Consider the following 72,089-nt stretch of genomic DNA (forward strand, 5'->3'; position numbering starts at 1 on the left):
CACATGTGGAGACTAAAAACAGGTTGAAAAGGAATGAAGTATGTAGCAGGCAGCTACAGAAACCTCTCTTGTGGAAGCAGACTTCTCTGGTTCCTAGTTAAATGAGACAGTAAGGGAAACGATTCCTAAGAGCTTATCCAGCTCCAGACTCTCAATATCAATATTAAGTCACTGTAGTTGCCTAATAATGCTTAGGCTTGTTATTAAGATTTTACCATCCCATTGCTGTAACAATTTTATAAATTATGCTGACCATAAACTATAAATGAATTCAAAATTCAATATAATTGAAATGAATGTTAAGCTTTTCCTTAAACAGTGTATATTTCTTCATTGTGACTGTTCTTCGGGGCAAATTAAATACTTCAAACAAATATAGGATGTCCGGTCTCAAGAATTACTTAAGCAAATGATTATTTCCCTAGGACTTCCCTGATTCTGGAAGATTCTTTTTGTTGTTGTTGTTGTTGTTGTTGTTGTAAAGGGGAAGAAAAAAGAATATAGAGAAGAGAAATGGAGAAAATAACTGTGAGTCTAATCCAAACACTAGGATCCATCGCTCTAGAGGGCTCTAGTCTGGGAGCAAATTTCCCTTCTGAGTTACAGAGCTATAGGTGTCAACTGCTAAATCAGCTTTAGTGCAGGGGAGCAGTTAATTAACATAATGGATTTTTTTTTCCTCCTCAATAGAAAAGTGCATTCTCTCTATGTACAATTGTATCATACAGAGAGTTAAGTTTAGACAATTGGAGGAAGATGTAATTATCAATTATGGGTACCTTTGGGTCCATGGACATTATTATCTTTTAATGACTTTGTTCCTTTTCATATGCTTGTTTGGAAATTATATAGTCCTAGTTCTTCCTAGCAAGCTGCGAATTCCATTCTACGGCAATGATGATATTGTAATTAACAACAAAAAAAGGTCAGATAATCCTACCATTCTTCGTATATTTTGGCAAAGTTAAGAAAATAATTCTATAGGGAATACTGAAACAAAATGACAAAAAGTCCCAGAAAAAAATTTCCTTTGTGCTATCCATCCCCTGTTAATATTTTTATGGACTTTGTGCGTTTAAGATTTTTTTTTCTTTTTGCATTTAAGACTTTTAATGCAACAGGCTTTGTTATTAAGGATCTATCTGTATTTTGCACAATATCATACATTTCAATCTTTATCACAATGGGAACAATAAAGTAGCAGACCGCAATGCATTAGCATCATAAAGAAAATGTAATAAATGACTTTATAACTGTAGTAAAAGTTGCATGAGCACCAGCAGCTGTACGAGGGATGTTGCTACGGCAGCTCTTTATGACCTAATGGCACTCAGTGGGCTGATAATATTATGTGTATGTGTGTGTGTGTAATGCCAGCAGTTTCCAAGGCCTAGATTTCAATTCAATAAATAATTGAAAGCACTTTTAGACTTTTCCATAAAATGTTTAATAAGAGATCAGACCCTCCCTCCCTGTAGTGGAAAATTAAATAGTTTTTACGGGAGTATTTTATGATGAAAATTCTAACTACTAACTGTTGGAAAAGTGGTGTTTTTAAGCACAGCAGATGAAAATAAAGAGTGCTTCAAGGGTTTGTATTATCTTGAATTTGAGTCACAGTGTCTTAGACTGAAATTTTCCTTCTTTGCTTGAGTTTCTGGCTTTTGGATTTGAGGACTGCCTGAAATATGATTTATTGAAATAAATATGTAGGGTATGGCATCGTCGTGGAGCTATACGGATATGTACGGAATTCAAAGGAGAAGAGCACTACACTGAGTCAATACTTTGCAAATGACAGAATGGATCGTCCTGTATGGTAAATGTGCAATTCACTACGGATTCTTTATGCTGTTACAGGAAAAAAAAAAAAAAAAAAAAGGAAAAAGTGCGCATCATTTTCTCATCTCATTCACAGAACAGATGAGATGTGAAATGAGTCCTCTCTGAGTGGATGAAAATTTCATAAAACGCACAATCTGGGAGATTGGGATTTTATTTAAATAGAGAAAACAAAAGAATATATTTTTCCCCCCAGGAGAAATTTTAATGGTAATTTCTGTGACCACATGTGACTGTTTTCTGTTTTAAGAACAATGAATACACGACTTTGGCTCGTTTGTTAAATGCCTTCCTCTTGTCTTTTATTTGGCAGTTCAGTGCCAAAAGGGAATTAATGATACACTACATCAATTGATGTGAGCTTCCTAATCAATTATCACAAACCCTGGCTGTCAATTTCCTCCATATGGTACATGTTTTTAGTTAATCAAATAGGCATCATTAGTAGGCTATTGTCTTAATGTGATATGAAAAGATGGAAACTTAGATCAAATAGTGGCATCCCTCTAGGACAAACAGGTCAGAAACGGTCTCTTGAGAAAGATTTAACAGAAAATAGCAAAAACTCGGCTAAAAAGCATAATACAAAGAATAAACCTATCTCAAACAATGGCTAGATGGTAGGTATATGCTAAAATGTCACCTTCTCCACTGGGGGACAGCAAGAGTTGACGCTGGTCTCGGTGCAAATTTATACCTCTTTGAACAAAATCATATAGTCTCAAGTCGAAACCCTCTCTCTTTTTGCTTTATGTTTATAATGGCTTATTGGCTCTCATAGCAGGTGTGCTGGGCAACAGAAAGCTGTTGCTCTTTGCCATCAGGATGAAAAACGTAAATGACAGATAAGTGTTCTCATCTTAAGACACTGTGGGAAAAAGAGCAAGAAGTCTAGGAGAGCACGAGATGGTCTTGCCATCTGCCTGAATTAATGGAAAGATCACGACTCCAGGTCTGAATGTTAGCTCTCCCCGTCAGTAGCTGTGATTTCTTCTCAAAACAGTTCTGTGTGTTGGTGTTTTAAATGTTTTGGGCCATGGGACTGGGTGACGCTTGTGCAAATTACTGAAATGCTAGCACGTAGCTTCGGAAAAAAAGGGCAGACCTCCGTCTTTCATAGGTGTTGCTTGCTTTCCATTCTCTTCCCCCCTCTTCCTTTCCCTTCTTTGCTCTTTTTTTTTTTTCCCCCACTGACACTTCACTAGGATTCAAAATTTCAGAAACTGCAGGATGGTATTTCCACTGGTGCTCAGGTGTGTGGCATGCTCAGGTGCCCAGGTCAACTGCATAAACTTCAGTATCTTCGCTTACGCCATGTCTTTTCTACAGAATTGTCAGAAAGAAATGAGCAATCTGTACTTCTTCCAACACTGTTTGGGGGGGGGGCAGTCTCTGCAGTGACCACGAGGGTCTTACATTCCACCCTGACAGATGTTTCTGCTCCCATCTCCTCCACAGCTGTGTGAAAGTGTGAGGCCCGGTCGGTTAGCGCACCTCTTCACTTACCATGTTTCGAACCAACAGAGAAGAGGGAATCGGATGGGGAAACAACAAGAACTCCCTTTCGTTACCTGGTAGCGTTAGCTTGGGCAGATGGCAGCGTGGCCTAACACCAGGCCTCGCGCAAGAGCCTTTCCCAACCAGTCGGCCTGGGCTAGGCGCACCTTCCCTAACAATGGCGGATCCGTGGCTACAAACCCAAGGGGAGAGACCAGATGAGGCTTTTTGTCCAAGAACAAGGTAGAGAAAAAGTTGAAGCACACACAGTCCAGTCATGGCAATTCGCCCAACTATACCCCCCTTTCCTCTGTGGAGAGGAGTGTAAGCCCAGGGAGGCTACAGCTGGGCCTTCCTCTTTCAGCTGGTGATGGACTGGGTTTCCCTAACTTTTGTCTTCTTGGCCATCCTTTTGCGGAGGCCTGTTCCCTCCATGGCCAGCGGGCCCCGCGGGGCTCCGGTGTGTCACACTGGTTGGTGTGGATGTCCCCGGCGGCTCCGCAGGTCAGGCCACGGTGCCCTGCATGTGGTTTCCCCCACCTCCATTTTGTCCAGCATTGTCTGCTGGGCCCATCACGTTGGCAGCAAGTCGGAACTGGGGGTTACCATCTTGCGTGTTAAAGTCAAAAGGTCATGGAAATTAGCAGCCGAACCTCCCCTCCTCCGGTGCCAGCATCATGCTCTGCTCAGTCTTATCCCAGCAGATGCAGCCGGGGGGTCCTCTTGTGGCCAAACCCCGGTGTGAACACCCCGGACATGGGTGGAGGCCCAACAGCCTGCAGAAGATGAGGTGGGCCCCGCAGATCTCTTCAGCCTCAATTTTAAGGAAGACAAGGAGCTAACAGGAAACACAGAGTAACCCCACCAGTGCCCAGTGGCAGAAGTGAGAACCCCCAAATCAGTTACCACAAGTAAAATGGTCAACCCAAACCCGTCCTTAGGGTGGCTGGGGACCAACACACACCTGGTGACTGGAAGCTGGGCTGCCGGGCCATGTGTGCCACGTGTCCAGAGTCCATGAGGGGAGAACTCCATCAGATAACTCCTCACCCAACGTGTTACTTTGCGTGACCTCAATTTATCAGATTTGGCATAAAATTCATCTCCTCATGCTGTCACTTCTGTCAGGCCCTGGAATCTGAGGCATGGCTGCCATCTTGCAAGGTCTTTAAATCTGAAAGGCTGGCCGCCCAAACTGGGGCTTGTGGCCCGGCCTGCTCTCACTCCTGAAGCACACGGAGATGTCTGGCTTTGCTTTGACCTCGCTGAGTCCTCGGTTTCTGGGTCCCCCCAGCCCTGCGAGCCAACATCCTTATCTCCTGCTGTGGAATTGGGCATCCTGGGAAACCCAACTTCTGGAGAAAGATGTCTCCGTGTCCATAGATTGGGTAACGGCCACGTCCTCATCCGTTGACTCCCCAGCTGCCAGTGACTTTTGTGAAATGGAACTACCTCAGTCACAAGTCGCGGGGTGATCTCTCCTTAGCAGTTTTCTGTGACGTTCCATTACTAGTTTCCACAAAATTGCACCAACCTGCTTCTGAACTTGGTCCACCCCCTTTTCTGCCCTGGAGAGGGTTAAGAAGACTTCTGGACTAGAGTGCCACCTTTTCTATTCCTTTCCTTTTTTTTTTTTTTTTCTGTCACAATAACATAATTTGCAGTATTACATTTCATGGGGACACCTACATACTCCTGATTTCAAAAATCAGTGAAAATTCTGAGCGTGGCTAAAACCACTCACTGTTCAAACACCTCTTCCATCCCAGAGATAAGCGACCTGTTCCTCGACGCGCCAACACAACCAGGGCTGGATTGTGATTTTCCTTCCTTTTGTTGCTCTTCGATATTTTGCTTTCTGTTAAAGGCCTATTCCTTAAATTTCTCAGGATGTTCTCCAAGGCGCAGGCACAAATAGCAGGTCCACCTGCAATTGCTATGCTATGTTCAAACTTAATAATTTTTCAGAATTTGGTGACTCCCCGAAAATATGTACAATTTATTTGTAAATGCTTTGTAGAGCTGTCAAGTTACAAAGTATGTCTTTCGGTTCCTCGAAATATCAGTCCCTCTTTGAAATTTTAGGATCTCGCTTCTGGATTCCTCTGAAGGAGTCACTGTGGCCTGTTCTCTAAGCATTATGTTAAATGTCTGGGAGCCCTACTCACTCGGATGGAGGAAGAACTAAAAAGAAAAAAAAAATCCTTGTTTCCCAGAATTGTTTTCAGAAGTCTGGTGTCTCCTTTTCTGTATCTAATTTGAAACTCAAGATTAGTATTGGTTTAGTACCCTTTAAAGCCCTAATGTGTCTTCTAAGAAATACCTTCCCATCGTTCTTCTTAATCATCTTTTTTCGTTTTTCACTTTTCCAACAGCCTCAGCTCCTCCCAATTTCCTAAGTAAACCTAAGTCTGATCGACACATTTTTTGAGCAACAGCTTTTAAAAATAACATCCTTGGGGCATCTGGGTGGCTCAGTGGTTGAGCCTCTTCCTTTGGCTCAGGGTGTGACCCTGGGGTCCTGGGATTGAGTCCCGCATCAGGCTCCCCACGAGGAGCCTGCTTCTCCCTCTGCCTGTGTCTCTGCCTCTCTCTTTGTGTGTCTCTCATGAATAAATAAATAAACTCTCAAAAAATAACAACATTCTTGACTGCTAGGTTTACAGTCAATTTAGTGACTTATTGAACTGCCTCATTTCAAGAAAAAAGCTGTATTTTGTTTATAATGAGCTACTGTTTTGAAGTTTTTAACGAGATAGAACTTAAAGGGAAAAGTACAGTTTTTAACATTGTAAACTTCTGGCAACAAAAAAAAAAAATGGCAAATCTGGGAAATGGGCACACTGTGTAATCCCCCCTGAAACCGAATATAGACGATTCCCTCACCACAGAGCCCACTCTGCTTCTCCCTGGTCCATCTCTGATGCCCTAAAGTGAACTAGTGGCCCTGAAATCACACAACATTGCTGCGTCTGTTCTTAAGCTTCAGCTATATCAAGCAGGAAGTACTTTGTCGTGTCTACCCTACTTCGCTCCGCGTAAAATTTGTGACTTTCATGCCTCCTTTTTCTTTCTTTCCCTGAGTGGTATTCTCTGTTTGCTCTATTTCTTTATGTATAATGAATAATACCGCTGTGTATAATTTATTATGTATATCTGTAGGTTTTTGAGGATTCTCTCTATAATCTCGATGAAATCTTATTTCAGTGTAGGTTTGCTCATTTTTAAAAAATCATAAATGGTTATTGAATTCATCGAAGATTTTCTGCACCTACTGACACAGTCATATGATGCATGTTAATTTGAATATATTTTTGCTTTTGATTTGCTAATATTGTAGGTAGAATCTTAGTTTCTGTGTTTGTGAATATTCTGTTTTTTCCTTCTTATAATCTTGTCAGATTTTGGTGTGTTAAACGGATCTCATAAAATGAGTTGGGAATATTCTTGCATTTCTGTTTTCCAAGAAATTTTTGTAAGACTTGTATCCTTTCTTCATTAAATGTTTGCTATAATGAAGCAGTAAAGCTCTGTAGGCATGTAGTTTTCTCTCTTAGAAGTTATTTATTTAGTATCTTTAGTAAAAGTAGTACAATTAAGATATTGTCCTTTTTCAGGTGTATGTGTGTTTGTTTATTTGTTTTTGTAATTTGTGCCTTTCTATGACTTTTGTTCTTTTTATTGAATTTACTGGCAAAAACTTTGGACCATTTCCTTATTATTAGTTTCAGGTACACAGGGTTTGAAGTGATGTATTTTTTTCTATTCTCAGTATGTATAATTCGTATTTTCTCCTTGTGTGCATCTATCCATTCATGATAAGCATTTATCAATTTAATAAATTGATAAATTTTATTGTTTTTTAAAGCATCAAATTTTATTATATTTTCATTACTTTTCTGTTTTCTATTTCATGGATTCTTTTTCCTTTCATCCTTTTATTCCTTCTACCAACCTTTAATTTTCTTCAGTTCTAAGATAGAAGCTTTGCTTTTTGATTTTTGTAATTATATAAGCATTTACAATTATTAATTTTTCTCTAAGGACTGCTTTACTTGCATACCACAAATATTGACATACTGGGTTTATATTATCAGTCAGTTTAAAATTTTTTTTTTCACCTGCCTTTTGAGGTCTTTGATCCAAGAAGCTATTTAGAAGATCATGGTTATTCTTTTCATTTGTTGGGGGAGGGGTGGTAATGTATTTTTTGCTCTTGATTTCTAACTAAATTCTTTCTTGATTGGAAAACATACTCAATGTGATTTCAATTCTTTTGAATTTATTGAGATTTATTTTGAGGCCTGGCATTTCTTTTCTTTTTTTGATTATCACTTGTACTTGATCAAAGTGTTCTGAAGTTGATTATAGAGTTCAATACAAGTAAGTAGGTTAGGTTGGTTAACAGTATTATAGAAGTATTACGTTATGCTTCCTCCCTTATTTTAAATACTGTGGAAAACAGTCAAAATCTATAATTATAACTGAGTTTTGGTCTATTTGGCTTTCTTAAAAAGATTTATTTATTTGAGAGCATACACATGACTGGGAGGGAAGAGCAGAGGGAGAGGGAGGGGCAGGTGCCCAGCCCAGTGCAGAGCCCATTATGGGCTCCCTGCCCAGACTCCATCCCAGGACCCCTGGATCATGACCTGAGCCAAAGTCAGACGCTTAGCTCACTGAGCCACCCAGGCACCCCTCCATTTGTCTCTAATTCTCAAGTTGCATTTCATTTAAAACCTTGTTAATAACATATATTTAGGATTTTTCTTTTTGAAATTGGTATTTTTAGCTTTTGAAATATCCTTCATTTTAGTAAACATATCTCTCCCGTCTTAGTCTACAATCAACACATTCGCATCCATCGTCTTGTATCTGTGCCTAGATCCATAAAATTCATACTGTGTATGCAGTGTGTCAGCGGGTGTTCCTGTTTTCAGCACCAAATTTTGGTGGTGGTCTGCTGGTCTCAGTCTCTCTCAGCTTCATAGCTTCACTTTTGCATCATAATTTGACTGGATGTAGAATTCTATTCTGACTGGTTTTTATTTTTCTCCTCTATTTCTCTCTCTCTCTCTTTTTTTTTTTTTTTTTTTTTGGTTTGGTCTTTGGTTTTTGATGGTGTTTCTGCTCTGCACATGAATGATTTAGTTCCTTGTTTTACGGCTATACTATTTTTGGATGAGAGGCCAGCCATCCTTTTACTTATTCCATTAAATATATTTTGTCTGTCTTATGTTGCTATTTATAAAATACGAGTTTATCTTTCATTTTCAACAACCTAATTGTGAATTGTCTTTGTGTCCTTTTATTTTTTATTCTTCCTTGTGGATTTGTCTATGATTCTTGAATATAAGATTTGACATTTTCTTCAGGTAAGTTTTATTATTTTTTTTTCAGGTATATTTTCTGCCTATTCTTTCTTTCACTCCTGTCACTCGAGGACTACAAATATACACAGGCTACATGACATTTCACACAGATACAGATACTCCATTAATTTTTTTTTAAATCTTACTTCCTCTGTGATTAATTTACAATAATAATAATTCTACTATTTACTTGTTACCAAGTTAATTTAGCCATGGTTCTGCAATATCTAATTTGTTGAAATTCATCCAGTAAATACTAGTATTTTTTCATTTCTACTACTTCATTCTTGTTCTTGTTTATTTCAGAATACAAATGGAGGATCTGTCTCCTCACCCATTTACAGCCATCTTTTCCTATAAATTCTTCAAAATATTTGTAGTGTTTTTTTTAAGTTCTTGTCTACTGATTCTCATAATTTCGTCATCTGCAGTTTTGCTTCTATTGACTTTTTTTTCTGATTATGGGACACATTGTCCAGCTTCTCTGCAAATTTTTAAATTTTTCTTATTTTGTATGTAACGAAACAGTAAGAATTGGTGTTTATTTTTATCTTATTTTGTTATTTTCATGGGATACAGTTTTTTTTTTTTTCCTGTGTACTGTTTGGTATTTACAGTGAGTAGAGTAGTTCAGTTTGTGTCTTTAGTTAGATTGAGTTCACCTTTGATTAGCTCAGTATTTATTCTTCTAAGCTTTCATATTTTTAAATGTATCTGTGTTTAAGCAGAAAAAGGTTATCTACTGTTTCAATTATTTTGGGTTCACTTTCAGATTTTCTTCTGGCTGGGCCCCTGGATTCAGCCACTGTGGGAATGTTCATCAAATCATTGCTGTTTCCTAAACATTTATTCTTCCCATCTGCTTTCTTATTGTAATTTCAGCCATGTGGGAGATGAGGTGGGAGGACTGACTTTATTGTTATTGTTTTGTGTTTATATCTCTTCAAGATTCTAGTCCAACCTGCTATCCCATATTGTCTGCTAAGACTTGGTTCATTTTATATTATTGCTGTTATCTCTGTGTCTATGACAAGTACAACAGTTCTCAGACATGTACACTTATCTCCAGGGATGAAAACTTCCCTGGCTCTCTGCTTACCAATGAAGGAATTCTTTCTAGAATTCAGCACATCAAGACTTGCCTACCACCTTTCTACTAGCCCTGTAAAAAAGCATGAGTTTTATTTTGTCTAGGGTTTACTTTTTTTAATAACATGGGAATAGTGTTCCTGCAGATGCATCTACAGCCTAGTAAGAATTAGAAACTCCTATTTCTATTTTATTAATAAGATCATTTATTAATTTGGATGAATGTTGGGTCTTTGAAATCTTAACCCATGGGCAGAACTTGGTGAATTAACAGATTGAATCCCAACTCAAGACTATGTGTGAGATGATGACTAAAATTCATTGCACTTAAATTTAGTTATTCAGTGCTGCTTTCTGTTGTCCCTGAGGGCAATTCTGAATGGCACTTAAAATATAATGACAGTAGTCCTATATCCACAAAAATTGTACACTCTTTTAATTGGAATATAATTAACAAACAATATTCCATTGATTTCCCATGTACAACCTAGTGATTGGACATCCGTATGCTTTGCAAACTGATCACCATAAGTTTAGTTACCGTCTGTCACCATACAAAGTTAATAAAATGCTATATGCTGTGTTTACCATGCTATACGTGGTGACTTACTGTTTCGTAAACAGAGGTGTGTTCATCCTGAACCCCCTTCAGCTGTTTTGTTGCAACCTCTTCCCTTCTGGCAATCACCACTCTGTTATTTGTATGTATGAGTCTGGGTTTTGTTTTTTGTTTTTTTTTTTAGATTCTGCTTACAAGTGAAATCATGTAATATTGATTTCAGTTAGCATGATACATCAAGCTCCATCCGTGTTGATGCACATGGCAAGATTGCACTTCTCTTATGGCTGAGTAGTAGTTTAATGTGTGTGTATAAACACACATGCACCATGTTTTTTGATCCATTTATCTATTCATGGACACTTTGGTTGCTTCCATATTTGGCTATTCTAAATAATTCTACAAAGAACATAAAGGTGCATATATTTTTTTGAATTGGTGACTTGTTTTCTTTGATAGATACCCAGAAGTGCAGTAACTGGATCATATGGTAGCTTTATTTTCAGTTTCCTTAGTAATCTCTATGCTATTTTCCATAGTAGTTACACAAATTTAGATTCCCACTGACAATGTACAAAGATTCTCTTTTCCACATCTTCTCCTATACTCGTTATTTCTTGCTTTTTGAGTACCAAAAAGTACTAGCCATTCTGACAGTTGTGAGGCCGTATTTCATTGTGGTTTTCCCTAATAATGTATATTTCCCTGATGAGTGGCATTGAGCATCTTTACACATGCTTATGTCCCATTTCATTAAGATCTTTTTCTGAGGTTTTGTCTTATTCTTTAGTTTGGAACATATACTCCCCTATGTCTTCATTTTGCCTGGTTGTCTGTGTTTGTTTCTATGTAGTAAGTGACACAGCTGCCTCTCTCAGTCTTGAAGGAGTGGCCTAGTGTAGATGATGACCTATGTGACTCAGAACCCAATTCATCCCCCGATCCCACCACCACTATCAGCTATTCAAGGGGCATCCCCTATGTGGACTGTATGTGCCTTCTGGCTATGGCTGATGGGTACAGAGCATGCCCAGTGGTCCTTACAGGTTAAAAAGAGATGACCAAAATGGTACCCACCAAGACTTCTGTTTTTGGAGAAGGTCCCAAGAGTTTCTTGTCTCTCCAGCAGTTGCTTTTAGATTAATAAGAGGGTCTTCCTCACGTATCTATGGTCTTGCATTTCAAATTGTGGCTCTTGCTCTGAATTCTGGGGTAAATCTCTGTGTATAAGCCTTTTGAGAGAGGGTTCTCTGTAACCTATAGTTGTCTCATTCTCCTGGAAGTACTACTCAGTTTTTGGGGACCAAAGCCAATGCCGAACATTTTGGGGACTCCTCTCTGGTGTGAGATCCAAGGGTTATTGTTCATAATGTGGGGGAATAAACCCCTCACTCCTCAGAGTGCTGCTGACATTGCTTCTGATTGTGAACCACCATGCCTGGAATGAGGTTTTTGGCAAGAGCCTGTCTGTGCCTCGTCTACTTGGTCTCAATGAAATCTTTTGCCCTTTGCTTAAGAGGTGCTAATTTAGTTTTTTTTAGGACTTTTATAGTGGAAGATATTCCATATATAGCTGTAGATTTTTTGTGTTCATGGGAGGAGGTGAGTTTGGGATTTCCCTATGCCTCCATTTTGAACCAAATCCCTGTATAGTTTTTCTTAATGTTTTCTTGAACTGTTAAAATAAAACTTACCTATTTTTCTCTAGTTTAAGTAAAATGGTAATAGCTAGTGCTTATCTATTTGTGACTTTTTAAAGTGCATCTGTGGCTTAACTCCTCTCCAAGCAGCCCTAAAGGTATTTAATATTGTTATCATCATTTCTATTTTAAAGATGAGGAAAATAACATGTCTTCATAATTTGCCCAAGGTCACAGTTCAAAATGACAGAACTAGAATTTGAACTCAGGCTGTCTCTCTCCAGAGGCTGTTATTTAAAGAACTCCACTTCCAGAATTTACCCACAAGACTGAGAAACACAGTAAATAAGTAAGCCTCATCATTATCTTCTTTTTAAGGAGACACTTTAATGAGACTGAAATGTTTATTTCCATTTAAATGTAATCTTCCTGAAGCTTCAGTTTTTAGTAAAGCTCTGCCCAAGAATTTCAAGATAAGCTCCAGAGTTTGTAGTATAAAACCAGCTTGTACTTGTATTACCAAAGGTCATCTCTCATTGGGAGTCAAAATCTTTATTCCTGCTTATATAAAATAGCCATTCCACCTGTAAAAACACAAGATTTTACCTTGAAAAAGGTGAACCGCATTGTACAATAACTGCAAGTTAAAATGTCTGCTGTTAAAGTTAATGCTTATGGCGATAGGTCCTGGAACTACTCAAGGCCTCTCCCTTATTTTGATTCCCACTTTCACTCACTGTGATACTAAAGGGTCCACCCTATGCCTAAGGTGTGTGGGTTTGATGCCCATATTTCCTACACAAATTTGGATCAACTAAGACATGGATAAGAATCCAACAAATTACCATTATTACTGTTAAAGTCTGGGTTGAAAGATGATCTTTATGCATTTAGATTAACGGGTCTCCTACTTTGTAATCACAGGAATACAGGGAATGGCCCTCCAGTGTCAGGAAAGCCTGGGAAATGACAGGGATCCTCACCCAACTTGTGTTATACAAAGGCTGGCTCTGAAAAGCATGCACACAACAGCAGTGTGGAGTGTCTACGACCTTAGCAGGATCATCCCAAATAAAGATAGGAAAAGATGAGATTACATAAGTAACTCTTCCTCTTGTGAGAAAAGAAGAATCAGGGTCAGGAAGAGTAGGTGTGTCATTCCAATGGAACTCCTCCACCTAAAAACAGTGAGAGTTAAGCATAATTCACAATAATCTTACATCTGTTTCACATTTGGCCTGCTTGATTCTCAGAAAGTTTCTTTTGGAAAAGCTTTAAAAAATATATTAACTTATTCCACTGGTATAATCCAAGGACATCGTTAGAACACATATAAAATACATAATGTGTGGGAATTGATGTCCTATTTAAGAATTTAGAAGATTTTCATTCTTTCTTTCTTTCTTTTTTTAATTCTTTAAGATCCTAATCTTTTCAATTCCTACTTTGTTACACACTTGACCCCAGGGATTCTAAGAAAAGTTGCCAAGCACTGAATTTCATGGTGAATATTTGCAGATTTTCTGGTTTGAACACTTGGAACTGTATATATCCAGATTATTATCCCAATTATTTCCTTTTAGGAAAGGATAAAAAATCATATTAGGCTTAATGTCTAATGCCATCTGAAAGTGTTAATCTTCTTAGATTTATTTGAATTTAAAAGAAGAGATTGATAGAAAATGGCATTAATTGGGAGTTTTCAGGCATCAACAGTAAATGAGAATGGGATTGTCTTCTTAACTTATTTTTAAGTATAACTGACGCACAGTGTTACATTCATCTCGGGTGTACAACATAGTGATTCAACATTTCCACACATTATGTTATGCTCACAAGTATAGCTGCCATCTGTCAGCATACAACACCATTACCATATTATTGACTGTGTTACCTATGCTGTACCTTCCACCCGTGACTTAAATATTCCATAACTGGAATTCCTTATCTCCCACTCTCTTCACCCATTTTACCCATTCTCCTACTCCCCTCCCCTTTGCCAAACATCCTAAGATATGGAAATAATCTAAATGCCCATCAGATTAATGGATAAGGAAGATATGTGTGAGATATATAATGGAATATCATGCAGCCATAAAAGGACAAAACTTTGGTTTCTTGATCTCCATTAAATCTGAATCCTCTCCTCTGTCCTCTTACGGTTTTTGCTTTGCTAGTTTAATAAAAGCCGTAGAAGCTTTACACTTTTAACTCAGAATTCTAAAGTTTAGATCTTACAAAACGTTTTATGGAGTATTACTTGGGTAACTATTAGCAGATTAGACTATTAATTATGTGTTAAATTTTAAGATATCACATATTTGGATACAATAATCTAATATATAACAAATCCTATTTAATTTTTTAAAGCTATAATTCAAGGTACAAATAACTAAAAAGAGTGATTGCTCCACTTAGTATTTTCTTTATAGATGATTAGTGTAAGAGCTGTCTGGATGAACAGTGTTTTGTTTTTATTGCTATGTTGTTATAAATCTTTTGTAAAAATATTTGTGGTAGGGTCCTCTCTCTCTCTCTCTCTCTAACTTTCCATGGGATAATTTCTTGTTGAATTGTAGCTAAGCTTTTTTTTTTTTTTTTTTGACAGATCAATGGATATGATTTATCTATGGAAAATAATATGTAATATATTCAATGTCTCTCTTTTATAATGTCAGAAAATGTAAGATTTTTAATTTTATTTTTAAAAAATAATCTCCACACCCAACATGGGACTCAAATTTACAACCCCAAGATCAAGAGTTACATGCTCTACTGACTAAGCCAGTCAGGTACCCCAGAAAATTTAGATCTACAAATTCCAGTAATCTCTGGTGTTTAAGCAAATATACTTTGTGTGTGTATCTGTGAGAATGTGTTTGTGGGTCCATTAAATAGGCTTTATTCTATTTTACCTATTTACACCTGCATACATTCCTGCATTGTTTTAATCTGTATACTACCTTCCACCTTTTTAGACAAAAGGGTACAAATTAAGTAAAATGATAAAATAAGGCAAAAATTACAAAAATTTAATTTCTAAAACTTATTCTGTATTTACAAAATTTCTAACTTGTGAGTTATTAGATAAGAATCAGTTCATTTTTACACTACTAAACCTTGAAACTATCAGACTTAAATGAATGTCTCTCAGAGATTATTATATGTAGCCTTTCAAAATGACTCTTTGTCCCTGGATTAAAAGCCTACCTGATTTTATAATATGCCATAAATTCAATTTAAAAAATACTACACATTCCCTCTGAAAAATTTACCCTTTGTCCTATAGCTTATTTCAAAAATCAAAACAATTTCTATATCTCAAATGACTTGTTCTTTCCTACATATGTGATAAAATGCTTTTAACTTTCTGAGTAATTTTTGCCTTTGTTTTTCATTTTTTCATTAGATACTCTGGGTAGATTCATATGATGACTGTTTTGACCTCAGTGCAATTTTTAAGGCCTCAGTAACCACTCTAACATTTCCTAGTACAGTACATAGATATGTGCAGAGAATCCTTCTCTGAGCTTTTGAATTAAAGCAGGGGGGAGGCTTTGTCCAGTCATCAAACCCGTGCTTAGTCCTTGCCCTATAGCACTCATAGCTTCTAAAACGCTGCTTCCATTGCTTTGTTTCATAGAAACCTGAACTAAAATAAAGTTGGAAATGTGTTTACATAATTCAGAGGTAATTACACTGAACATAATGGACTAAAAAACATGAACATATTGGATTCTGTGATTCCTTGACCTGAACTTATGTTTAAGTTGACCACACAAAATGTGTAGTTGAAAGATTTATATAACCAGCAACATGAAAGGCATCATCCCTTGCTTATTACTTATTTACTTAAAAGATTAAGGATGGTGGAGGTGTGGAAAAGTTCGCATCTTTAGAATTCTTTCTTTAAAACTAGAGACAAAATTTATATTCTTGTTTCCTTTATTGTTTTTTTAAACTTTCATGTAATTTACCATAACACATTGTGAATGGTGGTTTGAGAAACATTTGGGCATTATAAAATCAATCCACTAGACCGGCAGGACATTTTAAAAATGAAACAGAGTGAAACCCAAATAGAGTAGAATAGAATAAAATACAGTACAAAGAGTAGGAATACATGAAACATAGAATAAATATTTGGTGAACAATTCAGTTATGTGTGTTGATGCAGACTTTTGCATAAATGATCATGTACTGATAAAATATATCTCTGCATATGGAATAGAACAAGAATTAGAGAACTAGTGATTTACTACAAATGATACATCCTTGTGTTATATACTCAACCAGCAGTTCAGTGTCTTCAGAAGATATTGGTCTACATAATATATTAGCATTATCAGGATTATTTATCCATAGTATCAGAAATGCATCTAGTTTTACATAACATATCAATCATGTTCTTAGCTCTACCCTGTGCTGTAATCTTAAGTACTTCAGGTTTTAAAACCAGGCAGGCTAGATCTCTAAATCTTGCTACCTGAGACTCTAGCAGGAGGGCTGGAGTAAACCCCGGGTTTGTATCAATGTTCCTTTGAAAAATATTGATTGAAAATATTCTTTTCAGGTACTACTTTAGATACTGAGAGTATAGCTGTAAATAAATCCTTGTCTTTATTGAATTTATAGTCTAGTGAAGAAGACAGGCGATAAATAACACCAACCAAACTAATTCTGATATGTATAGTGATATAAAAAATAAAGGTAATACATAAATATGCTACGAAGCAAGGTAATAGAAATGGCAAGTATTTTATTTTTAAAATATTTAGTTTTTAAAGTCTGGCAAAATTAACGCACAGTGTTATATTAGTTTCGAGTATACACTACAGTGACTAGACAATTCTATACATTACTCATTGCTTGTGGACAAGAATTTTAGATAGGATACTGTCTGTGTCTCTACAAAGATAATATTAAGGTGAAAATATAATATCATACACAAGAAACCATACATACAAATGTCAAGTTTGAAGTAAGGATGATTTATTTAGGGCAGATAAAAACATAGACAGAACCCACAGCAAGTACAGTTTGCTCTAACTTGGAAAGATTTTGGAGACTTTGAACATTCTAGGATTGTGCTCTGTGTATTCGAATGATCTTCATGAAGATGGGAGGAACAGACCATGGAAGAGCAAGTGTTAAAACAGGAAGACTAATAAAGAGTGTATAAACTATCCAAGAGTGAGTAGAAAATGCTCTAGAATGAGGTGGGAAAAATGTCACGTTGAAGCCCTAGAAGTTGGGAGAAGTGCTCAGATTTGACATCTCTTGTGTGGGTGGAGCTTGATTTGGGATGAGAGGGGAGGATAGAAGACAAGAGTGTTTCATGTATATATTGACCTGATTAAATGGTGGCACAATTTATTAAGACAGAGAAGCGAAAGGTTTTAGTTTTTTAATATTACGTGATGAAGAAAAGACATGGAGTCAAGAGTTCTATTTTAAACTTGGGAAGTTGGAGATGTCACTGAGACTTGTAAGTAGAGATGTCAACTAGACAGTTTCGTACACGAGTAGAGATGATTTCAAATTTGAGAGTCAAGATTATATGCATACGATTATTTGGTTCCCAAGTTTCAAACTTTTGTTTCTGAATTATTCATCCAGAACTTCTTAAAGTAGCCTTTCTTCCTACTATCTTAACCTATGGCAATGGCACAAAAGTGACTTTTTGATTAATTCTACCTTAATTTCTTATTAATCTGTCCACTCATTCATTCGTGCATCAAATATGTATTGAAATGATATTTTTAAATGTGTGAAGAGATAAACTGAAAATGAGAGGAGAGAGAGAAGAGCCCTAAACCCTAGAGGACTCTGACATTTAAAGGTCCAAATCGGGGGATGAGTCAACAGAGAAGACTGGAAAGGATAAGCCAGTGTTTTAGGCAGAAAACCTGAATAAGGTAGAAAATATTTCAAGAAGACATGGTGATTAACTGTGTCAAGTGATTATCTAATGGTGGCCACTGGTGATGTTGACAAGATCAGTTTCAGTGGAATAGTCTTAATTGGGGTGAGTCATGCAGACGGTGGGCGGTGAGGCTATAGAGATTACTATTATAGACACATTTTTTTAAGGAGTATTACTCTTAATGCAAATGAAATCAGGCTTCAGCCAGCATCTGCAGAAAATTAAGAGGCCAAGGATCGTTTTTTCTTTAATGGGAGATTTAACATTTATGTTTTGCCCCACATTGTCAACATTTTCTTTTTCTGCTTCAGTGTTCCCATCGACACTGAATATTTTTTTTAAAGATTTTATTTATTTATTCATGAGACACAGAGAGAGAGAGAGAGAGAGAGAGAGAAAGGCAGAGACACAGGCAGAGGGAGAAGCAGGCTCCATGCAGGCAACCCAACGTGGGACTCGATTCTGGGATTCCAGGATCACACCCTGGGCCGAAGGCAGGCACTAAATCATTGAGCCACCCAGGGATCCCAACACTGAATATCTGTATTAAAATCCTCCAGTATGACTCCTCCTTTTTCTCCACTCACATTTGGCTGTGTGGCACAAAGTAGGGTTAAGTGTTGCTAGATGAGAAAGATAGGGGCAGAAAGGCCGAAAAAAGTTAAAGCTGCACGTTAAACACCACAAAATGTGAACAAATAAGTGAAGCGATTTCAAGAGGAAGGTATCGACAGTGTAAAAGAGAGATGGAGTTAACTTGAGGAAGGTAAATTTTGAAGGTAAAATTGGGATTTTGGGGTTCCTGTCGTAAGTGAACTGAAAAATTTGAGAATCACACAGTTGTGAATTACATGACTTATCGATAATGCCAAAATTTACATGTTGATAGAGATGTGAGCAGAACATTTCGTGACTGACTTGAGACTGAAGGAAAAAGGAAATTCTCTGGAGGAGACTTAGGGGAACTTAGTGGCTGGAGTGTTGGGTAGATTCTTCCAGATGTGGACACCTCCAGGAGTGCTGAAAAAAAAAAAAAATAGAGCCAGAAGCATGGTGGTGATCTACGTGCTGGTACATTCCCAGGATGAAGGGTCTGTAAGTTATTGCACAAGAACAGGTTTGTTTTGGTACCGTGTGGAAGAGGCATTCTCCTTCCTTCCTTTTGTCCTGTTTGCCTTTGGAAGAGGAGACAGAGGCTCTGTACAGAACAAGGGGAAACTGGGACACCTTCTACCTCTAGGCCTTTCCATAAATGGAGTTTAGGAGAGAAACCAGAGAAGCAAAAGAAGCCAATCCTCAAATAAAATAAACTCTGGAGAACTAGTACCCCCCCCCCCCCCCCCCCCGGGAAATCCACTTGGATTGATTTTTTTCCCACCTTTACAGGTTTAATTGATAAAATTGTAAGGTATTTAAGTGCATATATTGGTGATTTGATATAGATGGTGAAATGATCCCCACCATCTAGTACTAGATAAAAAAAAAAAAATCCATCACCTCTTTATTTCTCTTGTGAGAGCATTTAAGTTCTCAGCAAATTTCAGTTACGGTGTACACTTATCAATGATAGTCACAAGGTTTTCCATTAGACCCTCAGATCTTATTTGTTTCATGGCTGAAAGTTTGTACATTTTTACTAAAGTGTCTCTGTTTTGTGCCAACCCATGGCAACCACTTTTCTGTTATTTCAATGAATTTACTTGTTTGTTTTTCTGATTCCATGTATACAAGAGGCCATGCAGTATTTTTTTCCTCTGTTTGGCTGATTTCTTTTTTTTTTTTTTTTAGTATATTTTATTTATTCATGAGAGACACAGACTGAGAGAGAGAGAGGCAGAGACACAGGCAGAGGGAAAAGCAGGCTCCATGCAGGGAGCTGGATGCGGAACTCGATCCCGGGACTCCAGGATCATGCCCTGGGCCGAAGGCAGGTGCCAAACCACCCAGCCACCCAGGAATCCCCTGTTTGGCTGATTTCACTTAGCATATGATCTCAAGGTTTTTCCATGTTGTGGCAACTTGGAGAATTTCTTTCTTACTCACATATGACTAATTCCACTGTAGCATGTGTGTGCACGCATGTGTATGCATGTGTGTTCATATATATGGAGATAGAGTATATGTGTGTGTGTGTGTGTAAACACACTTTATAAATTCATCTATCGGTGAACACTTAGGTTGTTTCCTTATGGTGGCTTTTGTGGATAATGCTGCAATGAACGTGAGAGTACAGATAGGTCCTAGAGAACTTGTTTCCTTAGAATATATGCCCTGAAGTGAAGTTACTACATATGGTAGTTCTCATGTGATTTTTTTTTTTTTTTTTTTGAGGAGCCTGCATATTGTCTTCCATAGTGGCTGGATCAGTTTACACGGCCAACGGTGTACGAGGGTTCCTTCTTCTCCAGTGCCAGTGTTTGTTGGCTTTTATCTTTTTGATGGTAGACATCCTAAGAGGTATAAGAGGATATCACACTGGCTTTCATTTGTACTTCCCTGATGGTTAGTGAGGTTGAACACCGTTTTATATACCTGCTGGTCATTTGTACATCTTTTTCAGAAAAATGTTCATTCTGGACCACTGCCCACTTATAATCAGATTATTTGCTTTCTTATTACGGAGTTGTGTGAGTTTTTTGTTGTTGTTGTTGTTGTCTTTTTTTTACTTTTAAAACGTATTATATGATTTTCGAATATTTTTAACTATTTTGCAGGATGCCTTTTCTTTAAAAAAATAATTTCCAGTTAGTTAACATACAGTGGAATATTAGTTTGAGGAGTACAGTTTAGTGATTTAACACTTAAATAAAATACCTGGTGCTCGTCACAAGTGCACTACTTGATCCCTACCATCTCTTTAACTCATCCCCTACCCACCTCCCCTCTGGTAACCATCAGTTTCTTCTCTAGAATGAAGTGTCTGTTTCTTGGTTTGCCTCTTTTTTCCCCTGTATTCATTTGTTTTATTAAATTCCATATATGAGTGAAATCATATTGTATTTGTCTTTGACTGACTTATTTCACTTAGCATACTACTCTCTAGCTCCATCCACGTTTTTACAGATGGCAAGATTTCCTTCCTTCTATGGCTGAGTAATATTCCACTGTGTGTGCTGTTTACATACATACACACTGCTGCTTCTTTATCCATTCATCAGTCAATGGACATTTGGGCTCTTTCCATAATTTGGCTATTGTAGATCATACTACTATAAACATCAGGGTCCATGTATCCCTTCCAATCAGTAGTTTTGTATTCTTTGGGTAAATAGCTAGTAGTACAATTGCTGGATTGGAGATGGTTCTATTTTTAACCCTTTGAGGAACCATACTGCTTCCCAGAGTGGCTGCGCCAGTCTTCATTCCGAACAACAGTGTAAGAGGGTTCCCCTTTTTCCACTTCCTTGCCAATACCTGTTATTGCTTGTGTTGTTGATTTTAGCTATTCTGATGGGTGTGAGATGATTATCTCCTTGTAATTTTATTTTGTACTTTTTGCTGATGAGTGATATTGAGCATTTTTTCATGTCTGCTAGCCATCTGTATATCTTCTTTTGAAAACATTTTCTGCCCATTTCTTAACTGGATTATTTGTTTTGGGTGTTGAGTTTTATATGTTCTATATACTTTGAATACTAACCCTTTATGAGACATGTCATTTGTAAATGTCTTTCATTCCATAGATTGCTTTTTAGTTTTGTTGATTATTTCCTTCATTGTGTAGAAGCTTTTAATTGTATTTATTTATCTTTTTTTTTTAAGATTTTATTTATTTACTCATGAGAGACACAAAGAGAAAGAGAGGCAGAGACATAGGCAGAGAAGCAGGCTCCATGCAGGGAGCCTGATGTGGGACTCGATCCTGGGACTTCAGGATCATGCTCTGGATCAAAGGCAGGCGCTCAACCACTGAGCCACCCAGGTGTCCTTAGAAGCCTTTTATTTTGATGAAATCCCAATAGTTTACTTTTGCTTTCGTTTCTCTTGCCGCATATATGTCAAAGATATTATTGCCTATATTCTTTAGGATTTTAATGGTTTCCCCTCTTAATTTAGGTCTTCCATCCATCTTGAGTTTATTTTTGTTTATGGTGTAAGAAAGTGGTCTGGTTTCATTTTTTTTGCAAGTTGCTGTCCAGTTTTCCCAACACTATTTATTGAAGAGACTATACTTTCCCTGTTGTATATCATTGCCTTTGTCATAAGTTAATTAACAATATATACAAAAGTTTATTTCTGGACCCTCCATTTTTTCTGTTGATCTGTATGTCTGTTTTTATGCCAGTAACAGACTGTTTGATTACTATAGCTTTGTACTATAGTTTGAAATACAAAACATATGCTATCTCCAGTTTCTTTTTTTTTTTTTTTTGGTAGATTTTATTTATGAGAGAGAGAGAGAGAGAGAGAGGCAGAGACACAGGCAGAGGGAGAAGCAGGCTCCATGCAGGGAGCCCGACGTGGGACTCGATCCTGGGACTCCAGGATCACACCCCGGGCTGAAGGCAGTGGTAAACTGCTAAACCACCAGGGCTGCCCTCCAGCTTTGTTTTTTTTAGGATAGCTTTGGCTATTTGCAGTCTTTTGTGATTCCATAGAAATTTTAAGATTGTTTGTTCTATTTCTTTGAAAAAATGCCATTGGAATTTTGATAAGGATTACAGTGAATCTGTAGACTGCTTTGGGTCATATGGACATTTTAGCAATATCCTCAAAATTCATGAGCATGGAATATCTGTCCATTTAATTGTGTCTTCACTTTTTTCAATGTTTTAGAGTGTTCAGTGTACAGATTTTTCACTCCTTGGTTAAATTCATTCCATGATATTTTGATGCAATGGTAAATGAGATTGTTTTCTAGATTTCTTTTTTGGAACTTATTGTTAGTATGAAAACATTTTTTGTCTATTACTTCTGTATCCTACAAATTTACTGGATTCACTTATTGTAAAACTTTTGGCAGAGCTTTTAGGATTTTCTATATATAATATGTCATCTGCAAATAAAAAGTTTTCCTTCTTTCCTTCATATCTGAATGACATTTTTCTTGACTAATTGTTCTGGGTAGGACTTCTTGTATATGTTGAATAAAAGTGGTTAAGATTGGTAATCCTTGTCTTGTTCCTCATCTTACAGCAAAAGCTTTCGAATTCTTATTGTGAAGTATGATGTTAGTTGTGAGCTTGTCACATATGGCCTTTATTTTGTTAAGGTTCATTTTTGCTGTACTTTTTTTTTTTTTTAATCTTGAATGAATGTTGAATTTTGTCAAATGCTTTTTCTGCATTTATTGAGATTACAGGATTTTTACCTTCATTTTGTTAATGCAAGGTACCACATTGTTATGCAAATGTTGAACCATCCTAACATTCTTGGAATAAGCCTTAAATGATAAGTGTGTGTGATCCTTTAAAAATATTGTTGAAATTGGTTTGCTAATATTTTGTTGGTGATTTGCCTCCATGTTAATCAAAGACATTGTCTTACACATTTTCACTTTTTGTGTTATCCTTTTTTGGCTTTGGTGTATGATAATTTTAGACTCATAAAGAGTTTGAAAGTTTTCCTTTCTCTCTCTCCCTCTTATTTTATTTTATTATTTGATTTATGGTAAGTTTGAGAAGAATTGGTATTATTTCTTCAAATATTTTGTAGAATTCACCAGTGAATTGGTCTGGTCCTGAACTTTTTTTGGGTAGGTTTTTGACTACTGATTTGATCTCTTAACTAGTAATTACTCTGTTCAGATTTTCTATTCCCTCATGGGTCGGTCTTAGTACCTTGTTTGTTTCTAATACTTTATCCATATCTAGGTTTTCGATTTGGTGTTATATAATTGTTAATAGTAGTCTTTTATAAATCTTTCTAATTGTATATCAATTCTAAAGTCTCATTTCTAATTTTAAATACTCTTTTTTCTCGAATCTGGCTAAATATTTATTTTGTTCATTGTTAAATAAAAACTTCTAACTTTAGTTTCATTGATCTTTTCTTTCCAGTCTCCATTGGTTTATTTCCCTTCTAATCTTTTCTTTTTTCCTTCTGTAGTTTTTTTTTTTTTCTTTGATCTAAGTCCTTGAGATAGAAAGATAGGTTGTTTGAGTTCTTTGTTTTTGTGTAATGTAGGCTATGAACTTTTCTTTTAGAACTCTTCATCTTGCATCCCATTTCGTATATGTTGTATTTCCCATTATTATTATTTCCCTATTGATTTCTTCATTGTCTCATCAGTCATGCTGTTTAATCTCCATATATTTGGAAATTTTTCACTTTCCTTCATATAATTACTTTCTAGTTTCATATCATTGTGACCAGAAATGCTTTATATGATTCCAGTCTTTTAAAATTTATTAAGACTTGTTTTGTGACCTAACACATAATCTATCCTGGAGAGTGTTTCATTTTCACTTGAGAAGAATATGTATTCTGTTGCTTTTGGATGTAATGTTCTCTATATATCAAGTCCTTCTGGTTTAACATGTGATTAAAGAAGGATGTTTCATTATTGATTTTTCTCCCTGGATGATTTTTCCATTGATGAAAGTGGTGTATAAAGGTTTCCTACTATTACTCTATTGCTGTCTACCTCTCCTTTTCTGTCTGTTAATATTTGTTTTGTACATTTAGGTGCTCCTATGTTGGGTGCATTAATATTTACAAGTGTCAAAACTTCTTGAAGGATTGGCCCTTTTATCACTATAAATGATCTTTGTCTCATTACAATTTTTGTCTTAAACTCTAGTTTGTCTGATATAGTATAACTAATCCTTCTTTTTAAAAATTTTGTTTACATACAGTATTTTTCCATAATTTTACTATACTCTATATGTACTTAAAGCTGAAGTGAAATAGTTTATAGGTAGTATATAGTTGAGTCTTGTTGTTTCTCTTCATTCACGCACTCTGTGTATTTTAATTTTTAAATTTGAATATAGTTGACACACATTGTTATGTTAGTTTTAGATGTACAACATAGTGATTCAACATCTGTACACATTATGCCATGCTCACCACAAGTGTAGTTACCATCTGTCACTATACAACCTATTATGATATAATTAACTGTACTCCCCATACTGTACCTGGTAGTCCCATGATATATTCATTCCATAACTAGAAGCCTATATCTCCCTCTCCCCTTCACCCATTTTGCCCATCCCTCCACCCCCTTCCCTCTGGCAGCAGTTTGTTCTTTATATGTCTGATTCTGCTTTTTGTTTATTCATTTGTTTTTAAGATTCCACATGTAGATGAAAATATGGTGTTTGTCTTTCTCAATCTGATTTATTCCACTTAACATAATACCCCTAGGACCGTTCATGTTGTCACAAATGGCAAGATCTCATCCTTTTTTATGGTGGCATAATATTTCATCATATGTATATGTATACATGCACATATATACATACACATGCCACATCTTCATTATCCATTTGATGTATACTTATGTTGCTTCCATATCTTGGCTATTTTAAATAATACTGCAATAGGCATAGGGGTGCATATGTCTTTTTGAATTAGTGTTTTCATTTCCTTTGGGTAAAAATCCAGTAGTGGAATGATTGGAACGTAGTTTCTATTTTTATTTTTATTTTTTTTAAGAAACTCCATACAGTTTTCTGCAGCACTATACCAATTTACATTCCTGCCATCAGTGCACAAAAGGACCTTTTTCTCTGTATACTGGGTAGTAATACTTGTTATTTCTTGTCTTTTTGACCCTAGCCATTTGAAGACATGTGGAGTAGTATCTCACTGTGGTTTTGATTTGAATTTCCCTGATGATTAGTGATGTTGAGTATTTTTTTCATGTGACTGTTTTTGCTGACTACCTGTATGTTTTTGTTGGACAAATGTCTATTCATATCCTCTGCCCATCTTTAAATCAAATTGTTTTCTTGTTTTTATTACTTTATATATTTTGAATATTAATTCCTTATCAGATATGTTATTTGCAAATATCTTCTACCATTCAGAAGGTTGCCTTGTGTTTGTCAATGATTTCATTTACTGTATAAAAGATTTTATTTTGATGTAGTCCCAGTAGTTTATTTTTGCTTTTGTTTCCCTTTGTCAAGAGACATATCTAAAAAAACGTTTTTTTTTCCTGCTAAGGCCAGTATCAAAGAAGTTACTGCCTATCTTCTTTTCTATAATTTTTATGGTTTCAGGACTCACATTAGGGTCTTTAATCCACTTTAAGTTTATTTCTGTGTATGGTGTTAAAAAGTGGTCCAGTTTCAGTCTTTGGCATGTAGCTGTCCAGTTTTCCCAGGACTATTTATTATAGAGACTAACTTTTCCTCATTGTGGTATCTTGCCTTGTTATATGTTAATTGACCATATAAGAATGGGCTTATTTCCTGGGTTCTCTGTTCTATTGATCTATTGTCTATTTTGTGCCAATATCCTACTGTGTTTATTTTTTAAAGGTTTTATTTATTCATAAGAGAAACAGGCAGAGACACAGGCAGAGGGAGAAGCAGGCTCCCTGCAGGGAATCTGATGTGGGACTTGATTCCAGGACCCCGGGATCATGCCTTGAGCCAAAGGCAGATGCTCAACCATTGAGCCACTCAGGTGTCCCCAAATATCCTACTGTTTTGATTACTATAGCTTTATAGTATATATTGCAATATGGAATCGTTATACCTCCAGCTTGTTCCTCTTTGTCAAGTTTGCTTTGGCTATTTGGGTCTGGTGATTTGTTAATTCCTCTGTTCCTTTTTCTTCTTTTCTTTTTCTTTTCATAATTTGCTCATTTTCAGTACTGGCAGGTTTGAATTCTTTTCTCTTTAATTTTGTGTATCTGTTATAGGGTTTTGATTGTTGTTGTGATGAGACCTATATATAAAACATCCTGTTTTTATTAGTCTAAGATCTAAACATTGTAAGTTTGAACACATACTAAAGCTTTATATTATCCTCTCCCACCCACATGTTGTATGTTTTGAATGGTAAAATTACATCTTTTTACCTAATGTATCCAGTAACAAATTATTGTAGTTATATTTATTGCTTCTGGCTTTTAGCCATCATACTAGATTTATAAATAATTTCCCTACCATCTATACAATATTAAGGTATTGTGAAACATATATTTGCCTTTACCAGTGAGATTAAGTTTTATATGCCTTCCTGTTACTCATTAGCATTCTTTTGTTTCAACTTGAGGAAGTTCCTTTAACATTTGTAAGGCTGGTCTAGTGGTGGTGAACTCCAGGTTTTGTTTGTCTGGAAAATCATCTCTTCTTCAATTCTGAAGGACCATTTTACCCAGTGGAACATTCCTGGTTGGCTCCCCTCCACCCCTGCCGCATTTTCTTTTTTATTTATTTTTAGAGATGTTATTTATTTATTCATGAAAGACACCCAGAGAGAAGCAGAGACATAGGCAGAGGGAGAAGCAGTCTTCCCACAGGCAGCCTGATGTGGGACTCAATACCAGGATCCCGGGATCATGACGTGGATCAAAGGCAGATGCTCAACCACTGAGCCACCCAGGTGCCCATCCCTCTACACTTTAATATATCATGCAAATCCCTTCTGGCCCACGAAGTTTTTACTGAAAAATTTGCTGAGAGTCTTATGGGGGTTTCCTTGTATGAAACAAGTTTCTTTCTTGCCGCTTTTAAGATACTCTTTTTGTATTTAAGTGTAGATAGCTTACTTATAAAGTGCCTCAGTGTGGCTGTCTTTGGATTCATTTTGTTTGGAATTTTTTGGGCTTCCTGAATCTGGATGTCTTTCTCCAGGTTAAGGAAACTTTCAGCAATTATTTCTTTGAATACATTTTTTGTCCCTTTCTTTTTCTCTTCTTCTGGGGCTCCTTATAATGTGTATATTGATATGGTCCCATAATCCTTTAATCTATCTTAACTTTTTAAAAACTTTTGTTTTTCTGGGTGAATTCTACTGCCCTGTAGTTGAGTTCATTGATATTTTCTTCTGTTTCATCATCTAGGCTGCTGTTGAACCTATCTACTGAATTTTTCAGTTTAATCAGTGTATCCTTCATCTATGTGGTTTGTTTTGTACTTCATTATATTTTCTATGTCTTTGTTGAATTCTCACTTTGTTCATCTGTGTTATTCTGACTTTAGTGAGAATCCATATGACCATTATTATTAACTCTTTATCAGGCAAATCACTGAACTCCTTTCCATTCAGGTATTTTTTCTGTCTTTTATCTTATTCTTTTGTTTGATACATACTTCTCTGTTCTTCATTTTCATTGGCTATTTGTATTTATTTCTGTGCATTAGATAAAACTGCCATCTTTCCCGGTCTTCATAGAATGGTCTGGTGTCTCAGAAAAACTTTACTGCTCAGCCTAGCCCTAGCTCTTGGTTATTTTTCAAGCCATTGAATGTCCAAGCTGCTCCTTTGTTCTTAGTGGCTCATGCTAGTTGAGGACATGCTCAGACACATAACTGAGTCAAAAGGGGTGATTTTGTTCAACACTTAGGTGCTTGGGCTGACTGGAAGCTGGCCTCTAAGCTAGAAGCATTTAACATATGCACATAGAACTTTTTCAGACAAAGAATGAAAAAAATATATGTTTCTCTGTTTCCTCTGCACTGAGCCATTGGGGATAGCTAATTAAGAACTGCTTTTTGTTTTTTTTTTGCTTGCTACATTCCATTGGGCCCTATTAATACAATTCTTGTTTCCTACCAAAGCCAGACAATCAATGTTTGTGCCTCTGAGTGGCAGTTTCAAAAGCTGGGGTGCTAGATATGTGTATAAGTTCCAGGGAACTATTGGTGATTTGGAGCAGGCTGCAGGGAGAATGAGGAGATGGTGTCTGGCTGTCATTGTCTCAGGGGAAGATCACAGTCTGTCCCTAGTTGTATGCCAAATTAGAAGCCTGACCCTCAGGCAGTAGCTTTTAAAGTATGCAAATAACCATTTTCAGGGAAATACTGGAAGATAGGTATTTCTGTCTACTGCTTCTGTGCTGAGTCCTGGTGGATACCAGCTGATTAAAACTTGTTTCTTGGCTGCAGTGTTGTTAAACTCAGGAATGTAAGCCCCATTGGCCACCAGAGCTAGGATTTCAAGGGCTGTATCCTCTGACTGGCAGTCATAAATGTGAGGCATGTGCACAAGCTCTTATCAGGGAGACCTCTATTACCTGGAATGGGGCAGAGGAAAACCATGAATATGGCACTTGTAACCCTCCCTTGCCTCTGGAGAAGATTGTTGAGGGCTTCTAGATGTATGTTAAATTATAATCCTGACCTTTAGACTGTAGCTTATAGAGTACACAAACAGGTCTCTTTCAGGGAAGGACTGGGATATGAGCCTTTCTGCCTGCCACCTTTATAGCAGGCCCTGGGGGATGGGCATGGCAGTCCTGGAGCCTGTTATGAATGAATTATTTCTTTGTTTGCTATTATCTTATGGGCTCATGGACATAAACCCTAAGGTGTTTTGAAGGTCTTCCCTCAGATGGAAGTCTTAAAAGTTGGGGTGCTATATGTTAGGTTTAAAGCCCTCATTCCTCATGCGGAAGGTGGGTATTGAGTACCATCTTGATTGTTTGTTAGTGTGTCAGGATTGGGGTTGATGGTGAGAGTGTGGCTAAGTTTTTTTGTTTTTTTTTTTGTTTGTTTTTGTTTTTTTTTTACCTGCTATGATATGAAATTATTCTTATTTGCATGATATATAGGAATTGCTCATTTAGTTCCTGGGTTTCATTAACAGGGAAATGTCCCATAGCTGTAGATTTGGTGTGTCCATGGGTAGAACAGAGTTTGGAAGCCTCCAATATTGCCACCTTGGACTAGAACCCCTCTAGTTTGTTTTGAGTGGAGCAAGAACATGGGGGATACTTTCAGAGACAACATGGTGCTCATGGGGGACCATGGTCTTCTCTGGGCCCTGTAGAAAGATGAGGGCTTTGGCACTGGGTGAAGGAGAGGACACACAGAAGGAGGGATATGGGAACCAGAAAGGAGGCTTTGAGGCAAGGCCTTGGAGTCATGAGTTTCTAATGGTGATTGAGGTACAGAAGACTGGGAGTGTTAGGATTTTGGGGGGAATATGAAAAAATCATTTGGTATTACAGATTTTTTTTTTCTTGAGCTACCTCTTTTCCTAACAGAAGGGCCAGAGATAAGTCAAAGCTAAAGGAAGTCTTATTAGGAACTCATGTTGCTTACTAGGAAAATGGTAGTAGGAAGGAAACAAAAAGGCTTTAGGTAAGCCTCTTCACTGTATTTAAAAAATAATAAAACATGGAGTTTTTACAAACCAGAGCAGCAAACTCAATTCTACAACTTGCAAGTCCTAACTAATACTCTCTTATGTAAGATTCTGTGTCTTTATGGATTATCACCTCTGATTTTTAGACTTTGTAGTCACCTTAGCTATTCTGTATTTTGTCTCTAAGTCTTGTTTTGAATTTCACACTTTTCACATGTCTTATCAACTTAAGCTCATTAGTAGTTAACACAATTTTTTTTTTATTTTTAGAAAACAAAGCATATGCAGTGGTTTCTATATACTGACATAGGTATGATTATAATACACGTAGGATTTGAACGGTTATTATTCATTTAATTTTCAACTTTGACTTCATGTTAGAATTACATGCAGAGTTAAAACATATTTCCTGGGCTCCAACCACCAGAAAAATGAATCTCTGATGGTCTAGCCCAAAAGATACAAGTTTAAAAGCTCTCCAAGTGATTTTATTGTGGAGTCAGTGCTTAGATTACCTGAATTATCTTTTCAAGCTATGTAGACCTCAGAAAATCCATGTGACTACAGTTTTCTTTCCTTTATAGAATTTAGTAAATTATAAACTTACCTGTTTTAACACTATGTAAATAAGATATACTCAAGACAAAAAAAAAGTGAAATCCTTGATTAATCTCTTACATCTGTAGAATCAAATTGAAATTTCTTGGTGTAAGGACTTTCTGTGAGTTGGCTTTTCCTACTTACCTAGTTTCAGTGTATTCAAGTCTCCCTGTGCTTGATCAGCCTTTGGCTCAGTGCAGTTGCCCCTTTTCTTTCTCTGATCATTCTCCACTTAGATTGGTTGATGAGGATATGTTCATGCAGTGGCCAGGCTCTATAGAAAGTCCATTTTTATAAGTTCATAGGGTTTGAATTCAAACAAGTGTATTTATCCCCAATGTAAATAGATTACTTTTTCATCCCTTAAATTTTCCTGCTCAAAATAACGTAACATTCCTAATTAAAATCTTCAGTGATGAATAGGAATATTAATGGGCTATGAAACTATTTCAATGTAAAGCAATTTTTACATTTTTCTTCATGATGCAGTCTAAATTCCTACAGTTCTAAAACAACTTTTTGCAATTACTTGTGCAAACCCTATTACGTATACAAAAATGCAGTACATTTACCCCTTTCCAGACTTCTCAGTAAACCTAAATGATTCTTTAATTGAATGCCTACAAGATGCACAGGCATAGTTTTTTGTGGAAAGGCCATGGAGTAAATATGTAGGTTTTAGTATCCACATATAATTTGTGTTGCATATTCTTTCTACTTCCCTTCTCTTCCTCTTCCCCCTCATTTTTCCTCACCTTTTATTCCTATTTCTCTTCTTTTCCTTTTCAACCCTTTAAACATGCAAAAAACATTCTTAGCTCAAGGATTATATGAAAACAGACTTTCGGCTAGATTTTACCACGGATGATACTTTGCCAATCTCTGGCTTAGAATAATGCCTGGTACATGGTAGACAATATATATTATCTGAGATACTAATATTTTTCTCCTGTTTTATGGAACTTCTGTTCTTTGTTTTTAAAAGGTATGAAATTGATCACTATTAAAAATACATTATACTATACTAATATACTAATAATAGTATACTAGTACACTAGATAAGACTTTATTTATTCCACAAATAATACTTAGAAATGTTAATGATTTAAACATTGCTAACTAATGGTCAACTTGTTAGCACTTATAGCTATTAAATATGTTTTAAAAATCTTTAGTGTCTTTATTAACCTTTTGCCTGAGACTTCCCTAAAATTTATTGTTTCTCACATTCATTAAGTTTGCTAGGATATTTGAACATTTTTATTCTTTCATTCAAAGTCTGGACAGCTTGTCCACCTCATGACTTTTTTTTAGTATCTTAATTATTCAAATATTTTTAAGAATATTTCCAAATTCTTGCAAGCAAAAACTAGACAGATTCTCATAGTATCTGATTCTGATTACAATGAAGACAACACTTTTGTAAATTTTATTGATTTATATATTATGACTATTGGAATAGACATATTCATTTTGTCAAAAACATTAGTTCACACATAACATCATATGCAACATCAACTTGAAATATTTGCCCAACAAACTTATTTTTATGTGTATCACTTTGCTCATGAAACAAAATCAGCTCAAATAAACTCCAGTATTTTTTATTCAGTACCTAAGCTTCTACTTTCCTTCAATAGAGTTTCTCAGTTGTTTCATGTTTAGCCATTATCTGTTACTCATAATTGGACATTTATGTTTTTGAATCCTAAGGTAATTGTATTTAACATCTTTTATGCCATGGACCCTTAGGAGAGTCTAACGTAATCTCCAGGCCCTTTTAAACGACTAAGCTTGCATCTAAATTGCCAATAACACAATTACAGCAAGTTTACAAGTACTTATGAATTCTATCCACATACTACTTAGGGTTCAGAGATTGAAGTTTAATGACATCCTTCTTTAAGACTACATCTCTAAAACACTATTACAGCTTTCCTAAAAATTTGTTCTAATTAAATCCATTTCTCACAGGCCTCCATTTGACATAACATTATCAATGAATGAAACTTTGATTTCATCTGAATGTCATGGTCAGACATCTCATCAAACTATTCACCAGTACTTTAATTTTTTCTTCCATTTAGATACTGTACAATTCCATCAAACCTGGATGATATTCATAATCCAATTTCCTTATGACTATTCATTGATTGCCAAACATGGTGGGAGAAAGTCATCAAATCTTTGATTGAGTTCATGTTATTTTTCATGTTAATCATGTTAATCAATTATCATCTGGGTCCTCCCTGAGGATTAGCAAATCTTCCTTTCCTTTGCCACATTTTAATACATTAGTTGTTCAAAAGTGTTTCTAGTCTTCTTAATGATTTTCATATTTAGAAAATTATTAGTTATTGGTAATAAAAAGAGAAGAGAGATGTAGACTTATTTCCATTATACGCACATTCTAATTGGGGACATAGTTGGGAGGAGAAAAACAAGAAAATATAGAGGGTTTATGAGAAAGCAGCTGGAGCAATTCATTCAGTTCTTCAGAAAAGATATATTGAGGGTTTACTGTGTGCCAGGTATTCTTCTAGGATATTTTTCTAGGAACAGATTCACTAATAAATAGGATAAACAAAAATGCTCTCCCTGTTACGGCTTATGTTCAAGTCACATGTAGAGAGGGACAGAGTGGGTCTCAGCAGAATGCAAGTCTTTATTTTAGGTGAAAATAAAGCATGTTCTGATGATAGTAGCACCAGTCATGAAAAATTAAGAATACGATGTTCCAAGCAGAACTGAAAACTATGGAAAGGCTTTGAGTGCAGTCATAAGCAGGGTGGATTCATGAAGTTCTGTTTGGCAGAATCAGGGTAGGGGAGAAGTGTACAGGACTAAATGAAAGGAAAGAGGAAGCAAGATCACACAGAGCTTTGTGAGGCAGAGCACAGAGTTTGGATTTTATTCTAAGTCAATGACAATGTACTGGAAGATCTAAACAGGCTTTTGATAGTATTAGTCTTAAAATTTAAGAGGATTCATTTGATTGTTCTATACAGAATAGAAATAATTCCTAGCTGTGTGACTGCATACTTCAGTTCATCTCTAAATGAGAGTACTGTTAGTACTTAGATGATTTTTAAAAAATGAATTCATGTGTATATAAAAGCATCTTAAGCAGTGTATTGTGCAAATCAAGTACTTCATGAGATTAGGTATTAACTAATTTTAAGAAGTCTAGTGAGAGAGAAGAGAGAGCATGCAAAAAGTTATAATATTAATCCAGACTAAAGATCATGGTATTTTGCACTAAAGTGGAAGGTATGGATGTAAAAGCAATTAATTGAATGAAGATTTTTTTTTTTTTCCAGCAGAGCTGGGGGTGGAATTGATAGGCTTTCATTGATGATTATGTCATGGGTGGAAAGGGAGGAATGTAAAGTCAAGGATACTCAGAGGTTTTGTTTTTTTATTTAAACTACTCTATGCTGGTACCATTTATAGGTTGAGGAATACATGGGAAAGGAGATTTAAGAGTTTTGCGTGATGGTATATTCGTTTTCTTTTTTCAGTATATTCATTTTCAGAGCTGTATTGGATGATAATTGAAATATGTCAGTATGAAATAAAATTTATCAGTGTGGGGTTCTGGAAAGTAGTAAAAAAAAAAACCCACAAATTTTGAAGTTGTTTCTATTTAGAGGCCAAGCAGACAAGGGAGACTCAGTGAAGGAGATTGTGGAGAAGGCAGCTGGTAAGATCAGAGAAAAAACATTTCCTGAGGTCTATGTAATGAAAGTATTCCAAGAAGGCAGAGTGGTCAGTGGCATTAAATACAACTGAGAGGTCAAAGAATGGAGAATGGACTAGAGAAGTCATTTATGATCTTGACAAGATAGTCTCAGTTACACTATGACGAGAGGAGCATGATTGATGTGGATTGTAGAGTGAATAGGAGTTGGGAAATTGGATATAGTAATTACAAACCACATTTTTGTTGGTGAGATTGAAAAAAACAGGCTTATGTTTATTAAATTTATCATATCCTTCCCTGAGGCTACTAACATATTTTTTAAACTTTATGCCATCATGATGATTTTAAAGGAGGTTGTTTTTATTTTTCACTAACATCTCCTTTGATAATTTGACAAGTATCTCTAATTGGCCTGTTGAAATTGTTCTCTTTAGGGCACAAAATATCTTATTGCCACAGGTTTTTTAATTACTATTTTCTTTATTGACCTTAAACAGATCAGGAATGTTTGACATTTTGGGAAGTATATATAAATATATATAGTTTAATTTATTATAAAAAGACCAGAAGTTCTAAGATTAAGTAACCATACTTTATTTTAATTTTTTTAAGGCTTTAAGAATGCTAAAAAACAGAAAATGTCTCTAATGTATAGCTACACCTTTACAGTATAATAGTGAATAGCTAAAGAGGCCAAGTAGTCTAGGCTGAGAGAAGATGATGGTTGATAATGATGGTGACACACTGAAAGTGCTGATAGATAAAGAAAATGAAATTTGGCTTAGGAAAAAGGAAATATCGTTGTTTATATTAATTTATAGAGTTTGGAGGCTGAGATGGGACACTACAGCTAGTGATATATACAATGTTCATCTTTTTCATAGAACTATACAATAGTCTGAATTTGGTGTTTGGCTTTAAGCAATATTATGAAGCTCTATATATCATTTTTTTTTGAAATTATAGAGCTTTTTGCCTTATTTTTTTTTTTTCATGGAATGTACTGAGTAATTTAAACCATTAGAAGAGAAATACTCAAGTTTTGGAGCATTGCATTTGTCCATTCCTTGCTTTTGGCACTGTTGTTTCTGAACAGGATGGTATAGATGTTGCTATCACTGTCTACCTTCATTCCTATTCGTGTCCCTTGGATCTAATTTGATGCAGTGAACTTCTCATCAGTGAAGGAAATTTCTCAGAATTACTAGTTAATTGGGCAAGCTAAGGTAGTTGACTTTCTGTTTCATGACTAACAAAAAGTCTCTTAAGCAATTAAAAGCAAAGCAGGATTACAGGATAGTTATAATGGCTAATATTGACTATGCCAAGAACTTTCCATGCATCATCTCATTCACTGCCCACAGCAGTCCCATGAGGTGAACACTCAGTTTTTGTATTTTACAGCTGAGGGAAATGGTACTTAAAGAAGTGAAGTATCTTGCCTTATATCATCCAATAAATTACTGGGAAATTCTGCTCAATAAAGTGGTAGAATTAACTGGAATTCTTGACTGTTTGAACATGTAGTCCTCACTCTTGAAAATGCTTTCCCATATTGGAAAAACCTTTCTAAGTTCCAGTAATAAATTCAATGTGACATAAATAAATAGAAATTTGTGAACACAGTTTATAGTTAGGGAACGTTGATGGTTATGGGTTTTATTTGTTGTTCATATTGCACAGTTGTGCAATTTTTAAACTCATTCTCTAAAAATAGTCTCTACTATAGGGCCAAATGAATATTTTTGGAATAAACTGAAGGAGTAATTTTTTTAATATGAAAAAGTATTCTTGTTTGTCTGATTGATTTTCCTATGTTGTGAAATGGTTACATAATAGATTCAGCTAACATTCATTTTCTCATATAGATACAATAAAAAGAAAAATAATTCTCCTGTAATGAGAATTCATAGGCCTACTTTCAACAACTTTCTTAGATATCATAGAACAGTGTGATTTGTAGTCATCATGTTGTGATTACATCCCTAGTATTTATCTCTCTTATAATTAGAAGCTTGTACTTTTTGACTATCTTCCTCCCCAGTCTCCACCTTTTGTTTATAACCACAAGTCTGATAATTTTTGCTATGAATTTGTATTTTGTTTGTTTTTATAGATTCCACATATAAGTGAGATTACATAGTATTTGTCTTTCTCAGGCTGATTTCACATAGCATAAGACCTTCAAGGATCCTCCATGCTGTTGCAAATGGTAGGATTTTCCTTTTTTATGGCTGAATAATATTCCTGTGTGAATGTGTGCATAGTATATATATGTATGTATGTATGTGTGTGTACACCACAACTTCTTTACCATTTATCCACTAATGTTTCTCTTTCTTCCATTCCCAAATCAGCATTTGTTTTCTCTTGCCTTTTTGATAATGACCATTCTAACAGGCATGAGGTGATATTTCATTGTGGTCTTAATTTTCATTTCCGTATTGACTAGTGATGTTGAGCATCTTTTTATATATCTGGTGGCTTTGTATACCTTCTTTGGAGAAATATATGTTTACCTCCTTTACACATTTTTTTAAATTGGGTTGTTGGTTTTGGTTTTTGTTTTTTTTTTCCTTTTGAGTTGTATGAGTTCTTTATGTATGTTGGGTATTAACCCCTTTCCAGGTATATGGTTTGCAAGTATTTTCTACAATTCCATAGATTGTCTTTTTACTTTGTTGATGGTTTCTTTTGCTATGCAGAGGCTTTTATTTTGATAAGGTTCCACTTGTTTATTTTTGATTGTGTTGCTGATGCTTGAGATGTCATGTTCAAAAAATCATTACTAAGACCCATGTCAAGGAGCTTTCTTCCTGTGTATGTGTGTTTTGTTTGCTTTTTTTTTGTAGGAATTAGGGTTACATTTAAGTCTTTAATTCATTTTGAGTTAGTTTTTGTGAGTGGTATAAGATACGGGTTCAGTTACATTCTTTTGCATGTGATTATCCAATTATCCTAGCAGCACTCATTGAAAAGATTATCTTTTCTTCATTGCATATGCTTCACTGTCTTGTCAGATATTATTTGTCCATATATGTTTAGGTTTATTCCTGAGATCTCAATATTTTTTCAAACTGTTGGTATATTTTCTGTTTTTATGCCAGTACCATAGTATTTTGACGGCTATAGCTTTGTAGTGTAGCTTTAAATCAGGATGAATGAAGCCTGCTTTGTTCTTTGTCAGGATTTCTTTGGTTATTTGTATTCTTCCGTAGCTCTATACAACCTATAGGAGTGGGGTTTTTTTCTTACTTCTGTAAAAAAATGCCATTGGAAACTTGAAACTTGATAGGGATTACATTGAGTCTATAGATAAATTTTGGTACTATTGACATTTTCATAATATTAATTCTTTCAGTCTGTGCACACATAATACATTTCCAATTATTTGTGTCTTTCTTAATTTCTTTATACCAATGTCTTATAGCTTTCAGAGTAAATCTCTTTCACTCTCTTAAATTTATCTCTAATCACTTAATTGTTTTTTTGATGCTATTATAAATGGGATCAGTTTTTTCCTTTTTGGGGGGGAAAATTGTCAGTGTATAGAAATACTACTGACTTTTATGTGTTAATTTTGTATTCTGCAACTTTACTAGATGTATTGATTTAGATCTAACAGTTTTAATGTCAAATCTTCAGGATTTTCTACATATCAAATGGTTCTCTGCAAATAGAGGCAATTTTACTTCTTTCTTTCCAATTTTTTTTTTTTATGATAGTCACAGAGAGAGAGAGAGAGAGAGGCAGAGACATAGGCAGAGGGAGAAGCAGGCTCCATGCACCCGGGAGCCTGATGTGGGATTTGATCCTGGGTCTCCAGGATCGTGCCCTGGGCCGAAGGCAGGTGCCAAACCGCTGCGCCACCCAGGGATCCCGTTTCTTTCCAATTCTGATGCATTTTTATTTTCCTTGCCTGATCACTCTACCTAGGATCTACAGAGTACCATCTTTTTTTGTTTTTTTACATGCATGAAGAATTTTGTTTTTCAATATCTGCTACCAAATGTTTGTAAAGACCCTACTTTGCTGGGTAGAAAGGATAGTATACTTACCAATCAGTGACCTCTAAGTCTATTCTAATAACTCTCCCATTAATTCTAGCTTAAACTTTGAAACTTTATTTAAGACCATTTAAAATGTCCTCTCAAGAAGCCCATGTCAAATTGTCCACAGTGAATGAACTGTTACCTGCAGAAAGACCTGAGGGGGGGGAATATTTCTTGGTATCTCAAAGGTAGACTTTCTTTGTTATTGTAGAGTAAAATGCTATTCTTTGATGTGACCTATTAAAAGGCAATTGCACTCACAGTACCATCTTGAATAGGAATGCTGAAAGTGAACACCATTGTTTTGTTTTGTTTTTCTTCCTGGATCTTAGAAGAAAAGCTTTTAAACTTTGAACATTGAGTATGATGTTAGCTGTAGGCTTATCCTATGTCATTTTTATTATGTTGAGATATGTTTCTTCTCTGCCTAATTTAAGAATTTTCATCATTAATGGATTTGTCAAATGCTTTTACTGCATCTACTGAGATAAGCATATGATTCTTCGATTCTGTTCATGTGATGTATCACATTGATTTATTTGCATATGTTGAAATATCCGTGCATCTCAGAGATAAACCCCACTTGATCATGATGAATGGTCTTTTTAATATGCTACTGAATTTGGTTTGCCACTATTTTGAGAATTATTCATCAAGGATATTGGCCTATAGTTTTCTAGTAGTGGGTTTTTCCTTTTGATATCAGGATAATACTGGCCTTGTAAAATGAGTTTCTTTGGGTTTTTTTGGAAGACTTTGAGAATAGTGTCAATTCTTCCTTATATGTTTGGTAAAGTTCACCAGTGAAGCCACCTAGTCCTGAGCTTTCCTTTGATAGGAAATCTTTGATTACTGATTCAATGTCCTTAGTAGTAATTGGCCTATTCAGATTTTTCTATTTCTTCCTATCTAATTTGATAAATTGTAAGTTTCTAACAGTTTTTTCATTTCTTCTATGATGTCTAGTTTGTGTTCAGTATTATTACTTCTTATAATCCTTTGAATTTCTTTAGTAATCACTGTAAATCTCTGTTCTCATATTTTTCTTGTGTTAGATCCTTCTTTTTCAGTTTGGTTATTCTAGCTAAGGGTTTGTCAAGCTTGTTTATCTTTTCGAAGAACCAACTATTAGTTTGATTTATCTTTTCTATTGTTTTTCTGTTCTCTATATCATTTATTTCTGCTCCAACCTCTATTATTTCCTGAACTTTGAGTGCCCAGATCAAAATATACCCCCAGCTTGGTTCTGTAGATGAGCAAAGCTTCAGATAGGTAGTGGCTGCTGTGAAGTGCTCCACAATAGTGGAGAGACCTGCCTGTCCCTCCTGGATTTTCCTTTCCAGTTGGAAGAACAAGAGTCTCAGGGGAGACATCTCCATGTGGTGCTCTGCTGGCCTGGGGGAAGGGCAATGAGGTCAAAGCATAGCCCCTTCTATTTCCTTCTAATGCAATCTGTCTTGGTCTCTGTAGTGTAAGGGGGTGCTTCAGCCTCACCCCTGGTTGTAGGATTCTCTCAGTGTTGTCTTATTCTTGAATAGTTGTTAGTCATTCTTCTTGTGAGGTGGGAGCTAAGTCAGGAACAACCACATCACTACCTTCGTGATATCAATCTCTATTTGTCATCACTAAAGACTTCCTTGATATGTTTTTCTCTAACAATTCTTTTTCTATTACAAAAATTTCACCCATTGAATTAACATTTGTTTCATTGTCTCAGTTAGCATTGGATACCCTATTTAGGTTTTTATTAAAAAGTAACCCAGGATAACTTCGCCCAAAATAATTTCTTTCAAGTTATTATTTTTTTTTTAAATCTTTTTTTTTTAATTTTTATTTATTTATGATAGTCACAGAGAGAGAAGGAGAGAGAGGCAGAGACAGGCAGAGGGAGAAGCAGGCTCCATGCACCGGGAGCCCAATGTGGGATTCGATCCCGGGTCTCCAGGATCACGCCCTGGGCCAAAGGCAGGCGCCAAACCGCTGCGCCACCCAGGGATCCCCAAGTTATTTTGAAATTTGCTTAAGACCCCAATACCTTGACTTGAAGATGGCACAAAATCTATTTCTCCTTTGGAGTACTTTACTCTATTGGATCATCCTGTGAGTTTTCTGAAAACCAAAACCTGCTCCTGAGTGGGCAGGTTACTGGGTCAGCTTATTGTTGATACTGTTGCCCTTATTCCTTGTGATCCTTGACACCACACTGAATATTACCCCCACTTGTTTTTCTGACCTAGTTAATCTCCCCTGCATTGATGTCACAGCATCCTCGTTTTTGGACAGAGGGAGCATCTATGAGGGATGCACCTATAGTGCTCTGCTCTAACTAGAATGCCAAACTAGCTACACTTGACCCTTAAATAACACAGGTTTGAATTATGTGCATCCACTTATACACAGATTTTTTTTTCAGTAAATGTATATCCAGTCCTATAAATGTATCTTTCTCTTCCTTATGATTTTCTTAATATTTACTCTATTGTAAGAATACAGTATATAATGCCCATTACATGCAACTGTGTGTTCATTCACCATTTATGTCATTGGTAGGGCTTCTGGTAAATAGTAGGGTATAAATAGTTAAATTTTGATGGAGTCAGAAGATATACATGGGTGACTTTGGGGGGTCGGCACTCCCAATCCCTGCATTGTTCAACAGTCAACTGTATCTTCAATCAATTGTGGTAGTAAGTATTAGAAATTTAAACCTTTATCTATCAGTTTCCAAGCACAGGATTTTAACCAGTACATTTGATGAACTCCATGTTTTTAAGGAGATCCTAGTTCAGCAGTACACAGTGAGCAGCCTTAGTCTTCCAGGAGGTAAAATGGGATTTGGGGGATTGGGAAATGGCAGTTGGATATTGAAAGAATAACATTTCAGAAGCTGAAACTCATTGATCCTACTCAGTACTACTACCACTGATCCTCAAATGAGAGACTCTTCTTTCCCAAACTTTTAGTCAGAGACCTGAAATAATTGCTTTTGGTGAGGGAGTAAACAAATCATAAGTGATAGGTACAAAAAATAATTTTCTGATTATGAAGCTGAACTCTTTTCAAGATTTGATTCATTCATTCATGTGAGACACACGGAGAAAGGCACAGAGACACACAGAGACACAGGCAGAGGGAGAAGCAGGCTCCCTGTGGGAAGCCCCATGCAGGACTTGATCTCAGGACCCCAGGATCACAACCCAAGCCAAAGGCAGACACTGAATCACTAATCACTGAGCCACCCAGGTATCCCTGAACTCATATTTCAGAGTCAGTTCTCTTTAGCCAACATATTACTTGTTTTCTGTGCAGAAGGTGTCACTTCTCTTTCAGCCTCATCCTTGACTTCCCCACGGAAAACACATTCAATATTCCTACTTTTTTACTTCTAGAAAATATGCATTTGCCTTTGTATGTACACTGATTCAAAATTATTATGTTATGTAATGAACAAGTTTGTCTCCATTCCTAGTCACGTGAGCCCCTTTACCATGTGGATGTATAGGTCATGATCCTCTTTTAAAATGAAATAACATAATGTATGATGTTTGTATTTTTAATTTCCAAATGTTTGAATTCTGTTTCTTTTTCACCACAAGAAAATATTAATTCAAGTCAATTAAAAACAAGATTTGGCCCTGTGCTGAGTAGAAACTTATCTAATAGTAACTTACTTAGTGCCCTTGTGAATACAGCTTTCTAATACACCACCAGGGAGTAGATTCGACTTTCTGATAATTTGGATTATTAGGTATTTAAAAAATAAAACCTCAGCTAGAATTGCACTTTCAATACAAACAACATTCTATTATGTTGTCAGTTCCCTAAGGAGAGTTACCCTTTATTAACTGGAAGTACCTTTTCCATTTACACAATTGATGTTCAAAAAAGAATTTTAGATAATGATAGTAAGAGTGTCATAAAGGAAAGGTTAATACCTGTATCTATGTAAAAATGTTTTGAGAAGTGTACGATTTGGGGAGAATGAAAAGTCCCAGTCTCTGATGCTAGAAGGAGCTGGTTTTGAATGTATGAAGGTTATTTCATTATTTCTTGTTCAGCCCAACTATGGCTTTGGAGCACTCCGGTAGGAAGAAAGGTGCATGGAGATATTTATCTGTCGGATAAGAGTCTGTTTAAGTTGGAGGTTCATTTTTTATATTGCTACTGTAGAAATTCAGTTAAGTGCAAGATCTAGTGATGGAGACAATAAAGAATGATGGGAAATTTACATTTTCTTTCACTTTTCTTATATTTTCTATAAACACACAGATAAAGCATAATTTCATATAAGAAAAGGAAATAGACTTTCTCTTGCTTTGAATTCTGTGTCAAAATCATCATAAAGCACACTTTGGCCCATGCAGCTTGACACTGACTTGCAAATACTTTTAGCAACATATTTTTTAGTCTTTGATCTTGAATCTATTACCAGAATCTAGAATCTTTTGATTGTGTTACTGGCAAAAACATACTCTTTCACTAAAAACTACTCATAAAATTTCCTTAATTGAGTATTAATTTTCTTTTTCCTAATCTCTAAGATATTGTAGAAGAAATGTACAACATAAATGAAAGGTGTGATTATATTTGGTCACCTGACTGGGTTTGATTTTTCTTTCACTTTTTGCACTATTAAAAAGAAAACATGACATACTAAGGAAAGAAAGCTAAAACTTAAAATATTCTCCCAGTATTTAAGGGAGAATGAAAATGGATGCATAAGAAGAAAGGTGAATAAGTTAGTAATTTTATTAAACTAAGTTGAAATGACTTAAGCTGAATTTTACCTTTTATATAGCCTGTTCCCTATAAATGTCAAGGAATTCTCATACACATACTTGTGAGGTAAACGGGTAAAGTGTAGTACTATTTATGTAGAAGGAATAAAGTCCAGAGATGTTGGGATAAGTTGCCCAAGGTCACACAGATGGTGTGTGGCAAACAATCTAGGTCTTCTGGTTCCAAAACCAAGTGCTATTTTTATTAACTACAGCTGCCACCTCACCATCTAAATTTGGGGGAATAATTGAGAATAATTGAGATTATTGTTAGTATATCTTACATATACATGGAACTCTAATTCTGTGTGTTTCCCCACCATTAAAACCAAACAGTAAAATATGTTCATCCTTCCCAGGGATATTTTTGGATTTGGGAATTTTAAGCAAACAAGTAACTTGAAAAGTATGATAATAGGAATTGCTGGTTGACTTTTACTCTTGCTACAGGCAGCAGTTTGGCAGGTGCACAAAAGTCTTGATGAGACTGTCTTATTAAATTATAGGGCCAATTAGTGCACCTAGATATATTTTGACTGGTTTTGCACCTATGGAAACTATAAATTGTAATTGGCTGTTGATGGTTATTACTTACTGTGTCTGGGACTGATAACCACACATTGTAATTTCATATAAACAATAAAATAATTATAACCCAATAATCAAGGTGATTGATTCAGCAATAGTCTTTTAGAAGTACCATAGATATTTTTCCCAAGAGATTATAATGACCTTGACTTCATTTAATAAGATATTTAAATAGTTCAAGAAAACGCATTCATTTTTATTATCCACACCGTGCCTAAGACAAATAATCCATTTTCCATTCATGAGTTTTCGGAGATACAAAATCAGTTGTGGAACTGCAGACTGAATTTTTATGACCACAGAGAAAATAGGCATTAAAAGAGAAACAAAAAATCTGTTAACTCCGTATAAGCAGACAAATCTTAGTATCAAGAGAGACTGGGGGAAGGGTTCAGTCTTCCAGTTTAAGAGGCCCTGATAGTTTTTCAAAGATAATGACTGTTAGCAACAAGAGAAAAACTCTTATTTAAGAATAAGTGGTAATGTTAGAGGCCTAGCAGGTGAGCTAGTTCTTTAAAAATCTGTTGTCAGCATTACTGTATGTGGCTTTCTGATCTTCTCTGGTCCATGGCTGATAAGAACAGACTCTCTTTGTTCAAAAGCCCTGTTTCTTTGTTTCTAGTCTTTTTTTTTTTTTTTTTTTTTTTTTTTTAGGATCATATGCACCTCGCATCATCAAGAACCTTTATGCATGTTATACAGATCAGTGGCTCTCAACCTGGGTCATATATCAGAATGACTGGACAGGCTTATTTCCATAGACTCCAAGAGGTTTTGTTTTAGATTGGGAATGGGGCCTGGTGGTATACACGTCTACACTAATAATAATCCCAATTATTCCCAATTATCCTCCCAAATTTAGATGATGAGGTGGCAGCTGTGGTTAATAAAAACTTCCTAGAGGGTTTTAATGATTCTGGTCTAGAGCCCACCCTTTGATAATTACTGCTATAGAGTAATAGTGACCAGCAGGGTCTCTAGCACGAACCTGTCTAAATCCAGATTGAATTCTATCACTTGATAGCTGGTTTACCTTCAGCGAATCTCTTGAGTCTTCTTGTGGATTAGGGATTAGTTTCCTGATCTGCACTGTGGGTCTAACACTAGTACCTATCTCATAGAACTATCGTAAGATAGTGGTAGAAACAGAGGAAACGACTAATACATTACTTATTCTAATTATTTTCACAGATCCATTTGACTCTCTCCTCAAGAGAGAGAAAATGCTATTTTCTATTTTATTAATCGATATACAATGCTCACGATGAGTCCACTGAATATGAGGGAGATGACATCTGGATATATGTACGGTTGACCCTTGAACAATGGGGGATTTAAAGGTACCAGCCCCACCCCAAGCATCTGACAATCCATCTGTAACTTTTGACTCCCCCAAACTTAACTACTAAAATCCTGCTGTTGACTGAATTGACATAAACAGTAATGAATACATATTTTGTATCTTATATGTATGATATGCCATATTCTTAAAGTAAGCCATAGGAAAATAAAACATTATTAAGAAAGTCATAAGAAAAAGAATACATTTACAGTACTGAAAAAAAATCCACATATCAGTGAACTCTGTGTCGTTCAAAGGCAACTGTATTTACCTTTAGCAAAAATATTTTAAGAAGACTTTGATAAACTGGTACGCATTCAGGGAGAGTGAAGGGATTTAAAATGTCGCATGAGGGGTGGTTGGAGGCATTGCTAGAGAGGGGAATCCATACTGGAGACACCCTGTGTTAGAGAAACCAAACAACACAGAACGTAGATATTCTCTTTTTTTTTTTTCAGAGATATTCTCTTCTGTATATTCCAAATTTTGCTTTTAAATAACATTTTATCAACTATACTTTTATGAAAGTGTTCATTACTCTCTGTTATTATAAATTTCTTGTTGGTGTCAAAAAAGGAAATGAGGGACTCTTTATTAAAAACCCTGGAGAAGAATGTGCTATGTCACATAAAAGGCTGGGTTAGGCAATCTTTTGGGGTCTTTGTGTCTCTAAAACACTGATTCCTTGGTCCTACGAACTTGCTGTTACCTTTGGCCCCATAGATGATGATTCCATATGAAAGGCTATATTTGAAGTCTAGGTGATTATGATGGAGTTAGATATGCCAACAATATTTGTTGATTTTATTCAAGAAAATTTGTCTACATGGCCCACAAGAAATGGAATCCTGATTATGTCAGTCCTGCTGCTTGAATACCAGTCTGGGACTATTGTACTGAGCTGTGACAAATTGGACTGTCCATAATTTTCAATCACTCCTGATTGTACTATTGTTGTGTGAACATGGACTGCATTATCTTAGTGCCACCACCTGGCTCGCCACAATGCAAAGCTGCTGTTACAGCAAAGACAAGACGAAGGCCGGCTGGTGAATAGGCTTTTCTGAAACAGACGGTGAGGGGAGAAGCAAGGACTAATGATTATGGAGGTGACTCTCCTTGAGGAATACTCCCTCTCACCAAACATTGCTATTAAAAGTACGTTTTTCCTCTGTGAACCATCGATCGATGAATGTTTGGTGCAGAATTCATTCAGTGTATTTCACACTCTTGCCAAATAACGCTCATATTTTCTGTTTGCCTCTAGACAAATGATTGTACGTTAAATGGTAAAACTTTGCGTGCTACACGGCATGGGTAGATGTTAAGCAATAAGCAGTGAAGGCAAGTATTGAAAAGAATCTCAAGGAATACATTAGCATCAGAGAAAAGGGCATGGAATCAGGTAGATGTAGTTTAGTGTCTGTTCTTTTATTTATTGCTGTTTGGACCATGGAAGATCCCTATCCTTGGTTTCCTGCCCCTATAATAGTGGTGAAGTGTGCCCTGAGCTGATGGTGTTTTGTATGTTCTAGGTGAAAAAATCTCCATGAGCTAGGGAATGAGGTGCCCCCTTTGACAGGTAGACTTTTACATCCCCTCCCACACACAAAAATACTTGGCAGGTAAAAGCAGTAAATAGCAGAATGGCTTCTAGATACACAAGATTTGCTTGAAGCCTGATTGAATGCATTGGGCGTCTACAGAAAGAGCGTGTCTGCCAAAAGACTAGGTACGCAAGGGAAGCCCAGGAAGATTTGTACCCAGGTTTTGTTTATGGAACTGGGAGTGAAGTGCAATTACCATCAACTACCATTTTTCCATTTTAAACCAAAGCCTTTTGTGGACATGGTTCTAAACATTAACAGTATTTTGTTTCAATTCAACCTTCAGCAAATACCATTTGATGACAAGTGTTATTTCCTGTGTAGGTCTGGGTATCTGAGACTATTAGTCCCTGTTATGGTTACAATTATCATTTTAAATGAGAACTAGTGGATTTGGCTAATGAAAGGCAACCTGAGAGACTCATCTTGCTGTGTGCTATTAAGATGTCTGAGCCTGCAAGGATGAGAGCCAAACCTTGCATAAATTCGCCCGCATGACACGTTTTACCCTCTGAGGCCCTTTGGGAGATAGCTTGCCAGCTTCTTTTGAAGGGAATACCCCTGGACACCAGCTTTCCCACGTTCTGAAATTCTGAAAACTCTTAATCTACCTGTGTTGGTTCGAGACTTAGAGACAATGTTAATGAATCAAGTGAGACTTAGTGGGCATTCTTTATTAAACTTAACAAATATTGTTAAATAGAGACTTCTGAATTTAAGTATTCTATTGTATCTGAGACAGATTGTTGAATGGGGCACTGTAATAAGGGCAGTTACAGAAGGACTCTCCAAGTGAATCCGTGAAGTGGTAACCATATTTATGGAATAGGATGGCACGTGTCAGGAACTATTCAGGCTACTTTACATATATTAATTCAACCCTCAAAGCAATCATGTGAAGTGAGTTGTCATAGTCTCCCCGGTAGGGAAGTAAGCCACGGTAAGGTTAAAATAATTCACACAAATGTTTAGCAAGGAGTGTGGTAGAGACGCTGTGCTACAAGCACTCCAGAGTACTGTGGGACGTTAGGGGATTTTCAGAGATTAGAGCTGGATTTTACATCTACCTCCCAACTCTTCATGCCAATAGGACATCTGCATTATTGAGAATGCAATATGCCCAGCTAAAAGAGAACTCTGTGCTTAGCTGTGATCTTTCTCCCTGGGTGTGACTACATTCTGACCAATGGTAGCAAGACATTCAATGGTTGACATTCAAGAATAGCACGTTAAAAGGCAGATAGGTACTTGGTCAAATAATTGTACGTGTGCTCCTATGAACATATGTCTTTCACTGCCCTTCATCTTTTTTTCCTTTTGGCTGAAATTCAAGTGGGAAGGTGGAAGCTTCAGCAGTCATTTTGGATCTCAAGGTGACCTCAAGGGTGACAGTCATGCTGGTATGGTTATTTAGACAGAGCTTGATCTCTGAGGAATAGAAACTTCAGTATCAAACCCAGATATGTTTCACTGGGCCTCTTTTTCCTTGATAGAATAAACCTTGGTGTATTTAAACCAGTTGTAGGGATGCCTGAGTGGCTCAGTGGTTTGGCGCCTAGGGCGTGATCCTAGAGACCAGCAATCAAATCCTATGTCGGACTCCCTCTGTGGGGCCTGCTTCTCCCTCTGCCTGTCTCTCTCTCTCTCTCTCTCTCTCTCTCTCTCTCTCCCCCCCCCTCTCTCTCTCTCTCATGAATAAATAAATAAAATCTTAAAAAAAATAAACCAGTTATACTTTGAGTATTCTGTTATAGGGTTTTATTTGGCTGCCTAACATCCTCTTTCCCTATTTATCTTTATCCTCTTCCATGGATATTTTGTCTTAATGGAACTTGAGTTTGGTAGTATTTCAGGGCACTTTTATAAAGGTAGAATGGCCTTCCCTGGGGCTTAAGGAAAGAAATCACATAGTGTTCCCAAACTGGAAATTGTGTGAACATAAAAGGAAGCTCTATTCATAATTATGTTTGTACATTGCGCCAAGACTGCCTTTGGTAACCCAGTGTATAAGGTCACTCTAGGCTTGAAGATGGGGAGACTTAAAAAAAGAAGATGGGAAGACTGAGGAAAGAGGGGGAATAATAGTCTAATAATGATAAAGATGTAGAGAAATAGGGAAGGACTGATTTCTTAATATGTTTAATATGTTTAATTTCCACAGTGCTTTGTAGTTTCAGGGGCCGTAAGTATGATAAAGATTAGATGCTGATAACGGTGCTCACTATGGTTGTTATTATTATTACAACGATGATTCCAATTATGATCTGTGAAGACCATTCAGTACGAACACCAAGTTTCAAAGGGAGCTGATGGAAAAACAAACCCTAAAAGAAATTTCAGAATTTTGCCAATCCTTTGCTCAAACAACGCATCAGGGGCAGATAGGAATAAGTGAATCTGCTAGTTACCATTTCTTTTCCCAGAAAACCATATGGGGTCTAGGTAAGCTTTAAATAGACATGCAATTCAAGTTGATGATTAGCCTGCTGATGATCAGGTTGCTGCTAGAATTCTGAGTTTCAGCTTTTTATGGCTAAAATGTGGGGTTTTCTCAGTGGCTCACAATATTGTAAACTCAAGCAGCAAAGTGAACAAACAGGTAACTTCTCCCTGAAGTCTCCTAAATTAATGCTGAACAAAGGCCACTGAAGCAGAAAATAAGAGCAGGTCTGCGTGAAGGATTCTTAGTTGGAGTGCTGGAAAAGTATGGTAATCCAGCAGTTTCTTGACGATGGACTTGTGGAGGAAAGTGATAGGCCCAGTGGGAATGAGAGAAGAGAATAGACACCGGTGGCTGATGGTAGAGCCAACTGAAGAAAAAAAAAGTCTAATTACTCAATCAAAAGAAAGAGAACCACAATATGAAAACTGAAAGAGGAAAACAATTTAGGATATTTTTCCTCTGGTGGGCAGAAGCTCAAATAGAAGAAAGTCTCTCCTTTTGAGTATACCTTGGTTGGTGATTCAGAGTAAGAAAAAAAAAATAGACTTTATTGAGACTTCTAAAAGAATTTCTCCATTGTGATCCTGAAGCAGAAGGCCAAAAAGAAAGGAAGAAGTTGTAGGAGCATAACACCCACAGGACAACAGGTACCCAGCAATAACGAAAAGCAACACAACCGTGAAGACTATAGTATCTTCAGGATGAACACCTGCCTAGAAACTCCATTTCCAATGAGAAAAAAAAAAAAAAATCCACTCATTAAATTGTGTACAAGATGCCACAGCACACCATCTTCAGATGGTCTGTCATCCTTGGGGATTAGTCATGAATAAGGTGACCTCTACTTAAAATTTTGATTTTGCTCCCTGTCACGACATGCTTCCAAGCTTATTTTGTTTGCCTTTAAGTGAGATAGAAGTAATCTGTTTATATATGACATGTCAATGACCGAAGATTAAGCCCCAACCTGGGTGTATGTTGCCTAGAGAAGTGAACAGAAGCTGGGTGTTTTGAGTAGCATTGGGGGAAAAGGACAAAAACAGAAATTAAGTTTACTATCTTACACTTCGCTTTTATATGTATATAAAAGCAAAAAAATTATATGTATAGTTTATATATATATATATAATTTGTGTCTTAGCTTCTAAATAATACATATATACATATTTTAAAAACAAAGATAGAAGTTAATGTACAAAACCATTTTAAGATGTTCCACATTTTAAAAATTTACTAGATGTTGAAACTAGAGAATTGGTTCATTTTCTAATCTCTCATAATTTTAATCTTTTTTGTTAGAACCAATAAATCTACACCCCACCCATTCTTCCCAATAAAATCTTTTAGTTTTCTTATTTTTTGCACTCATTTATTTTTTATTTTCAATGTTATCTGATACATGCTAATGAGAATGTTTTATATGTAATAGAACACAATCTAAAAATGAGTGATAAAAATCAATGCTCAACCTCAGAGCCAGAATTATTGCATTTCCTCTGTGTTCTTCATTCTCTGACTCCCTCAAAAGATAACCACTGTCCTGAAATTTGTGTTTAATTTGTAGTGTCAATGAAAAATACAATTTTATTGCATATGTACGTATTCCTACATAAAATGTTATTAGTTTTACTTTTAATCTATATAATAATTGAATCATACTCTATCTGGATAATTTCCTAGATTAGAATTTTTTCACTGCATATTACATCTTGGAGAGTCGCCTATGTTGTGTGTAGCTGTGGGACATTCCTTTTCACTACTGTAAAATTTAACCCCGGGCATGGACCATAGTGTATACATTTTTCTGTTGAATATTTTTGTTCTCAGTTGATTTTGTTTTTCATTATGAACGATTCTGCTCAAAACATTTTTGTGTAGATCTTGTATTTCACACATTACTAATGTTTCTTAGGGGATAAACCTAGCGTTGGAAATTTGTTATTCTGGTGTGCATGAATATCTGACTTTAAGGATAATTCTGTTTTGCTTTCCAATGTGGCTGTATCTACTTAGGCCTTTCTTAAGAGGATTTAGGACTTCTGGTTCATTTATGTACCTTCAACACTTGTTTTTTTTCAGTTTTTTTTTTTAATTAAAATTTTTATTTATTTATTTGAGAGAGAGAGAGAGTGCGTGGGCAGGGGGCAGGGGCAGAGGCAAAGGGAGAAGCAGGCTCTCCGCTGAGCAGGGAGTCCAAAGCAGGACTGGATCCCAGGACCCTGAGATCATGACCTGAGTAAACAGCAGATACTTAACTAAGACACCCAGGAACCCCAGTATTTTCAGTTTTCTTAATTTTGGATATTTAATAGATATAAAATTGTACCTCAAGGTTACTTTAATTTGTATTTTCTTTTTTTTTTAAGATTTTTTTTTTTTTTTCATGAGAAACACAGAGAGAGGCAGAGACACAGACAGAGGGAGAAGCAGGCTCCGTGCAGGGAGCCCGATGTGGGGCTTGATCCCGGGCCTCCAGGATCATGCCCTGGGCCAAAGGCAGGCGCTAAACCACTGAGCCACCCAGGGATCCCAAATTTGTATTTTCTGATTACTGATAAAAGTGAGCAAAAATTTACCTAATTGGTATATATAATTTTAAATATAAAACATATATCCTTTGTGGTTTCTCTTTTATGCCTGTTTATTCATATCTTTTGAAAATTTTACATAAGTTTGATTTTAATATTTTTCTCATACGGCTTGGCTTATTATACTTGCATAATGAGCGGGGTGGTTCCTGAGCAGGCCCAAACTGTGTCTTGACAGGACCAGAAAGGCAATGGTTTGGGGTGTCTTAAGTTGGTTAGAGTGTGAGCCACACTGAACTTTCTCCCTGCCCAGGCTCTGTGTGTGTGAACATCCCACCCACATGTGGGGCAAGAGGAATAGGAGGGTCGGGGTGAAAACTGTCAGCAGGGAAACATCAAATATGGAGTCAGATTCATATTATAGGTCATCAGGACAGGACCCCACTTCATGAGTCCATATGGTGGGCAACCGGTCTCCGTGCTCATCATAGAAAGCTTCCTTTCCTACGTTCCTGGATGCCATCTCCTATTTCACAGTTCTGGAAGGCTGGGGCTGTCTACGTAGCTCCATTTTTCCCATTGGTCAGAGTGTCTCTCTGTGTTCCCATAGTATTTATTATTCTGTGAATAAAAGTAAATGCTGCTAATGGGTAAGGCAAGTTTCCTCTCACAGTTTTCCTTCTTCATTCATATCTCACCACTTGTCCTTACTCTTTCATACACATTTTAAAATCAGTGTGTTAAAAGTTGCACAAAAAGAAGTGTTTTTTTTTTTTTTAAAGAAATTGCATTAAATCTGTGAATCAGTTTTAGAGAAACTGACATAAGTACAGCTGTAAAATATCCTATCCAATAATGTTGCGGTGTTCTCCATCTATGTATTTTAAGGGTTTTAGATAAACTTTATTTCCATTTTTTAAAGATTTTATTTATTTATTCATGAGAGACACAGAGAGAGAAAGGCAGAGACACAAGCAGAGGGAGAAGCAGGCTCCATGCGGGGAGCCCAATGTAGGACTTGATCCCAGGACTCCAAGATCATGCCCTGAGCCAAAGGCAGATGCTCAACCGCTGAGCCACCCAGGTGTCCCTTTATTTCCCTTTTTGTATACAAACTGACTACATCATTTCATAATGTATATGTACATCAAACCATCAGGTTGTAGACCTTTAATATATTATAGTTTTGTCAGTTGTACTTCCATAGGCTTTAAAAAAAGTTAAGTTTCTTTAAAGTTATGAGTAAACTCAAGTTAACCAAAAATGAAAGTCAGATTTGACCTATAACTTTTAGAGAGGTTAAATAGCAGTTTATTTTTCTAGAAAGGTTATTTTCATTAAAATTTCATATTTATTGACAAAAAGCAGCTCATAATATTCTCTATCTTTTAAATTTCTGCTATAGTTCGGTCTGTTTTTATGTCTAATTTATTTGTGACATTTTTTTCTTGATCTATTATCTTAGGCTTTAAAAATTTGTTTTCATGATTCCTTTCCATTTTTAATATTTATTTTCTGTTTTGGGGATGTATACTCTACACTGACCTATGTCATTGTTCTTTGTTTTTTTCTCCCTCCAACTTTTAAAAAGTTTACTTATTTTATTTCTCTTCTAACCTACACTTTCATCTAATAGTATAGTTCTTTAGTTTCTAGACTTCATACATTAAATGCATTAGATACAATGTTTAATTTGTAAGAATGTTAATACGTCATTTGCTCCTGTTTCTTTTATCTTATCATACACTCCTGGTATCATTGTCTTTCCCTCTTGAGGCATATACCTTAGAAGGTCCATCTGCTGTCAAGCATCTTGACTTTATTCTGAAAACAAGCTCATTTTATTATCATTCATGAAAAATAATTTCTGATCAGACTGTCATTTTTTACAAATCATTTTAAAGATGAAGTTTCACTTCCTTCTTGCTTTAAACTTTGGTGTTGGGAAGTTGGTGATCTTATTTTTTATTTTTCAAAAAGATTTTATTTATTCATTTGAAAGAGAGAGAGAGAGAATAAGGGGAGAGAAGGGCTGAGGGAGAGAGAGAAGCAAACACCCTGCTGAGCAGGGAGCCTAATGTGGAACTGTATCCGAAGACCGAGGCATCATGACCTGAGCTGAAGGCAGATGCTCAACCGACTGAGCCACCCAGGTGCCCCAAAGTTGATGATTTTTAAGTAATGATTTTTGTTTTCAGCCTAAAAGAGAAGAAATTTTGTCTGCTTCCAGTTGGATTCAGGAGTAGCAAGGCTTGAAGCAAAGTAGACCACCTTGAGAGTAACACTCAGGGTTATGAGGCTCAGCTTCCCCACCTTGTCACTGGGTCAGGATAACCATTGATCACAGGGCTTCTGTGTCTCCTTCTGTCCTCATCGCACCAGCTCTGGTCTCAGTGTGTTGTTTGCATGTTTTGATGCATTCATCCATTTACTCATTTTTGGTAGCTTGGGGTATTTTTTTAATTTGTTTTTCCCTAGAGTATTTTTTATTTCCTTCCAACATGACTATAACAAGAAGTATTAATGTTGCTTATTAATGTAAGATCTAGTTGTTCAGTATTTTAAATGATCTGAGAGTTTCTACATCTCCATATCGCCAGAAGCAGATGTCCTCTCTAACAAAACTACTACCCTAAAAAGACAACCAGTAATTGAACTAGTGTTGTTTTTTTAATGTCAGTTTTGGATAATTGGGTATACTCTTCCCTGAGGAAAGCTGAGTGTATATCGTCCCATTGAGCCTACTATTCTTCATCCAAATAAAATCTCTCTGTAATACGTGCCAAGTAACAGATTATCATTGCAGTTTACATTATCTCTAAGTTCATAGTGGCCAGCAAACTATATCCCATAGGCTACATCCAGCTGCTACCGTCTGTTTTGGTGAATAAAGTTTTATTGTAAAACATGCACACCATTTATACATTATTTATATATTTGTGGACTACAATGGTCCATATTATTATTATGATTATATATATTATATACTATTGATGGACTACAGTGGTGGATTTGAGTAACCGCAACAGAAAACATGCGTCCCATACAGCCTGAAATATTTAAATATTTAATATTTGACCCTTTACAGAAAGCTTTTTTGTCACTCCCTTAGCTCTGTAGGACTAAACACAAAATTATGTGTACCTAATACTCGCTTCATTTAAGATATTCTTGGTAGCAAGCATCAGATCCTCACTTCATGATATTCCCAGACTTAACAAAACTGATCATTTCACTAATGCTTCAGTATTATTAAAGACACAGGTTCTTTCCATCCCTCCACCCCCCTGCCCAAATCATCCCCAGGGTGCTAGCTTTGGGGCTCTGCATTACCTGTTCACGGTAGTGAGATGGTGGCTAGATGACCACACAGACAGGATAAGAAATCATCATTTCTTGATGTTAATCTTCTTCATGGGGAAAGGTTCCCCCGAGCCAATTTCCCTGCACACTTCCCAGCAGGTGGAGAATAGCATTATGTGTTCAGGCTTACACCAACCGCTGGCTAGGAGGATAACGTTGCCATGATGAATGAAGAAGTCAGATTTCTGCCGCAGTAATGGTGGGAAACAAACAACCCCAATATTTCAGTGACTTCTGCTCTGAGGTCTTTCTCATTCACAGGACCACAGGTCAGATGATGTGGCTTTTCCTTCAGAGTCATTGCAGGTCAGGCAAAGGTCCTCCGCACATTTATGGCATTTTGGAGCTACTGGTTGATGGGCGTCTGCTTTTCTAACGGTGGCAGGTGGAGTCCCCAGGAAGGGCAGCCCAAACCACACAGGCAGGCTCATTTAAGCCTCCTGATAATACCTGGCATTCATGATGCCTTTTGCCCTCATTAGCAAGACAAGTCACACAGAGCAGATTAAGGTCAACTTGGCGGGAAGCAATCTCCTCCTACTACTGTAAAGTCCCACAGTAAAGGGTATGGTTGTGTAACTCTCGTATTGGAATAAGGTCAAGAATTGAGAATAATCATCCAGTCTTCATCAGTAGCTCAGATCAACAATGTTTAACCTTTGAATTGGGTGGAAGGTCAAACTCCCAGAACTGTTATCACTCCTTCATATGAACACAAAATAAGGGTTCTATTATTAAAAATAATCAAAGAATAGTTGCTTCTTTTTTCTTCCAGGCACAGTGTTCTATGTGCTATTATTTCCCATAAACTGAGAAAACACAAGGGGGTGGCTTTAAAGCTATCACAAATGTAACTGGCTTTAGAGAAGGAAAGTAGATATAAAATATTCTCTGTGCTAAATAACACTTTCTTAGTGGTAAGAAAGCTCACAGAGCTCTGCACTGGTTTTATTGTTGTTTCTTCTGGAAACAAGGGTCAGCCACACTCTTCTCTCTTGTTCTCATCAGTGAGAAACAGCAACTTAAATCTTTTCCACTCACCATGACCTAGAGACTCCTCTGTCCTCTTATCATTGTCATTATTCTTACTTAAAAGCTGTGCCAATTTTTGTCTTATGCATAATGCTGTTTGAAACACCCTAATTTCTCCCTGCTTTTGACAGACTTTACCAGAGATGGGAAAAAAAAATGAATTTTTGGATACTAGTGACTCACTGCTGGTTGTTTTCCTGATTCAATCATATGACAAAAGAAATGATCTCTTAGGACACAGAACATTGAGAATATGTTTGGTTATTAGTGTCCTTGCTCAGACATAAGTTGACTTCATCCTTTAAATTTGTCTCCTACATCTTAAAAGTGTTGTTCATAATAAGTCTTTTAAAAAAATATCCATCCCTCCAATCATAGAGATAAGGAAGGGATTTTTTTCCAGCTGTATTCTTTTAATCAGCAGATCGATTGGGTCTGCCTCTGTCCTCATTGCACATGGGCCCCGAGCCCCGAGCACAGGCTGGACAGGCAGTGTTGCCCGTGGTGAACCGCAGCCCAGGGAAGCATGAGCTGTGCTGGAGGCACCAGGGTGGGACATAAGGAAGATGGTTTTATGGAGCAGCCTATGAAAATGGCAAAAGGACAGCACACAGAAAATTACCAGGGAGAGGCAGATGGATGGGATGTCCAATAATCAAGAAGAAATCTGTGAAATTATTAGTGTGAGGGGATTGCTAGATAGAGTCCTTGAGGAAAAAAAGAAAACAATAAAGGATGTGTGCGAGAGCTAAAGCTATGGCCAGCAATCACCATGTGGAATGGCAGGCCAGTCCTCCAGAAGCTTGATTAGTAGGGCCCCGCCACGAGAGAGGGTCAAGCTAAAGCAAACTTTCATAACTGAGTAATATCAATTTAGCCAAGAGGCCAGAATCACACATCCTGCTTTTGGGTCACAAGTGACACTTTAGAGGCTGGAAGAAGGGAATGTTGTTTTCTGTTTTCATCAGGGCATTTTTACCCTGCTTTGTGGGGGTGAATTCTCTGCTTGTCTTGTACACAGAGAAGGGGCAGGCAATGGTATACACTGGCAGTGGGAATTCTTAAAGATATTTACCCTTTCTAAGATATTTATACCCGAGCTCTGTTAAACTGTTGTCAATACAGCTCTTCAATTGATCAGGTTTTCAACTGAAACGTTAAAGCATGTTATTTTCCCTGAGGACCTTTGGCTGTTAAAGCACTCGTGAGTGGCCCACCACTGGCCAGAATAAGCATCCTCAGAAATGAAGATAGAAAGCCCTGAGACGGTGTAAGGGAAGCCGACACACATGAGGTGGACTGGGATGGGAGGGAGATACTCAGTGTTCTCACCGCTTGTCCTTATCAGAACTATAATCTGGGTTATATCAGAGCTATTTATCTGGTTTAAGGCATGTATTAGCTTGTTAGGGCTGCGGGACAACGTCAAATCAACTGGGCAGCTCAAATCACAGATGCTCCTTCGTGGTCCTGGGTGAGATGTCAGAGATCAAGGTGCCAGCAGGGTTGTTTCCTTCTGGGGATTCTGAGGGAGAACCCATCCCATTCCTAGCTTCTAATGCTCTGCTGGCCACATTGGACATTCCTCGGCTTGTAGATAACGTCACTCCTGTCTCTGCCTTCCTCTTCACGTTGTGTTCGCTGTGTGCATCTCTCTGCTCAAATTTCCCCTTTTATAATGACATCAAGCATCCTGGATTTGAGCCTAATCTAAAGACCTCATTTTAACTTGAAAAAATGTAGATAATATGCTGTTTCCAAATAAAGTCACATTCTAAGACACAGGGCTGAGGACTTGAGCATATCTTGGTGGGGGGGGGCGGGAGGCGGGCGATGGACACAGATCAAGTCCTACGGGTGCAGTAGACCAAGGAGTGAGTCAAGCAATAAAATTGATTGCATGTCTCTTAGAGATCATTTCCACCGTCTGTGTTTTAATGACGATAAAATTGAGGTCATGAAGGCAGAAAAGATTTGGCCAAGAAGGATCTTTAGAATAGTCGTAGATGGGTCTTGGTTAGAAGTAGGTCTTTTGATCTCCAGCACAGTGCTCTTAAAGCTTTGTTGTAAAGGCCACTAGCCATTACTTACCCTTTAGATTAGTGCCTCCAAACCACTGGGTTACATAGTTGCTTTGACTCTATGAAGAGAGCTTGTACCCTTTCTTCAGAAGATGGCAGTGAGCAGAAATGAACCCAGTGTCGCACAATTTCAAGAGCCTCTTTGTACTCTACTTCTAAAATCCTTCCTCTAAATGTGTTCTTTAGTCAGATAATCTTAAATATGTTTTGGTGCCACATAAAGAGTTTCAAATGGTCTAAAATAGCAAAGATATTATGTTGCCTTTAGGCTATGAAAAAAAAAAATGCATATTCACCCAGGGTGGAAATTGCCCACTTCAGGCTTTTTCACCTAACCCTGGGGCGTGGGGTAGGGGTTAGCCTGGGGGGAAAGAGGCTTTTTTCAGGAACATGATTTCAATCACTAATCACTTCCTTCAACTCTGCGAGTCGAGGAGGCAGCTTGTGTGGGCCTCTGCTTGATGCACTGTGGAAATGCTAACATATAGTCAACAAACTAAGGAAGAGCTCCAAAATAAGATTTTCTACATTGCTTTGCACACTGTGGATTATGTTGTCCAGAGTCCACTGGTATTTAAATGAGATTCACAATATCTAAGTGTTGAGCTATATATAAACTAATGTTTCAAAGTATGAAAGAACGCCATGAGAGTCACTCAGATACACGGGTGTTACATCTGGAGTTTTATTAAAATTTAACATTTTTGGCTGCTTTGCTCTGGCTTTGAGCATTGGCGCCATCCCGATGTGATAGTTCTCATCTGCCGTGTTCCTCAGCAGGATCTTTTCTGTGTTGGAAGCCTGGGGTATCCAATCTAGGCCTCCTGAAAGCTGCATGCTGGGCCAGAACTCCTTCCAAAATCCTAGCATGTCAATATGCTCTTGCAAACATCCCTGCTTCGCAGCTTACGTTATTATCATAGCTGCAGTGATGCTTACTTACAAAGTGCTCAGAGCAAGGGGTTCTCATTTCAGAGCATCCCTCTTTCCATATTGCTCCTTCCAATGAATAACAAAAGAGTTGAGAACCCGGTTCCCTGATGCCACCTGTAGCTTCTCTTCCTTGGAATAAATTTCTCATGCAATCAAGAGCTCCTGCAAGCTCCTGGGCTCTTTTTGAATGGAAATTAGGCAAAATGTATTTTGATTCTTCTTTAGATCTGTAGGTCATGGCGAGTGTTGGATGTAAAACTCCCTGATGATAGTCCCATCCTCATTTCCCATCTTTTTATAACACAACCTCTGACACTTTTAAAATTCAGAATATTGACATAATTTTCTGGATGAAACACATGCTTTGAGCATGAAATGGGGATGTGTATGCTTTAGGTAATGCTTTTAAACCTGTAAGAGATTAAATTTAAATACAAAGGTGTTGGCAAGATGGCAATTATCATTTGAACTCGGACAAGGAGGCTGATTTGGCAGCTAATTTGGCACAGAAAAAAAAATTGTTCTAAACAATCAAATTTAAACAAGAAGTTTAAATAAGTAGTTCCCATTCTTAAAGTGTACTCCTAAAGGCCTTTATAATCTGAACCACCCGACTTTGCCATTTTATCCTTGACTCTAACCAGTTATCCTCCCTAGAACAGCCACAGATATACTGTACTTGGAGCACACTCTGCCCTGAAAGACTGAATATTCACAGGGCCTATGGCCAGAACACACACGCTCACCTACAACCTCTGCAGCACGTACCCTGGGAAAACAAGCCCCCATGGCTACAGCACTCTGCCCAGAGCCATCAGCCTGTGGTCATTAATTGCCAGCTTCTTCATTTGTTGTCCTTGCTTTTAACTCGGGTTCAACTAGAGAATGCTAAATAGGCTCTCCAAACCAACCATGTAGGATTTTTAACATGAAGGCTATGCCTCCCCCCACCCCTTTAACCTTTTACTCTTCTTGGAATATTGTATTCCCATAATCCAAATTGGAGCAGAATGAGAGCTTGTTTGTGTAGGTTTTTTTTTTTTTTTTTATCTCTTCCAGGCTACACCTTTAACCAAAATGCATTATAGACAATCTGTGAGTGTTTCTTAATGTTTTTTTCAATACATATATTCCCTACGTTATAAAAGAGTTTCTGAGTTTTCCAAGAGTTCCTGAGTTTTCCCATTTGTGTGACTCTTGGCTTCCCACAGCTTGGAAGAACTTGGTTGGCATTGCACATCTCGTTGATATTTGAAATTGCCTGATCCTGGGTTTATCTGCTTATTGGTACCTTCTTGCTCCTTTTCAGTTCCTGGTTTTCACCTGATGTTCATATATTTGCTATTGCCATGCTCTCCTGATACATGGTCTACCATCTCTGACTATCTCTCAGCCACAAGATATCTCAGGTATCTGTGGACAGTGCTTCTCAAACATTAATGTTAGTATGACCCACCTTTAGATCTTGCTAAATTAAACATTCTGACTCAGTAGCTCTGGCTTGGGTTAATGTTCTGAACTTCTCATGGCTTCTAGCTCAAACACAGTATATTTTGAGTGACAAGATTTGAATTCAAACCTGACAAATTATTGGAAAAGAAAAGATACACACCACACACTCAGACACATGTATGTATCTGTATCTAAATATAAGTTCATATGTATATTCAGAGGGAACTTATGTGAGCAATTTTCATGTGTATATGAATTTCTGGGCCTAAACCCAGACATACAGACAGTCCTGGACAAATCTATTCTAATTATTCCTCTAATGATAATCTAACCCTAATTACCTTTCAAAGGTTCCATCTCCAGATACCATTACCTTGGGAGTTAGGGCTTCAAAATATTAATTTTTTTTTTTTTTCAGGAGTGGGGGACTCACAATTCAAGTCCATAGTGATAGTTGTCCAGCACCAAATACTAGCATTGTGAAGGCCATCATACAACAGAGTGCAACAGATAGGACTAGAGCAGTAGGTTTGACTTTTCAACTTAGAGACTATGGAAGTAAACCAGTCATGGTTCACTACTTGTTTCAAGGTCAGGAGGTAGGAATCAGGATCTCAACCCTGCACTTTGTTCCTGTAGTCCTAGAAAATTAATGCAAGGATGTTATCAGAGGAGTGAGGAGTTAAGTGGGGTAGAGAAAATGTTTTCTGAAAGTGAAGTCAAAAAATGAAAAGGCTACAGTATGGGATAGTTCATCCACATGCATACTGCTCTCACCTGTGATTATGATCTCATTCAATGTGGTGGAATGATCTGATCATAATGGCATGAATAAGGTGACTTAGCTGGTACAGCATAAGGGTTTTTCCAGGAGTGGTAGAGTATTGATCTAGAAACAAGATAGAGGATTAAAAAATAATCAATCAATCAATCAATCCCAAGAATGTTTTTCCAGAGGACCCAAGAAGGGTCCAGAGGACTTCTACTTTTGTGGAGAGGTTTTCTGGGTAGGAGTGCATTTTGTTATTAAATATGGTTCCCCAACATCTCATCCATATTCTTAATTATGATGGATTCCAAACTTTATCTCTGGCCAAGGTCTCTTTTCTTAGTTACAGATTCTCTAAATTTCCACTCACAGATACTTCAGTTTCAAAAAACGAACCAATTATCAATGTCTGCTTCTAAACCTTATTCTCAACTGATTTTGTTATTGTTCTGATTTTGTCTTATCAGTGTATGGTGCAACTATATAATAGTTCCTGCTAAAAATATGTTGTCCTATATTATTTTCTTATTTAATCAGCAATCTGTGTGTGTGTGGGGGGGGGGTTCAAGTGGTTCAGCAAAATCTCTTGATGACATTGCCAGTTAAGACCAACATAATTCCAAAAAAGAAAAAAAAAAAAAAGACCAATATAATTCCAATGCAGACCTTGCTTCTGTTCCCTTTTCTGAATCTTAATAGTTTAAGGTACTATAATTTTTCAAAGGAACATTGCCATATTGCCCAGATTATCTTTGTCCATTTTTGCCCCTCTCTGAACCATTCTTCACTCCACAACAAGACTGGTTTTCTTCTAAAGGAAGAAGATTCATGTATTCCTCTTCTTAACATGGCCATCTATTCATAGAGTCTATTTGAACATAGGACAATCTTGTTTTTATTATTTTTCCTGGGCTTATTAACATTTCAATTTGTTATTAATAACAAAATATTTATTAAGGAAGTGCTGTATGCTGAGAAGAATACTAGTTTTTCCTTGGAATGCAGCTTGATAAATACAACACTGGGATATATAAGTAATTTATTTTCTTTGTGAAGTTATTTGATAAAATTAGAATTTATTTGCCTCCTACATTTTCAAGTGTGATTCTGTAATGAAAGGCAATGCATTCCATACATTTACCACTTGTTGATTAACCGTTAATCACAGCTAGGGTAGATGTGGCCAGGAGGGTGCCCTGTACTAGGCCACTTACTGGGTAATTAAACGCTTTCATGAAATATCACAAAGGCTCTTTTTCTCTGATAAAAATAAATTTTGTAAGTAAATAAACTGCTGTTCAACATCCTCTGGTATTCCCAGAAAGCACGTATTATGCATAACTAGAAGTTCAACTCAGAAGCATAAACTAGCCTACTAGTAGAACTCTAAGAATTCAGACTTTTTGATGCCAAGGTGAAAGAGGTTGTAAAAACATTGTTCTATCACTGACAAGATTAAAGGTTTTTTTATATGTAATATTAAAATACTGGAAGAAGTAACAACGTGAATAACATTGTTTTAGAAAATGTTTTATTAATTTATTTAATCAGTAATTGTTTATGTAGCACCTGCTGGATTCTAGGTACTGCTCCAGACATCTGCAATACTTGTGGTACAACAGTGAACAAAATGTGCCTTGTGAATCTTACATATATATCTTGGCATGGGGAGAGAGATAATAAAAATCATAAATGATGATGTTAAGGAGTTATAATAATAGTGTAGTGAGGGAGATAAAATGTTCACAAGCTGAGGTGCTTGACAGCAGGATTAAGTAGGGTGATCAGGTTAAGTAGGATTCAAGGGAGGAGTTGAATAAAACTGGAGTGGGATATTTGACAATGAGTGTGCTGAGTGGAGGGCTAGAACAAAGGCCCTGGGGTAGGTAACCTGATAAGTATGTTTGAGGTACTACATGGATTGTTGAAGTGGAATGAGCTGTGAAGAGAGTATTAATAGAGGAGAGAAGGTGAGAATGGAGCAGAGAGCCAGGCTACTTATGGGCTTATCAGTCATTAGGTAATCGTAAAGACTTGGCCTATTGTTCTCAGTACAATAAGGACACCCCCAGTATAGAGCAGAGAAGCACACACTCTAAGTCACATAAAAATGGTGACTTTAGCTGTGATAACTGTAGGGATGAAGGAAGAAATAAAGCAGTATGTTATCCAAGGATTGGAAATAATGAGGATGGGCCAGGTATTGATAGTGGATTTGGTGACTACAGTTGGTTTCTGAATATCTTATGAAGATTAAGGCAACTGATTACCTATTAGACTGGATGCAGATTATTAGATAAATACAAAGATTGCATTTGGCTTACATAATTTGGAAGATTTGAGTTGATATCTACTGAGATGGAAAGCAGTGTATGGAGTAGTTTTTGTTTTTAGTGGAGGAAATAAAAAGTTCAGTTTTTTTATTTCTTTAAGACACTTCTTGGACATTTGTCCAAAAAATACCTAGTAGGTAGATATTCATGGCCATAGTTTGGGAGAAAGTTCTGAACAAGAGATGGAAGTTTTGGAGTTATCAGCTTATAGATGGCATTTAAAATGAGGAAACTGGATGAGAATATCAACAAATGACTACACTTAGAGAAGAAAGTGAGGATAGAGCCCTAAGGTGCAACATAAATGGGGTTTAAGACAAAGAGGAGACATAGTAAAGATCATAAAGAAAAAGGGTAGGAGGAAAAGCAAGAGAATGTGGTGTTGTAAATACTCTCATGCATTCGATGACCGCATGATTCCTGTTGACAAATAGGAAATGATGACTACGCTAAGTGTATATGGGGCTGATGGGATGGAGCTGGGGAGGTGGGGCAGGCTTTGTGGGTATGTGACCTCCACGGTTGCTCAAGGCCCCACCTTTTTTTTTTCTTTTTTTTTAACCAACTCAAAGGAGAAAGCAAATAGCATGGGAGAGGCGCCAGGATCCGCAAAACTTCTTAGGAAGAGAGAAGAAAAGGCAGATTCCAGGAAACGCAGGGGAGCAGACATGGAACCCAGTGAAGTCGTAGGAAGAACAAAAACCTCTTGCTGGGAGCCCCCTGGGGTGGGGGGGTTGCAAAGGTCGGGCGGGCTCCACGTGGGTCCACTCAGAAGGTCCTTGTGCTTGGTTTCATGCTCTGCTGTTACCATCTTGAGAGTATTGATTTTTTTTAAAGATTTTATTTATTTATTTGAGAGAGAAACAGCATGAGTAGGGGGAGGGGCAGATGGACAAACAGACTCCCCACTGAACGGGGAGCCTGATGTGTGGCTCCATCCCAGGACCCCGAGATCATGACCTGAGTGGAAGTCAGATGCTTAACTGATTGGGCCACTGAGGTGTCCCATCGAAATTATAGATTTTTAACAATCATCCCTCCACTTGCATTTTACACAGAGCCACACAAATTATATAGGTATTTCTATGTGTTGGGAGGTTGATGATAGGAAATGTGGAGTATGTATTTTGATCATTTTTAGGATGTGTTTTGGGTATCTGATATACAATATATAAACAGTTAACTTATTCACAGATGATTTAAAAAAAATGTGATTCTCTTTCTGATTAAATTCCCCCATCATCCCCTGCACTAAGAGCTTCTGAATCCTTTCCAAAGAAAAAAGCAATTCCTGTTGCTGAAAGACCTTGCATTGTATACTTTATTCTGCTCATTGCTTTCTTGATGGCAGATGTATCTAATTTGATAACTACACACTTTAGAGATATATTTGGATTAAAATATTCCCACCTCTGTTTTCCTATGCTATTTGTGACCTTGTAAAAATTATACAACTTTTTGAATTTCATTAACTTAATTCAAATAATGATTTATATCTTCTAAGAGTATAAATAACAAATTTAAACACCTGACAAACATTAAGTACTCATTAAATGGTAGCTTTATTTCTTGAAGAAAATTGCTCCATGTCTTCATTTTATTTTGTTGAAACTAAAGAAAACATCTATATGCACATGCTAAATGATACCATTTTAACAAATAAAATGCAAAATTTTATTTATCTACCAAAATAATTTATTTTTGAATAGGTAATACAGGTACATGTATAAAAGAAAATGGTACAAATAGTTGAATTACAAAAGATCCTGTTTTATAGCCTCCCAGTTAACCTCCCCAGATTTAACCATGTAGTGTTTTGCTATGTAGGCAGCAAGATTCTCTGCCTTTCAAAAATAGTAGCATACAAAATATACTTGTGCGCCTTACTTTTTTTAATCCTAGCATGTATTTGAGATTAAATCTTCATAAATACACAAAGAGATGCTTAGTTTTTTCCTCTAAATAGAAAATTTGTATTGAGATAAAGCAGGGGCCAGGGGGGAAAAAAAAAGCAGGGGCCAGGAGACAATCTCCAGTGACTCGCCAAAGAGTGTGTGCTTTTCACCAAGAGAACTACAAGTGAGAGATAACAATGAATTCCTCAAAGAGCTCACAGGAAGACACTAAGAAAAAGCTAGAGACAAACATCTGCCTGGTGCAAAGAGGATGGTGCCAATTGGTCAAATAAAAATTATTTTTCTTCTCATTCCTTTCATCTGCTTTGATCCTGGAGAAGTAAAAAATCGTGGTTAGCCAGACTGGAAATGAGCCCAACCACAAGACATAAAAAAGAGTGGCAACCAAACAAGTCAGTGAAACCCTATCTTCCAAATGCTTAGCAGTCAATAAGCTAAAGCTCCAAGAAGGGATAATACCTATAATGCTGAACAGTTTAAAGTTTGGTTATTGCTATGATTTGATTTGTGTCCCCCACCCCTAAATTCATATGTGGAACTCCTAACCCCCAGCACCTCACAATACCACCATAGTTGAAGATGAGGCCTTTGAAGAAGCATTTAAGGCTACCTGAGGTCACAATGGTGGGCCCTTATTCAATACGACTAGTGTTCTTGTAAGATATTAGTACATGGACAAGCATGGGGAGAAAACCATGTGAGGACCAGGGAAGATGGCCATCAGCAAGCCAAGGAGAAAGACTCCAGAAGAAATAATACTGCTGACACCTATATTTAGACTTCTAGATTCCAGAACTGTGAGAAAATTTGCTACTTAAGCCACTTAGAGGGGTATTTTGTTATGGCAGCCCTAGCAAACTAATACAGTTGTTGTGCTAGATAGAATTTACTGATTACTAACCCAAGGATAATTTGTTACCAGAAGTAACAAGGAAACTAACAAAACTTCTAATTTCATCCAAAGCAACTGGTCCCAGAAAATATATTCAAAGTCAGAGTGGAAACAAACAGTAAAGATTGTTGAAAACGGTATCTCATGAATCATGTCCAAGCATGGCTGGCACATAAACTCACTTTGGGAGAATTGAATATTTTATGATACTGACTTTTCTTGCCCTTATTTTAAGTCATCTTATGTCTCTCAGAAATAACAAAAACGTTTTATGTATATTCTAGCTGGCTTTAAAATTTATCTATTTTTATAAATTTAGTCTTTTTTCCCCATTATATCATTAATGAGTTTTTTGTGTGTTTTTTTTCCCCCAGAATAAAGATAGTCTATATTTTTTCAATACAATCAGGTTCTGAAGAGTCATGGCATTATGAGTAATAATAGCATTGTAATTTATTAGACATGAAATTAGCTAGGATTTATCAATAAAAAACCAAAAAGAAATTGTACTTGGGTCTGAATAGGAATCGATGACACACGTATACTAAAAAGTATCTTCACATGACTTGATTGAATAATAAACAAATAAATATGTCTATGCCTCTCCCCTTACTCATGATCCTAATCTTTCATTGAGAGACCACTATATCTCACATGGACTCATGAACTTTTTCAACTTCTTCCTTCTTTTAAAAAATTTTCATTTTTTTAAAATTGAGGTAGAATTGGCATAATAACAATTATTTAGGATATACAGCATTGAATTGATATTTGCATATATTGCAAAACAATAGTTAACATCAGTTTCCATTTATAGTTAAAATATTAATTCTGAGAAGAACCTTCAAGACCCACTCTCCTAGCTACTTTCAAATATGCAATATTAATAATTATGGTCACCATGCTATATATCCTATTCCTTTGAATTATTCATTTTGTAATTGAAAATTTCTACCCTTTGATCCCCTTAACCAAATTTGCCAACCCCCTACTCCTCACCTCAAGGAATTTTTAATCTGTTCTCTATGTCCACTACCTCGTTTTTTTTGTGAAATCTAAAAAAACAAACAGAAAACACACACACAACAAAAACCCTAAAAAACATTTTAGTGAGATCATACAATATTTATTTTTTTCTGTCTTATTTCACTTAGAATAATGCCCTTAAGGTCCATCTACACTGAAGTTGTTTCCATGTCTTTGACATAGTGAATAATAGTGTAGTAAACATAGGAGTTCATGTATCGTTTCAAATTAGTGTTTTTGTCTTCTTTGAAGGAATTGCTGGATCATATGGTAATTATATTTTTAATTTTTGGAGGAACCTCTGTACTGTTTTCCTTACTGGCTGCACCAACACTACAGAAGGGTTTTCTTTTCTACACATCCTTTCCAACACTGGCTATTTCTCATCTTTTTGACAATAGCCATCCTAACAGGAATGAGGTGGTATTTCTTTGTAGTTTTGATTCGCTTTCCCCCAATGGTTACTGATGTTGAGCATCTTTTCATGTGCCCATTGGCCATCTATGTCTTATTCAGAAAAGTGTGTTTAGATCCTCCCTCCTTTTTAAATTATATTATTTGTTTTTTCCTACTGAGTTATGTGAATTCTTTACTTATTTTGGGAATTAACCCTTTATTAGTTAAATGATTTGTAAATATTTTCTTTCTATGCATAGGTTGCCTTTTCATTTTTTTATAGTTTGCTGTGTGGAAGCTTTTTAGTTTGATACAGTCTCTCACTTGTTTGTTTGTTTGTTTGTTTGTTTTGCCTTTATTTTTGGTGTCAAATACAAAAAATGACTGCCATAAGTAGTGACAAGGAGCTTAGCCCTTTACCTTCTATGTTTTCTTTTAGTTTTATGGTTGCATTTATTGCATTCAGTTCTTTAATCCATTTCAATTAATTTTTGGTTTTGGTGTAACATTGGGGTCCACTTTCATTATTTTGCATATGAATATTCTATTTTACCAATACTGTTTATTAAAGAGACTATCCTTTCCCCTTTGTCTATTCTTGGCTCCATTGTCATAAATTAATCAACTGCATATGCATGGATTTATTTCTGGGCTCTTTATTCCATTGATTTATACATATGTTTTTATGCCAATTCCTACTGTTTTGATTATTAAAGCTTTGTAATATAGTTTGGAATCAGGGAGTATGATCCCTCAAGCTTTGTTTTTCTTTCCAAGATTACTTTGGCAATTTGTGGTATTTTGTGGTTCCGTACAAATTTTAGGATTGGTGTATTTCTGTTAAAACTACCATGGGATTTTGATAGGTTTTGCACTAAATCTGTAGATTGCTTAGGTAATATGAATATTTTAAAAATATTAGTTCTTCCAATCCATGAGCACAGGTCTTTCCATTCACTTGTGTCTTCTTTATTTTCTTTCATCAGTGTCTTACCATTTTCAGTATACAGGTCTTTCACCTCCTTTGTTAAATTTATTCCTATGTATTTTATTCTTTTTGATGTCATCGTAAATGAGATTTTCTTTCTGATAGTTCATTTTTAGTCTATAGCATTTCTGTATATTGATTTTGTATCTTGCAATGTTACTGAATTTATTTATTTTGGGGGGAAGTGTAAGATTTTCTGCATGTAATATATTATTATTTGCAAACAGAGACCATTTTCCTTTTTCCTTTTTGATTCAAATGCCTTTTATTTCTTTTTCTTGCCTGATTACTTTGTGCTAGGACTTCCAGGACTATGTTGAATAGGAGTGATAAGAGTAGACATCCTTGTTTTTTTTCCCGTTCTTAGAGAAAAAGCCTTCAGCTTTTCACAGTTGAGTATGATGTTTGTTGGGGCTTGTCATATATGGCCTTTATTATGAGGTAGTTATCTTCCCTTATATCCACTTTCTGAGAATTTCTGTCATAAACAGATGTTGAATTTTGGCAGAAGCTTATTCTGTATCTCATGATGATTATATGATTTTTATCCTTTATTAATATGGTGTATCACATTGATTGATTTGTAGATGTTGAACCATTGCTGCATCCCTGAAATAAATACCACTGGTACATAGTGTATGATCTTCTTAATGTATGATTGAATTCAGTTTGCTAATACCTGAAGGATTTTTACATGTATGTTCATTAGGGATTTTGGCCTATAATTCTCTTTTCTTGTGGTATTCTTGTCTGGTTTTGGTATCAGGGTAGTGCTTGTTTCATAAAGAGAGTTTAAAGAGTTTTTTCCTCTTTTGAGTTTGAGAAAGATTGGTATGAACTGTTAGAAAGTTTGGTAGAATTCAGCATTGAAGCTCTCTGGTTCTGGACTTCAGGAGGTTTTGGATTACTGATTTAATCTATTAAATAATTACTTCGTTCATATTTCCTATTTCTTCATGATTCAGTCTTGAAAGACTGTTTCTAGGACTTTATGCATTTTTATAGGTTGTCCAATTTATTGACATACAATTGTAGTAATCGCTTATGATCATTTGTATTTCTGTGGTATCAGCTGTAATATCTCCTTTTTCATTTCTGATTTCGAGTCCTGTTTTTTCTTGGTGAATCTAGCTAAAGTTTTTAAAATTGTATTTTTTCAATGAGCCAGTCCTTGGTTAAATAAGTTATTTTTATACATAAGAGGGGTATTGATGTATTTATGTTAATATTGAATCTAGCTGCTGTAAAAATTTCTAAATATGTCTTTTTCAGTCAAATATCTTGAATGATATTTAACTGAAATTAAAGTTTCAGTTAAATGAAATTTAAAGTTTTCTTTCTACCTTTTATCATTGTAATGCCTTGAAAACCTTAAATAAAAGTAGTTATAGTAGGTGGTGAATATGAATAAAAACTTGTTGGCTAAATAGATTTTTAAAAACTGTCTTAAGGAAAATATGTCTACTTGAAGCAACTTTTAAAAAATCAAAAACCAAGCTATTGAATAATATAATATGTATCTATGCATAATATGTATCTCAGTATCTATGGATATAATCACACAATTTTCATTTTGTTGTTATTAATACTGAAATATGTTAATAGATTTCCTAATTTAGATCTATTTTTTTATGTATGAGCTATGCTTCATATTATTTCTTACTGATTTTATTTTTTTATTTATTTAAATATTTGTACATTATTAACATAACTGATCTATGTTGTTTTAAATACATGTATTTTGGGATTTGTTGTAAATTTTGGACTTGATTCAAAAAAAGATTTTAGAGCTGTCACTCATGCTCATATAGTATTAACTGCCTCAAGGCCTGCCCTCCTGCAACTTAAAAAAAAAAAAAAAGATATATGGAGCAAATAACCTAATATATGAAACAATTGTTTTCAGAAATTAAAAGGTAGTGTAGAACTATGATCTCTGAAAAAAAATGGGTAACAAATATGCCATAGGACCACCCCTACTTGGAGACTAGAACTATTTTCCTGGTCACAGAGGGTAAACATAATTAGAACATAGTGATCTCAATGAATTGAAGAGATGATCAAAGCTTGGGGAAATGGAGGCCAACTGAAATTAGGGTGGTACACAAATAGCTCTGGAAATCTGTCTGGGATTTGTTTAGATACCAAGCTGCCTATGGAAGAGTAAGACAGTTTCTTTCACAGAACTTTCTTGAATCATAAATGCACTTCCATGTTTTTTTTTTTTTTAATGGCTTTATCTTAGTCCAATACTTTTGGCATTTTTTCTGGAGTAGAAGTTTGTTTTTATTTTTCAAAAGAAACCATACTCAAATAAACATTGTTAAGACAAAGGTCTAGTTGTTCTGGCCAAATAATTTGAAAGGATATCAGCACATCATCCAATCCAGAAAAATGAAGTACTAACAGGTAGTGGCTTCTTGACCCTGAGATAAGCACTCCAGAACTATCTCTGAGACAAGTGATTGTGCAGAAAACAGATTGAGACCCACCGTCTTATCCAGGGAAATTGATCTAAAATTGGAATCCCAGACACCATACAGGCACATGAAAAGGGAATAAATTTAGTTAAGCATCCTGTTAGGATATGTAAGGAAAGCTGCAGGACATTATGGAGATGTTCTCTGTGGGATCAAAGTACTGATGTTCCAGTTGCTGTGAGTTTGACTTCTGAGGGCTAACAGTGGATCCCTCCTATTAATTTTCCCTGGCTGAAGGGAGTTTCTTTGCCCATAGGGTTATGGTGTCTACCTTGGTAGCAATACAGGGGCACAGCACCCTGGCTTCTGTTGAAGACATCTCTAAAAGGTTGTCACAGCCTGTCAGGATGTCAGATGAGGCCTCTGTCACAAATACACTGCTCTTCAACTTCTTCTGTATGGTCTTGCTTCCATCACCTCCTTACAAATGTTGTCCCTGAAAGCATTGCCTAATAATCCACTGTGTGACTCCACTACTGTGTCAGATTCTCTTTTCTGGGAAAAGGACCCAGGACAGCATCCCCACAAGTTGAGATAAATGTAATTTTATATTACATTTTCAAAGTGACCTGAATTAATATTGCACTAAATAGCTCTGGGCAGATGATTTAAGAGGAAGATGGCTTGTACAAACTTAAGAAATACCAAATTT

The 72,089-nt window shown here is 36.4% G+C and overlaps 1 long non-coding RNA gene across 1 annotated transcript; it reads right to left on the reverse strand.

The window, feature by feature from the left end:
- Positions 1-18,309: 18,309 nt before the first annotated feature.
- On the reverse strand, positions 18,310-55,880 carry LOC144283942 (uncharacterized). The gene is made up of 3 exons (XR_013352430.1): positions 55,110-55,880; positions 30,880-31,009; positions 18,310-18,945 (listed from the first exon to the last, which is right to left on the reverse strand). It is a non-coding gene; the product is annotated as an uncharacterized LOC144283942 (long non-coding RNA).
- Positions 55,881-72,089: the final 16,209 nt, after the last annotated feature.

Source organism: Canis aureus, chromosome 15 (assembly GCF_053574225.1).
Source record: "Canis aureus isolate CA01 chromosome 15, VMU_Caureus_v.1.0, whole genome shotgun sequence".
NCBI classification, from domain to species: domain Eukaryota; kingdom Metazoa; phylum Chordata; class Mammalia; order Carnivora; family Canidae; genus Canis; species Canis aureus.